Source organism: Phyllobates terribilis, unplaced genomic scaffold, assembly GCF_046119375.1.
Source record: "Phyllobates terribilis strain yellow unplaced genomic scaffold, ASM4611937v1 Scaffold_11__3_contigs__length_659146591, whole genome shotgun sequence".
NCBI lineage: Eukaryota > Metazoa > Chordata > Amphibia > Anura > Dendrobatidae > Phyllobates > Phyllobates terribilis.
Window position 1 is genome coordinate 23990005 of NW_027362771.1, and position 72089 is coordinate 24062093.

Here is a 72089-nt window from a genome sequence, read left to right on the forward strand (position 1 = left end):
GGGATGTTCGAGGAACTGTTCGTCGAACTGTTCGTCGAACACCTTAGAACACCGTCGAACACCGTTAAAACCAATGGCAGGCAAACAAAAACACATAGAAACACATAGAAAACACCTTCAAAGGTGTCCAAAAGCTGACAAACTGCTCAGAAGACGCTCTCTTTAAAAAAGCCAGCCGGCAATTCAGCAGCGGCATCCACCGGTACCCGACAATTTAGACAAGAAGGAATAGAGCATCACACATAGATTAGATAGATAGAAACATGTCAGTTACATATATAAGAAGTACAGTGGCAGTGTTGCTTACTGTACTTGTCATTTAGTGTAAAGGATTTATTTAAAAAGATAATAGTGTTTTCATGCACCGTCTCTTTAAAAAAGCCGGCCGGCAATTCAGCATCTGTACCCGACAATTTATAACAGAAAGATAGAGCATCACACATAGATAGATATAAACATGCCAATCACATATATAATAAGTACAGTGATAGTGTTGGTTACTGTACTTGTCATTTAGTGTAAAGGATTTATTTAAAAAAATAATAGTGTTTTCATGCACCGTCTCTTTAAAAAAGCCGGCCGGCAATTCAGCATCTGTACCCGAAAATTTATAACAGAAAGATAGAGCATCACACATAGATTAGATAGATAGAAACATGTCAGTCACATATATAAGAAGTACAGTGACAGTATTGGTTACTGTACTTGTCATTTAGTGTAAAGGATTTATTTAAAAAAATAATAGTGTTTCCATGCACTGTCTCTTTAAAAAAGCCGGCCGGCAATTCAGCAGCGGTACCCGACAATTTATAACAGAAAGATAGAGCATCACACATAGATTAGATAGATAGAAACATGTCAGTCACATATATATGAAGTACAGTGACAGTGTTGATTACTGTACTTGTCATTTAGTGTTAAAATAAAGGATTTATTAAAAAAAAAATTGGCGTGGGGTTCCCCGTAATTTTAGTCTCTAGAGGAGGTTAAGCAGACGGCTGGGGCAGATGTTTGAAGCCTGGGAAGGGGGTAATACCCACGGAGCTTCCCAGGCTACTAATATCAGCCCCCAGCTGAATACCTAGCCTTTACTAGCTATTAAAATGGGGGACCCCCACAAAAAAATGACGTGGGGTCCCCCCTATTTTAATAGCTAGCAAAGGCTAGGCAGACAGCTGGGGGCTGATATTAATAGCCCAGGAAGGGTGCCATGAATATTGGCCCCCTCCCAGGCTAGAAACACCAGCCGTCAGCCGCCCCAGAAATGGCGCATCCATAGGATGCGCCAATTCTGGCACTTAGCCTCGCTCTTCCCACTGCCCTGTAGCGGTGGCAGTGGGGTAATAGGGCTGGGGTTGATGTCAGCTTATAATGCCAGCTGACATCAATCAGCACGGTAGTGTTTAACTCTGGCGGCAAGATCAGTGATTGGTCGCGCGCCAAGACCGCGACCAATCACCGATTTGGGCGCCAAATTTAAATATCAGCCGCGACCAATCACCGATTTGGGCGCCAAATTTAAATATCCTCCGCTACCAATCACCCATCTTGGCTCCACATTTAAACACCACTGTACTGATTGGTCGCGGACGCTATTTAAATGTGGCGCCAAAATCGGTGATTGGTCGCGCCCAGTGTCGGCGACCAATCAGCAAAGCGGTGTTTAAATGTGGAGCCAAGATTGGTGATTGGTTGCGGCCGATATTTAAATTTGGCGCCCAAATCGGTGATTGGTCGCGGGCAGCGCCCGCGACCAATCAGCGATTTTTAACACAAATGTCCGGATCTTTGTAACACCATGCGGATACTGTGGCGACATCAGCGGCTAGGGTGTCAAGGGAGGACCGGGGAGCGGTGCTGCGGGTCGGGATACTTCTGCTGCGAGCAGTCGCTCATCTCCCGGCTTCTCGTATCCGACCAGGCAGCGGCGCTCCCCGGTCCTCACCAATACGATTAGCTGATTGGTCGCGCTCTCCGCACGCGACCAATCAGTGATCTTGGCGCTAAAGTTAAACACCGCTCTGCTGATTGGTCGCGGACGCCAGACGCGACCAATCAGTGAGATTGGCGCCAATTTTAAACAACGCTCTGCTGATTGGTTGCGGACTCCAGCCGTGACCAATCAGCGAGATTGGCGCCAAATTTAAACCCCGCTCTGCTAATTGGTCTCGGATGCCGGCCGCGACTAATCAGCATTATTCGCGCCAAATTTAAACACCGCTCTGCTGATTGATCGCGGTCGCCGTCCGCGACCAATCAGTAGTATTGGCGCCAAATTTAAACCCTGCTCGGCTGATTGGTCACGATTGCCGGCCGCGACCAATCAGCAGTATTGGCGCCAAATTTAAACCCCGCTCTGCTGATTGGTCACAGTTGCCTTGCGCAACCAATCAGCGATTTTGACGCCAAATTTAAGCACCGCTCTGCTGATTGGTCGCGGCCGGCGATTGCGACCAATCAGCATTATTGGCGCCAAATTTAAACCCCGCTCTGCTGATTGGTCGCGACCGCCGGCCGCGACTAATCAACATTGTTGCCGCCAAATTTAAACACCGCTCTGCTGAATGGTCGAGGTCGTGACCAATCACCATTATTGGCGCCAAATTTAAACACCGCTTTGCTGATTGGTCACGACCACAACCTATCAGCATTATTGGCGCAAAATTTAAACCCCGCTCTGCTGATTAGTCGCGACCGCCGGCCGTGACCAATCAGTGATATAGTCGCCAAATTTCAACACCGCTTTGCTGATTGGTCGCGGTTGCTGGCCGCGACCAGTCAGCGATTTTGGCGCCAAATTTAAACACCGCTCTGCTGATTGCGCCGGGTCTGCCGCATACATATTCTAGAATACCTGATGCCTTAGAATCGGGCCACCATCTAGTTTCATGAAATAATTAAAAAAAAAATTGACGTGGGGCTTCGCACTATATTTGTGTCCAGCCAGGTACAGCAGGCAGGAACGGGCTGCCCCCAACCACCAGCTGCCTATTTTTACCTGGCCGGACACAACAATATAGGGAAGGCCTTTTTTTCTTAATTATTTCATGAATTTCATGAAATAATTAAAAAAAAAAATACGTGGGGCTTCGCCCTATTTTTGTGTCCAGCCAGGTACATCTAGGCAGCTGGGGGCTGGAATCCGCAGCGCAGGGAGGCCCAAGCTTTCTGGGCCCCCCCGTTGCAAATTGCAGTCTGCAGCCACCCCAGAAAATGGCGCGTTCATAGAAGCGCCATCTTCTGGCGCTGTACCCAACTCATCCAGGGCCCTGGTGCGGTGGCTCACTGGGTAATAAAGGGGTTAGGGCCAGCTTGGCATTATCAGCTGGCCCTAAGCCCGAAATTCATGGGGTCATGCCAATATTAGACATGACCACAATGAATTTCTAGTAAAGTATTTAAAAAAAACAAAACACCCAGAAAAAAGTCCTTTAATTGAAATAAACACACAATTCTTTATTATTCTAAATTAAACCATACTTACCATCACGCCCATTCCAGCTGAAGCCAACGATCTCCTGCAATAAAAGAAAAATAATAAAGCAACCTCATCCTTACCTTTCCATGGTTCCCAGGACAGCTTCAGCTCTGCTACATCGAGATGACAGGATGGACCGCAGCAGAACGCTGCCATCCAGCCTGTCATCCCGCGGACACTGAGAAGCGCAGGCTTGCTTGCGCTCCTCAGTGTCTGGCTGTGACGGCATCCAGATAAGCCGAGGTCATGTCCATTGAACTCGGCTCACCTCATGCACGTCACTGACAGCGTGGGAAAATTCTCACGCTGAAGCTCTGAGTGCAGGAGAATTCTCCCACGCTGTCAGTGACGTGCATGAGGTGAGCCGAGTTCATTGTCGGCTCATCTGGATGCCGTCACAGCGAGACACTGAGGAGCGCAAGCATGCCTGCGCTTCTCAGTGTCTGCGGGATGACAGGCTGGATGGCAGCGTTCTGCTGTGGTCCATCCTGTCATCTCGATGTAGCAGAGCTGGAGCTGTCCTGGGAACCATGGAAAAGTAAGGATGAGGTTGGTTTATTATTTTTCTTTTATTGCAGGAGATCGTTGGCTTCAGCTGGAATGGGCGTGGTGGTAAGTATGGTTTAATTTAGAACAATAAAGAATTGTGTCTTTATTTCAATTAAAGGACTTTATTCTGGGTGTTTGTGTTTTCTTTTAACTTTGACTATGGGGTTAGTAATGGGGGTGTCTTATAGACGCCTCTCCATTACTAACCTGGGCTTGATGTCAGCTGGCATTATAAGCTGACATCAACCCCAGCCCTATTACCCCACTGCCACCGCTACAGGGCAGTGGGAAGAGCGAGGCTAAGTGCCAGAATTGGCGCATCCTGTGGATGCGCCATTTCTGGGGCGGCTGATGGCTGGTGTTTCTAGCCTGGGAGGGGGCCAATATTCATGGCACGCTTCCTGGGCTATTAATAGCAGCCCCCAGCTGTCTGCCTAGCCTTTGCTAGCTATTAAAATAGGGGGGACCCCACGTCAATTTTTTTGGGGGTCCCCCATTTTAATAGCTAGTAAAGGCTAGGTATTCAGCTGGGGGCTGATATTAGTAGCCTGGGAAGCTCCATGGGTATTACCCCCTTCCCAGGCTTCAAACATCTGCCCCAGCCGTCTGCTTAACCTCCGCTAGAGACTAAAATTACGGGGAACCCCACGCCAATTTTTTTTTAAATAAATCCTTTATTTTAACACTAAATGACAAGTACAGTAATCAACACTATCACTGTACTTCTTATATATGTGACTGACATGTTTCTATCTATCTAATCTATGTGTGATGCTCTATTCCTTCTATTCTAAATTGTCGGGTACAGATGCTGAATTGCCGGCCGGCTTTTTTAAAGAGACGGTGCATGAAAACACTATTATTTTTTTTAATAAATCCTTTACACTAAATGGCAAGTACAGTAATCAACACTGTCACTGTACTTCATATATATGTGACTGACATGTTTCTATCTATCTAATCTATGTGTGAAGCTCTATTCTGTCTGTTATAAATTGTCGGGTACCGCTGCTGAATTGCCGGCCGGCTTTTTTAAAGAGACGGTGCATGAAAACACTATTATTTTTTTTGATAAATCCTTTACACTAAATGACAAGTACAGTAAGCAACAATGTCACTGTACTTCATATATATGTGGCTGACATGTTTCTATCTATCTAATCTATGTGTGAAGCTCTATTCTTTCGGTTCTAAATTGTCGGGTACCGGTGTATGCCGCTGATGAATTGCCGGCTTTCCATGTTTCACTGTTGGCACTGTTCCCATCGATTTGGGCAATCACTGTAATGCCACAACCACCATGGCTGTGGCATTACAGTGAGTGGCAGACAATCCCTGCATGATTGGTGCTCTAAATAGCGCCAGACATGCAGGACAAGCTTTTGGTGCACGAACAGTTATCGAACATAACCTCGAACAGCCGAATTTTTTGCAAATCGTTCGGGTTCGTCGAACAACTCGAACACCGCCCAAAACAGCTCGAATTTGAGATTGGCGAACAGTTCTATTCGAACAACGCTCATCTCTACTGTCTACGTAGAATCTTATCAGTAGTAGCTGCCATCTCCTATCTCAGTAATGGGCTAGTCTGTTTTCACTGAATACAGATTTTGAGAATTTTGAAATGAATGATCAATCCTGGAGGAGTAAGAAGCAGATTTCTCTAATAAGATATATTACAAAGTTTCTTATTTTCAAGTGTATTATTAATTCATGAAATAAAAATTTCTTCCACGGTTACTTTTTAAACTCATTACCCATATAGTTTATCATCAGCTTTCCAGCTTGCTTAGCTTCCTTTTATACCTCCAAGGGGCCATGAACATATGAAATAGAACATGCAGCTGAGGTCCCATTACTTCATTGTTACTATACTATGGTACAGTTACTATGCAATTATAGTAAATAAGGGAGAAATATTGTCACATTTAGTCATTAAATAATACTACCATACAACACACTGAATAAAAGCAATATATAAACACCAATGCTTGCACCATACAGTGCTTGAAGACTGCCGTGTTACAAATAGAGATGAGCAAACATTTCAATGTTGGGTTTGGAAATGTTCACCGAATATTTAGACATTCGCTGAATTTATTCATCAAATGTTTGTCGAACATTACCGGACGCCATAGGATTCAAGGGCGGGGGACGACAAAAAAAACATATACAACACTTTCAAATGGGTCCAAAAGCTGCGAAAACACATCAAATTAAGGGTAGACACCAGGAAAGTGCCATCAATTGACCAAAAGTACAAGTACTCTAATTATTATTACTATTACAGCGACACTTATTCCGTCGTGCGTTACATGTGAAAAGGGGTCACTGACTGGTACAAGAGGAGAGAGGACCATGCCTACGAGAACACACAAACAATCTACAAGGGATGGGTGAGGATTCAGTAGGTCAGGGTACAGCTAGTTGAGCAGCGGTATGGTGGAACGAGGCTTATCGCAGATTGTACGCTTCCCATAAGAAGTGGGTCTTCAGTTTCCTTTTCAAGGTTTCCACGATAGGCGACAGTCTGATGTGTTGGGGTACAGCGTTACACAGTAGGGGAGAAGCACAGGACAAATCTGCTGAGAGCCTAAATAACGGTAAGCTTCCAGGCTCTCACAACTGAGCAGATTAACCCCTGCACCAATTAATATGAAGGTGAAAGGCTTCTAATGACTGCAGGAGTGGGAGGAAACAGAGGCTGCGGTATTCTGGCTCCTCTCTGTCATGGTAAACCCGTGACACCTTGCAAGCTTCAACACAATATTCACAAGGTAGACAGCAACGGTGGTCGGTCTCCCAGACAATGAGCTAACTCCTTTATGATGATAGAGAACAACATCTGCAAGTAGCTTGTATGTTCTCCCGTGTTTGCGGGGGCTTCCCATAGGTTCTCCGGTTACCTCCTCAGTAAAAAAGCAGCCATACAGGAGTGTTCACAGTTAGAAAAAATTAGGGCCTGACACCACCATTTCCATGACCAACAGATTGGAGATGGTGGAGTTCCACCTCTTAGCTTTGTTATGTGTGGGAGGAAACAATCTTTTACGTGACTGCAATTGTGGGACCGAGAGCTGGCTGCAGTGCTGAGAGAGGGTGGAGTATGGTAAAATTGACAAACTTCTGGACCGTAAGTGCGGTGCAGGCTCAGATGTTACAGCAGATTGAGAAACATGTGGTGTGCTCAGTGAAACAAACACAGCAGGCATGTCCGCTTCTGTTACAGCTGACGGGTAGTGATGGGGGTGAGCACTAAAATGCTCGGGTGCTCGATGCTCGGGTCGAGCAAATTGGAATGCTCGGGTGCTCAACCCGATCAATGAGCCCAATTTAAGTCTATGGGAAACTCGAGCATTTTTCAGGCGGCTCCCCCCGGCGGTCTGCAGAGGGCCTAAAAATTGCCCACGTTGATGGGAACAGTGCTCAAATGACATGGGAACAGCATGAGGAAGACCATTTCTGACTCCCAGGTCACTGCTGTCAACAACGTTGTCAGAGGTATTATGCCACTTTTACGGACTCACAATAAACATACAAAAACTAAACCAAAATGGATTTTCCTAGGAAATATGTTAAGGAACAACTTTTCCAGGAAAATGACTTGTATATAAGGCAAAATAAATAACCAAACCAAAAATACTCCTCCACAACTTGGGTTATGTTCACACATAGCGTCTTTGAAGAGTTTTTGCACTTTTTCATTGCTTTCAACCGTGACAAATGCATTCACTGGGAGATTTTATTTTAACATTTTGCAACCTTATCTGGCCATGTGGTGTGTGAGACATGATCAGACACATCCTGTTTCATTTATGAAGGAAGGACTCTGAAAGTCACAAAGCCTATTTTTATTGTGCCATCAGTCGGCCTTTACTATTCTTAAAGGGCAGCAGTCGGCCCTCACTATTGTTAGAGAGCCATCAGCCGGCTATGCTTTGTTGTTCCCATTACTAAAGAGTGGATCTCCTATACTATTATTGCGTATGCAGTGAGTGGCAGGGCTGCCCAAAATATGGAGGCACCCCAATACCCCGTGGAAGAGACGTGGAGGTCAGAGGGCCTCCTGAAAACAATGTTCCCATTGTTAGGAAGTGGGTCTCCCATTGTGTTTGCCTATGCAGTGAATGCAAGGGTTGCCAAAAATTTGGAGGCACTCTAATGCCCCTTGGAAGAGGCGTGGAGGTCAGAGGGCCTCCTGAAAACATTGTTCCCATTATTAGGAAGTGGGTCTCCCATAGTGTTGGCCTATGCAGTGAATGCAAGGGCTGCCAAAAATTGGGAGGCACTCCAATGCCCCTTGGAAGAGACGTAGAGGGCCTCATGAAAAAATTTTCCCATTATTAGGAAGTGGGTCTCCCATAGTGTTGGCCTATGCAGTGAATGCAAGAGCTGAAAAGAAAATTGGGACGTACTCCAATGCCCCTTGGAAGAGATGTAGAGGGCCTCATGAAAAAATGTTCCCATTATTAGGAAGTGAGTCTCCCATAGTGTTGGCCTATGCTGTGAATGCAAGGGCTGAACAAAATATTGGGAGGCACTCCAATGCACCTTGGAAAAGACGTAGAAGAGGGCCTCATAAAAAAATGTTCCCATTAGAAAGGAGCGGGCCTCCTATACTTGTAATGCAAATGCACTAAATGTATGGGCTGACAAACATTTACCCCTGGGGGGGTATACATGAACCTACTGTATAAAAATTTTTTTTACAGTCATCATAAACATCCTTTAAAAAAATTATGTGGGTGTTGCATCACGGACCACGGTCACCCTGGTGATATGGTGGTGGAGGATGAGATGAGGAGAAGGAGGAGGACAAGAGCAAATAGCCAAAATCAGGAAGCGTATTCCCATGTGTGGGTGTGAAAAGGTGCATGGGAACTCACATCCCTAAAAAAGGCACTGGATTTGAGTTTATGTTACGCTGCTATCATTCGGTGGTGTTGAGAAGTTTGGTCCAATCCAGTCGTTGTTCATTTTTATAAGAGTCAGCCTGTCAGCATTTTCAGTTGACAGATGGATGCGCTTATCAGTTATAATTCCACCAGCGGCACCAAAAACCCGCTCTGATAAAACGCTAGCGGCAGGGCAGGCCAGGGTCTCCAAGAAGTATAGAGCCAGTTCATTCCACGTGTCCAGCTTGTATACCCAATAATTATAAGGCACAGAGGAATCACAGAGGACATTGGTATGGTCTACAAGGTACTTCCTCAGCATCTTCCCTCACTTTGCACTCCTTGAGAGAGTACCCCGCTCCTCAGGGCCTGTGTGATGGGAGGGGCTAGGAAAACTCTACCAGAACTTTGACAGTGTTCCCCTGTCTCTGCTGGATTGGAGTTGTGTCTCTCTCGGCTGTACTCCTTGGTTGTCCAATGAACTGTGACCTCTGCCGCCAGCGTTTTCACATGGGAATTTTTTTAATAGTTCCGCAACAAGGGCCTTCTGGTACTGCTCCATTTTCATAGACCTGACCGCCTCAGGAATAAGAGATATAAAGTTCTCCATGTAGCGTGGGTCTAGAAGTGTCACCAACCAGTAATGACTGTCACCCACACTTTTGAGAACGCGAGGGTCACGGGAAAGGCAGTGGAACATAAACTCAGCCATTCGTGCCAGACTGCTAACAGGCAAGACTTCCATGTCCTCATCAAGAGGACGACTGACCATGCTCTCCTCCTCCTCCCTGTCTTCAGGCCATCCATGCTGAACAGACAGTATGACAGTTGTTCAGTTAGTACCGTCTATAGCACATGAAACTAGCTCCTGTTCTTCCTCCTCCTCCTCTTCCTCATTGTGACCCAATCCACGTTGGGATGAGATGAGGCTGGGCTGTGTGTAATTACCCTATATGGTTCCTTGCTCTGTCTCATCATGCTCTGCCTGCAATGCTTCCTCTTTGATTGTGTGCAGAGAGCGTTTCAGAAGACAGAGAAGCGGGATGGTGACGCTAATTATGGCGTCATCGCTGCTCATAATCTTGGTGGAGTCCTCAAAGTTTTGGAGGATGGTACAGATGTCTGACATCCATGTCATAGTAACATAGTAACATAGTTTGTAAAGCCGAATAAAGACTTGCGTCCATCAAGTTCGACCTGTTAGTTCTGTAATTGCTAAAGTTGATCCAGAGGAGGGCAAAACCCCCAAATGATTTAGCCAATCTTCACCTGAGGAAAAATTCCCTCCCGACTCTGAAACCAGCAGTCAGAATAAATCCCTGTATCAACATACTATTTTATTCTATTTTTAAGTATATGCTGAAATCTGCCTGGTATCTAGAAATGCATCCAGTCCCCGCTTGAACTGGTTTAGTGAATCCGACATTACCGTCTCCTCACTCAGTGAATTCCATATTCTCACTGCTTTTACAGTAAAGAACCCCCTCCTATGCTGGTGCTGAAACCTTTTCTCTTCTAGTCTTAGTGAATGCCCTCTTGTTACCGTAATATCCCTCCTTTTGAACAAATCCCTGGCAAGGTCTCTATACTGTCCCCTAACATATTTGTACACATTTATTATGTCCCCCCTCAACCTTCTCTTTTCCAGGCTGAACAGTCCTAGTTTTGCCAACCTCTCTGGGTATTGCAGTCCCTCCTTTCCCTTTATTAATTTTGTTGCCCTTCTTTGTACCTTTTCAAGCTCATTTATATTCTTTCTATATATTGGGGCCCATAACTGAGCACAGTATTCCAAGTGTGGTCTGACCAGTGCTTTGTACAGTGGAAGAACAATGTTCTCATCCTTTGCAGCTATACCTCTACTGATACATCCCATTACCCTGTTTGCCCTTACAGCAGCGGCCTGACTTTGGGCCCTCCAATTTAGTTTGCTATCAATTAAGATGCCCAAGTCCTTCTCCATCTCTGAATTTTTCCTTCCCATATGTATGACCTTACATTTCTCCTCATTAAACCTCATTTGCCATTTAATGCTCCACCTACCCAGCTTATCCAAGTCCCTCTGTAGGCCTGCACTATCCTCTTTTGTATTAATTGATTTACATAACTTTGTGTCATCTGCAAATATTGATATTTTACTATTTAACCCGTTGACTATGTCGTTAATAAAGATATTAAATAACATTGGGCCTAGTACAGACCCCTGTGGTACCCCACTAGTGACGCTTACCCAATCTGAGTATATTCCATTTATAACTACCCTCTGCCTTCTATCCTTTAGCCAGTTAGCTACCCACTTACAGACATTTTCCCCCAGCCCCATCATTCTCATTTTGTATACCAACCTATTATGTGGCACGCTATCGAACGCTTTTGAGAAGTCGAGATACACGACATCCACTGGTTCCCCCTGATCTAATCGAGAGCTAACCTCCTCGTAGAAGTCAATCAGGTTTGTTTGGCAGGAGCGATTCCTCATGAATCCATGTTGGTTCGGGGTTAATAGATTATTAGCATCAAGATGCTCCGTAATCGCCTCTTTAATGAAGCTCTCAAAAATTTTGCCCACAACGGACGTCAGACGCACCGGCCGATAGTTTCCGGCGTCACTTTTTGCTCCCTTTTTGAATATTGGCACTACATTCGCCTGTCGCCAATCAAGTGGTACAGACTCAGTCTCAACAGAGTCCTTAAATATAAGATATAATGGTCTGTCTATCACATTAAGTAGTTCCCTTAGTACCCGTGGGTGTATGCCATCAGGTCCTGGTGATTTGTTTATTTTAATGTTACTGAGGTGTTTCTGTACCCCAGCTTGGGTTAGATTTGTCATACTTAGTGGAGGATTAAGTTTGTCACTTCTCATTTCGCCTGTTAGTTCTATTTCCTTTGTGAAAGTTGTCGAAAAAAAATTATTTAATAGATTAGCTTTATCCTCATCTTTCTCTATGATTTTGCCTTCATCTCTTTTTATCGGTCCAATATTATCCGATTTAATCCTTTTACTATTTATATACGTAAAGAACAGTTTGGGATTTGATCTACTTTCCCTAGCAATACGTCTCTCTGTTTCCTCCTTCGCTATTTTTATTTGTTTTTTGCAAGTTCTCGTTTTTTCCTTGTACACATTAGTGTCTCCTTACTGTTTTCCTGTTTTAATCTCTTGAATGCCTCTTTTTTGCTATTTAACGCCCCTTTTACGTTCTTGTTCAACCATATTGGTTTCCTCTTATTTCTGGCCCTTTTATTCCCATACGGCATATACCTCTCGCACTGAGTATTCAGAATTCTTTTGAAGGTTTCCCATTTACTATTCGTATTCCTTTGATTAAGAACTTTGTCCCAGTCTATAAGTTGAAGGTTTTCTTTCAGCTGATCAAACTTCGCCCTCCTAAAGTTTAATGTTTTTGTTGTTCCCTTATTGATAACCCTACTGAAGGGCATTTCGAAATTGATAATATTATGATCGCTATTACCTAAGTGCCCCCCTCTCTGTACCTCAGTTATTCTATCAGGCCTATTAGTCAATATTAAGTCCAACACGGCCTTCCCTCTCGTTGGTTCCTGCACTAGTTGGGAGAGATAATTATCCTTAATATTTGTCAAGAACCTTTTTCCTTTTTGAGATCTACAGGTTTCTGTTTCCCAGTCAATATCCGGGTAGTTGAAGTCCCCCATAACAATCACTTCATTATGTTTTGCTACTTTGTCTAATTGTCCTAATTGCAGATTCTCATTCTCCTCTGTTATATTGGGTGGCTTATAGCAGACCCCTAGTAATATTTTATTATTATTTTTTGCCCCCTCTATCTCTACCCACATGGACTCGACCCCCTCTTCTCCCTCACCTATATCTTCCCTTAGTCTGGGCTTTAGACATGACTTTACATATAAGCAGACTCCTCCGCCTTTCCCCTGTTTCCGGTCCCTTCTAAATAAACTATAATCTAATAAATTTACCGCCCAGTCGTAGCTATCGTCTAGCCAAGTCTCTGTTATACCTACGATGTCATACCTCTCCTCCGATATAAGCGCCCGCAGCTCATCCGCCTTATTGGTCAGGTTTCTTGCGTTGGTCAGCATGCAAGATAAAATTTTGGGGTTATTTAGCATCCTATACTTCTCTAACGATCTAACTGTACTATCCCCACCCCCCTCTCCACCCTCATTATATTCACTTCTCCCCGTCCCCCTTGCTTGCCTCAGATTCCACCTATTTCCTTGGTTCCCCCCCCATCTCTAGTTTAAATACTCCTCCAACCAATTAGCCATCTTCTTCCCCAGCACCGCTGCACCCTCCCCATTGAGGTGCAGCCCGTCCCTACGGTAGAGCCTGTAGCCGACCGCGAAGTCGGCCCAGTTCTCCATGAACCCAAACCCTTCTGCCTTACACCAACTCTTTAGCCACTTATTCACCTCCCTAACTTCCCGTTGGCGCCCCTGTGTTGCTCGCGGGATTGGTAGTATTTCTGAGAAAACTACCTTGGAGGTCCTTGCCCTAAGCTTCCTACCTAGATCCCTGAAATCATTTTTAAGGACCCTCCATCTACCACTCACTTTGTCATTGGTGCCAATGTGGACCATGACCTCTGGGTCTTCGCCAGCCCCACCCAGTAACCTGTCAACCCGATCCGCGATGTGCCGGACTCGAGCGCCAGGGAGGCAGCACACCGTTCGGCGATCCCGGTCTTTGTGACAGATTGCCCTATCTGTCCCCCTAATAATAGAGTCACCCACTACCAAGACCTGTCTTACCTGCCCTACACTTCCCCCCTCCCCCTCATTACTGGAGCATACACTCCCCCGGCGGTCAGAGGACCTGTCGTGCTCCAATAATGCCGGTTCTGAACCAGCCTTCCTATACTTCTTCCCTCTATCCCTCCTAGCTGTTATCCAGCTCCCTGCCTGTTCAGCCTGCACTTCCCCACTATGCTCCACCCCCAGTGTTGACCCATTGAGTGTCTGCTCGGTGAGCAGCAAACTCCGTTCCATGTTGTCGATGCTCCTCAGTATCGCTATCTGAGCACTTAGATCCAGAATTTGGGCTTCCAAGTGCACGATATGCTCACATCTCTCGCAGCAGTATGGATCCTTGAGCGGTAGCTCAGGGAATGCATACATTGCGCAAGATGTACACTGCACGGCTCCGGCCAACATGGACGCCATTCTAAATATGGGGATACAGTCGGTATATATATACAAGTACAAAACACAATTATTTATTTATAGGTGTATGGACAGGGATCAATTAGGGATGTGCAAGTGTATCGATTAGATATCGGCGCGGGATCAGTTAAGTATGGACGGGGGATCAATTAAGTATCAATTAAGTATGGACGGAGGAATCAGCTGAGTGGGTCAGGTGGATTAATTAAGTATGGACGGTGTGTCAATTAACTATGGACTGGGGATCAATAAATGTGGACTGGGGAACTAATTAATTGTGGACTGGGGAATCAATCAATTAATTATGGACAGGGGGTTAATTAAATATGGATGGGGATAAGGCAAATAAATAGGTATGGACGTGTGTCAATTAACTATGGACTGGGGATCAATAAATATGGACTGGGGAAATAATTAATTGTGGACTGGGGAATCAATCAATTAATTATGGACAGGGGGTTAAATAAATATGGATGGGGGATACGGCAAATAGGGACTGGGGATCAGTAAAAGTGGACAGGGGGAATCTATTAAATAGGACAAGGGGATCAATTGATTATGGGCTGGGGGGTCAATCAGTTAAATGTGGTCAGGGGGATCACTTTAATATGGACGGGGGGTGGTCGGGGATCAATTAAATGAGGACGGGGGGTCAATTTAAATGTGGTCAAGGGGATCAGTTAAATATGGACGGGGGTGATCAGGGGGATCAATTAAAATATGGACGGGGGGGTGATCTATTAAATTTGGACGGGGGGTGATCAATTAAATATGGACTTGGGGGATACAAATACAATTACAATACAAATACAAATACCATACAGTACAGTACACACTCGGGTTCAGTAGGGCCGCTTATCGCGGCCTCCTGCCCCTCACTCACCTCCTCTAGGGACGCTGCATGCTATCACAGCGCGCTCGTCCCTCCGGTCGCCTCTTACCGGTCCTCCTGGTCACCTCCTGGTCACCACCACCTGGCGCCCTCCGCCGGCCGGCGCTGCACGCTATCACAGCGCTATCTTGCGCTCGTCCCTCCGGTCGCCTCCTACCGGTCCTCCCGGTCCACTCGGTCACCTCCGCCTGGCTCCCTCGCCGGAGGGCCGCGAGCCGAGTCGGACCACACCGCACGCCTCGCGCCGCTCACCACAGCCACACCACGCGCGCTCTCTCACTTCCGGTCGCGCGCTCTCAGCACCTTCATTCCTCCTAAATTTCACTTCATTCCCTGTACTCACTTTGTTTACCTGCAGCTCTGCTCAGTCCACTCCTGAGGTCTTATGTGTGGAGTCTGGACTGAATACCAACAGCCTTGTTGATGCTGGTAGTCAACAACTGCCCTCTTCTGCTCACAAATCCTTCCCAACATATGCAGTGTAGAGTTCCAACGCATGGGGACATCACACACCAGTCAGTGAGCCGGAAGCTGCAAACACTGCTGAAGCACTGTAAGGGCTGCGGAAGCTGTAACTGACTTTCTAAAATGGGCACACAGGTGGCGTACTTTGACGAGCAGATCCGGCAGCTCCGGGTAGGTTTTGAGAAACCGCTGAACCACGAGGTTAAACACATGGTTCAGGCATGGTATATGTGTGAGCTCGCCTCGCCTCAGAGCCACCAGCAGGTTCCGGCCATTGTCACTAACGACCATGCCTGGCTGTAGGTTCAGTGGTGTCAGCCACAGATCTGCCTGCTCTTTCAGAGCACTCCACAATTCTTCAGCATTGTGCAGTTTGTCACCTAAGCATATTAGCTTCAGCACAGCCTGTTGCCGCTTGGCTGAGGCAGTGCTGCAGTGCTTCCAGCTTGTGACTGATTTGGTCATTTCGGAGATGGAGGCTGAAGAGGAGGAGTAGGCTGAGGAGGATGAGGTGCAGGAGCTGTAGACTGTGGCAACCCTTATTGACCTAGGGCCCGCAATCCTCGGCGTCGGGAAGATGTGTTCCTTCCCAAGGTCCGACTCGGTCCTGTCTTAACCCAGTGTGTCGTCAGCGAGATGTACCATCCCTGCCCACAAGCACTTGTCCAGATGTCCGTGGTTAGGTTGACTTTCCCTGTAACTGCATTGTTGAGGGCACAACTAATTTTGTGGGACACGTGCTAGTGTAATGTAGGGACGGCACATCGTTACAAATAGTGGCGGCTGGGGACTGAGTACCGAGGGACGGCCGGCGCCATCAGTTTGAGGAAAGCCTCCGTCTCCACGAACCTAAAGGCAAGATTTCAAACGCAAGCAGTCGCGAATTTGGGAATTTAGTAGTGTGGCCTGCGGGGCATTGGCTGCGTATTTGCGCTTGCGTTCCAAGGACTGGGGCATGGACAACTGAACGCTGAACGAAGGACGTGCTTGCTGATAGTGCTAGTTGAGAGTGTGCAACGACAGGTGCAGGGCAGGAGGCATCTTCGCATGCACTATGGACAGGGGATTGGCTTGCAGGCACAACAGCGGCAGAAGCAGTGGTGTCACCCGCAGACACTGTTCCTGGACCCTGAGGGTCGGCCCACAAAGTCAGGTGCTTTGCTGTCATGTGCCATGATCATTCTGGTGGTGGTCAGGCTGGTAGTTTTGTTACCCCTGCTGAAACTGGCCTGGCAGGTGGTGAAAATGGCCTTTTTGGGGTTATTGGTAGAGTCTTAAAAAAACAACCATACTCGGAAAGACCTAACCGTTGTACTGGCAACTTCCTTTGTGTTGGTGTCACGGGGAACGGTTGCCCGCCTTCTGTCTGCGGCCACCACACTGCTTCTTCCAGCCTGTTAGGGTGCTCTGCCTCCCTCCCCCTGTGTGATGCTGTCCATGCTCTGCATGTCCTCCTGCCAGGTTGAGTCAGTTACTATATCATCCACCACTAGTGTTGAGCCACCCCCGTAGTGTTCGAGTTCGGTTCGGTTCGTCGAACACCCGTGTGTTCGCCGAACTGTTCGTCGAACTGTTCGTCGAACACCTTCGAACACCATTAAAACCAATGGCAGGCAAACAAAAACACATAGAAACACATAGAAAACACCTTCAAAGGTGTCCAAAAGCTGACAAACTGCTCAGAAGACACAACTAACACATGGAAAAGTGACAAGTACATATAGTCATGCGAAAAGAAAAGAGGTGGAGGAGTAAAAGGAGGGGGAGACACAGATATAGGCATGTCATGCCCTTCTAAAATCCAAAAAGTGAGAAGCCGACACGTTCAGTCCGCTCCTGCCCGTGCCACCTCCGTGTCGCCGGGTTTGTGCCAGAGCCACGGTGAACCCTGACGGCCAGCCCCCCTCTCCCAATACTGGTGCCTGTCCGCTGGTGGGTCGAGCGAGCCCCCCTGTGGTGGAGGCAGCTCTAAACTTTTTAATTTAAATTGTCTCTCTAATTTGAATAAATACACTTTAAATCCATTTACAAGGATCTACTGGAGGGCAAGTCTCATGCCAGCAGCCGCGTAATTCAAGCTCCAGTAGCGTCCACTAAAGCTGCTGCAGTTAAAAAGCTTTTATAAGGATAGAGCTCGGCTGTCCACCGCAAGGCATCCTACTGCCAGTCCGAGCCCCTATGCCTTGGGGTGCCTCCTGATGCTCTTCACTGAGTATCCCGTGGTCCCGAAGCATTTCCTTTGAAAAAATTAAGTGTCCAAACTACAGGTGGTGTAGCTTGCTTAACAGCCGGGATAATCCGCTGACTAGCAGACACTGCTACTAGGCACAAAGTATTTCCTGGGCTAGATGCAGTTAAAAATTTGTAATTAGATACTCTCGTTGGATGCTGAGAAAGCATTCCATAGAGTCTCCTGGCACGCCATATATGATTCTCTTAAAAAGCTTGGGGTAGGGGTCTAGGGGACCCTTTTATAGCCAAAATCACGGCCCTGTATCACAATACGTCACCTAGGCTGAAGATAAATGGAACTGTAGCACCCTGAGGGCTCGGTTGCTACAGAGGTATTGCACCTCACCCAGAGGTGTGATATCTCACTCTCAGGTAAGGATGTAGTGTGGATCAGGACCCGACACCTGCATGCATTACACCACATTGCCGTGGGGCAGGGCGACCAATATGCCCCTGAGATGGGCACGACAGTCCCTGTCCCTGGCTGGAGTGGGGGGAGGGAACACTGAGGAAGGGGAACCCTGTAGTGCAGGAGCAGGGAGGAAGCAGTTCCTGGGTGCATTGAGAAGGGAGTATAAAAGGTGGGCACCATCTTAGTTCAGTGCAGAGAAGTCTGAGCAGAAGTGGCAGGGAGCAGGGGCTCTGCATGAGCTCTGCTCCGGAGGCGGGCCTAGTAACAGAGGCCCAGGCCTGGAAGAGGGAGAAGGAAGGAAGAGGAGCGGAGAAGGCTCCAGGAACGAGGAACGAAGGGATCTCAGGGGTGCGGACGGGCGAGTCGCCACCGCACGCCCGAATCCACCTGCGTGGAGGGGTCAGGCCAAAGGGGGAGACCGGTCCCCGAAACTAGTGGAGGCAGGAAACGACCCTCAGCTAGAAGCAGGAGGCTGTGACATTTTATGTGGCGCAGCCCCTCGCTACACCCGCTAGGAAGGCACCACATAGGGTCAGGGAAACTGGCGCCAAGTTTACCAAGAGGAGGCCCGAGGCAGCCGGACAGAAGGGTTGGTAAGAAAGGCCAGACAAAGGACACACAAAGGGGGTCCTGTGAAGCGCTCCAAAGTTATCTGGGAGTTGTCTGAGCCCCTCACCTGGTGAGCACAGTACGACGTGGGCAGCCGTTACCTGCAGACGTGGTCTGGATAATAAGAACTGTGAGTAAAGGCCCTGGACTGCATCACTGACTCCGTGTCATTACTGCTGCTGCCCTGCACCATCACCCCCATCCTCCGCATACACTGCCCTGAGGCTATACTCCTCCCGTGGGGAGTTATGCTACGCTCTGCTGCACCCACAACACCAGCCTCAGCGGTCTGCCCTGGAGCGGCGGTTCACTCTGACCGCAATCCACGGGTGGCGTAGTCGGACATTTAAACATCAAAACCACATAAATAGTTCCGCCACTGGTTTGACCGCCCTGAGCCACGGAACCGGGTCGCCGCCACGGAGACTACAACCACCAGCATCCACCAAAAAGGGTCCGGCTCCGGGTGTCCCAAGGCCCAGGGGGCGCGTCAGAACATTTTCATCACCTTTCACAATCACCAATGGGACAAGGCAGGGATGTTCTCTGTCCCCTCTCTTATACATCCTAGTGACGGAGCACCTGCTCTCATCAATTCGCCATAACCCCAATATTAGGTGGATTGAGGTGGGAGGCACCGAGTACAAGTGCTCTCTATTTGCTGATGATGTCCTAGTATATATCACTCAATCACATATATCCATCCATGCTGTTATGGCTGAAATAGATAACTTTGTTACATGGTCAAATTTTAAAATCAATGCAGTGAAGTCTGAGGCCCTCGATGTCTCCCTCCCCAAATCCATATAGGATTCCATCCAGTCCAACTTTCCCTTTGCCTGGCCCTCACAGGGTATCAAATACTTAGGAATTCCTATTCATAGAGACCTCTCCCATCTATGTTATCTTAATTTTGGGCCCTTTATTGAACAACTCCATACAGACCACGGTTGGCAAGTTAGAACTGTAAGATTCACTACGTGAACCACTGGTGTTTTGTGGAAAAGCACATGTACACTGCGTTCCAAATTATTATGCAAAAAGTGTTTAGGAGTGATAAGGGAAGAATTTGTTTGTTTGTCAGTTAAACTCATTGATGGTGATGTGTGTCAGGGCTCTTTATAGCACTGTAAGCAATTGCAGACACCTGTGCTAATTAGTTTGGCAGGTGTGTCCAATGAAAGGCAAGACTACTTAAGAAGGCTCTCTCACATTATTAAGCAGCCTACATTTTCTGCCAAAATGGGAAAGAAAAAGGATGTGTCGGCTGCTGAGAAGCAACAAATTGTGGAGTGTTTAGGTCAAGGCATGACTACAATCAACATTGTGCGATGATCAGGATGAAGTGTCTTGGCAATCAAGAAGTATGTAGCTGATTCACAGTACACACATGTGCGTGCTGATAAGGGCAAATTGAGGACTCTTTCCTACAGGCAATTACGTCAGGTTGAAAGAGCAGCGGCAAAAAAGCCTTGTCATAGCAGCAGACAAGTTTTTGAAGCTGCTTGTGCCTCCAACGTCCCCCGAACAACAAGATGCAGGGTCCTTCAGAGGTTTGCAGCTGTGCATACGCCATCCTGTCGACCTCCTCTATCCACTTCACACAAGCAGAAACGGCTCCAGTGGGCCAAACATTACATGAAGACTGATTTCAAAACTGTTTTGTTCACGGATGAGTGCCGTGCAGCGCTCGATGGTCCAGATGGATGGAGTGGAGGATGGCTGGTTGATGGACACCCCACGCAAACACGGCTACAGCGCCAACAAGGAGGAGGTGGAGTAATGTTTTGGGCTGGAATCATGGGGAGAGAGATTGTCGGCCCCTTTAGGATCCCTGAAGGCGCTAAAGATGAACTCCATAATGTATGTGGATTTTCTCAAACAGCACTTCCTGCCATGGTTCAAGAAGAAGAACCGTGTATTTCACAGCAAGATCATTTTTCTGCATGATAATGCACCATCTCATGCTGCACATAAAACATCTGCATCTCTGGCTGATATGGGCATAAAAGGGGACAAACTTATGGTGTGACCCCCATGCTCCCCTGACCTGTACCCCATTCAGAACCTTTGGAGCATCATTAAAAGGAGTGTCTATGATGGCGGGAGGCAGTTCACATCTAAGCAACAGCTCTGGGAGGGTATTCTGTCCTCATGCAAAACAATTGAAGCAGAAACCATCCAAAACCTGACAAATTCAATGGACGAGAGAGTTCAGAAGCTCCTTTCGAACAAGGGGTCCTATGTGAAAATGTAACCACCTAGAATAAAGTTTTGAGTTGAAAACTGTTTGATTTCAGTTTCTAACAACCTGCTAATGCTTATAATTTCAAAAATGACCATTTTTTTGGTCTTTATTAAAATGAAAAGGTTGATCGAAAAGTTTGGGGGATCTAAGAGTGTGGCAACCCAGTAGTCATGATTACTTCGAATTCTGACAATATGAGGGTCATGCTGCAGGTAGTGCAGCAAGAAGGCACTTATGTGTCTTGCGCATCTCGGAGCCCCAAAATTATTTTCCGGGCTAGATGCAGCTAAAAATTATTATTAATTTTAAATCTGGTGACGCTTTAGTATAGATGGCCTAATAGGATCAGTGCTGCACACTGCTACAAAGCCCAAATTATTTTCCAGCCAAGATACAGATAAACATGATTAGTAATTTGAAAGCTTAAAACGGTTGGTAGGGTGATTTTAACCAATCATCAAGCTTTTACTCTCCCCAGGATGACACAGGGGTAGAAAAGTCATTTCGGATCCATGATTTGTTCATCTTTATGAACGTGAGTCTGTCTACATTATCAGTGGAGAGCCGCGTGCGCTTATCTGTCAGCACACCACCAGCAGCGCTGAACACACGTTCAGACAGAACGCTGGCTGCGGGGCATGACAAGATCTCCAAGGCGTAAGTGGCTAGCTCCGGCCATTTATCCAGATTGGAAGCCCAAAAAGAGCAAGGGTCCAGTGACACAGTCGTGGCTTCAATGTTTACTTGGAGATACTCCTGTACCATCGTCTCTAGGCATTGACTATGTGTCAGACTTCTTGTCTCCTGTGACCTTGCAAAGGATGGGCTAAAAAAGTGGTGAAATGATTCCGCAAAATTGATGTTACCAGCAGATACTGTGGTTCTGTTACGGTTTGAGTGCTGAACACTTGACGGTCCCACGGTTGGCAAGTTGGAACTGTGAGATTCACTACGTGCACCACTGGTATTTTGTGGAAAAGCACATGTAAGATTCTGCAACAGTCTCTGCTGATACTCCTGCATGCGTGCATCCCTTTCTATGGCAGGAATAATTTCTGCAAATTTACTTTTGTACCGGGGATCTAACAGTGTGGCAACCCAGTAGTCAGGATTATTTCTAATTCTCACAATTCGAGGGTCATGTTGCAGGTAGTGCAGCAAGAAGGCACTCATGTGTGTTGCGCATCCAGGAGCACCAAGTCCCTGTTGTGTTGGTGGCGAGGTAACAATCATGCTTCCTTCCTCTGTCCTCTCCCCCCAACCTCGCACAACAGAAATGTGATCAAGGTCTCCCTCATCTGATGAGTCTTCCATCAGTTCGTCCTCCACTTCTTCCTGGGCTCCTGCACCTTCCTCACTAGTTTGGCTGCTACCATGCGCCCTGGTAAAACCATCTCCCCCACCCTCACATGCCTGCCGCCTTGGTGCTGCCGAGCTGACCACAACTCCTCAGCTGTGTGACTCACATTTCCCAGACATTTCAATGTAAAAACCGCCTGATGACGTTGAGCCCTACTGCCAGCATAGTAAGGAGGTGTGCAGGATCCCTTCTGCGCAGTTAGAAAGCTTGTGGCATGACCAGACAGGCTTTGGGTGCAGGTGGAAGACCGAGAGGAGGTTGAGGAGGCAGAAGCAGTGGAGGAACTTTGACATAAAGAGGATTGACGCACAACTCGTGGGGACGGCAAGACTTGGACAGCAGCCCCTTGTCCTGCTGTCACCATAGTTACCCAGTGCCCAGTCAGCGACATGTAACGCCCCTGTCCATGCCTACTCGTCCAAGTGTCTGTGGTGAAATGCACTCACACACAGAGTTTCTCAAAGAAGCGGTGATGTTGTGTGCGACATGCTGGTGGAGCGCAGGCACACCTTTCTTTGAGAAGTAGTGCCGACTGGGCATCTGGTACTGGGGCACTGCGACGGACATAAGGTCTCGAAAATCCTCTGTGTCCACCAGGCGGAAAGGCAGCATTTCTGTAGCCAAGAGCTTGCAGATGGTGAAATTCAACCTCTTAGCTTTCTCATGGCTAGGAGGAAATGGTCTTTTACTTGTCCACATCTGAGGGACCGAGGGCTGGCTATTGTGCTTAGACGGGGTTGATAAGGGTGTCCCCGGCAAACTGCCGGTCTGTGAGGAAGATGCAGGCGGACATGTTAGGTTGCCTTGATCCAAAGGTGGTGCTATCGATGTCGGACAGCGCTCAACACCAGCTGGTGTTACCACCTCCAAAGAAAATGATGACCTGCCAATCACGCTGGCTGTTGCGGGTAAAGAGGTGGCAGGTCTGCGCACCAAAACAGGTGTGACTGCTGTCCCCCCAGTCAGAGAGGATGAAGAGGCCGCGGATGCACAAGATATGGCAGACGGTGGTTGGCCCGGCCGGCTAGGCCGCATTGTAGCACACTGAGCTTCCCACTGCAACTTATGCTTCATGTCCATGTGCCGGTTCATGCATGAAGTACTCAAACTATGTATTTTTTGGCCTCTACTTAGCTTTTGCTGACAAATGTTACAGATAACACGAGTTGGGTCATCTTTATCGATCTGAAAAAATGCCCAGGCTATGCAAGGCTTAGCACCCATGCGACCTGAAGAGCCACCACGACTTGTGGTGAGAGGCAGAGTTGTGTTTGAGGATGCAGTTGTTGACGTGCTTCCAGTACTACGTCTCTGTCCAGGAAGGCGCAACCTGAACTCGTCGTCACTAGCATCTTCCTCCACCTCCTCTGCTGACCTCATTTCTTGGCTGACTGTGGGTTGACAGTAAGTGGGATCTCCAACCTCATCATCATCACCCTGTGCGTTATCACACCCGTCGTCCTCAGAGCCAACCTGTTCCTGCCCTGACAAAAAACTAAAGTTGTTGCTCCAATCAGGTATTTGAGTCTTATCATCGTCTTCCTCATTGTCTCCACCAACAGGAGTTACAGTTTGGGAATGAGGGTCTACATTATGGTCAGAACCTTCTGCGTCTGGTCCTGGATCCGACTCATAAAGATTCTGGGCATCAGTGCAGATCATTTCCTCGTCTGGATTCACAGAAGCGCTGGAGTCGACCTCTGATTCCCAGGCTATAGTATGAGTAAACAGCTCTGCAGACTCAACCATCTGTTCTACCTCATACTCAGACGGGCAGCTGGAGATTTGGGAGCTGTGAGGAAGCAAGTGCGATCGGGGTGACACCTTTGAGGACTGGAGTATTTGTGATGTTGAAGTTGATGTGGAGGAGAGCCCACTTAAAGGAGCACTTGATATCCGTTGAAGCACCTGCTGTTTTTGTGCCTCATCTGGAATTTGTAGCGATTGGCGTGGCCGTAAGAAAGGGATCTTATCACATTGTCCGCTAAAAGAAGTAGACATTTTAGTTTGGCTGGAAGATGGTCTTTCTTCTGCAGATGTTACTGTTGCTTTAACACCTACCCCACGGACACAGCCTTTTTTCCCCTTCCCAACACGCCTATTCCCCTTTCCACCAGCAGCAGGCCTTTTTCCACTCATTTTGGTGGTTAACTAATTAACAACTCTGGAGTTGTTTGCACAAAAAAACAATGGATGGAAACCGAGCAGAGCTGAGTGGCCAAACTGTGGTATTAGGCCAAAACTATTGGCTGGGTTAGATGCAGAAAAAAATTATATTCAATTTGCAACCTGATGGAGGTCAGTATAGATGGACTAATAGAGAAAGTCCCACACACTGCTAGAAGGCCAAATATTTTTTCAGAGCTAGATGCAGAAAAAAATATATTCAGTTTGCAACCTGATGGAGGTCTGCATAGATGGATTAATAGAACAAGTCCCACACACAGCTAGAAGCCCAATATTTTTTCAGAGGTAGATGCAGAAAAAAATATATTCAGTTTGCAACCTGATGGAGGTCTGTATAGATGGATTAATAGAATAAGTCCCACACACAGCTAGAAGCCCAATATTTTTTCAGAGGTAGATGCAGAAAAAAATATATTCAGTTTGCAACCTGATGGAGGTCTGTATAGATGGATTAATAGAACAAGTCCCACACACAGCTAGAAGCCCAATATTTTTTCAGAGGTAGATGCAGAAAAAAATATATTCAGTTTGCAACCTGATGGAGGTCTGTATAGATGTATTAATAGAACAAGTCCCACACACAGCTGGAAGCCCAATATTTTTTCAGAGCTAGATGCAGAAAAAAATTATATTCAATTTGCAACCTGATGGAGGTCAGTATAGATGGACTAATAGAATGATGCTATGCCCAAAAGATTTTACTTCACTAGGTGCAGTAAAAAAATTGGTATTCTATACACAGGTGGTATATCTTGCAACACAGATAGGCTACTCCACTGACTAACACACTCTGCAATAGGCCAAAAAGGATTAGCTTTGCTAGATTCAGCCAAATGCTGTGAAAAAAACTTGCACAGCACTGGCACAGACCTGCCTGGCAAAAACTGATAGGAACTGATGTAACCTAGTCCTGAAAAGGACTCCAATTACAATTAGTCTTTACTCCCACAATCTATCTATTTAAGAGCACAGACCTGCCTGATAAAAGTCGTAGGAAATGCTGCAACCTAGTCCTTAAAAGGACTGCAATCACAACTATTCCCTACTCCCAAGCTATCTGTAGATTTGTGCGAAAATTGGCTTGAAATTAACAAGGTATAGCGCACACAGCAACAGCGGTGCCGTCTAACACGCAGCTGCAGCAGTGAGAAAATGGTGGCGACGGGGAAAATGGCTTGGTCTTATAGGGCAAGGACATGTGACATACACTGCCAATGACACATGCCCTTGCTTGTGTGAAAAAAAGCACTTCGCTCCGTGTGTGCGCTGCTGATAGGCTGACAGATTGCACCTCCCCACTGCAAATGCGGGAAAGAGAAAAAAAAATGGAGATCTTCATTGTTCCTGCAGAGATCCATTCCCTGCCCCTCCCCCCACCCCGCTGTACACTCAAACTGCGTATTAACATTAATTTTCATCATTACTGAGAAAAAATCCAGTTATGATTTTGGTGCACGAACAGTTATCGAACATAACCTCGAACAGCCAAATTTTTCTCATATTGTTCGTGTTCGCCGAACGGCTCGAACACCGCCCAAAACAGCTCGAATTTGAGATTGGCGAACAGTTCGAGTAGAACAACGCTCATCTCTATTTAAGAGCACAGACCTGCCTGATAAAAGTCGTAGGAAATGCTGTAACCTAGTCCTTAAAAGGACTGCAATCACAACTATTCCCTACTCCCAAGCTATCTGTAGATTTGTGCGAAAATTGGCTTGAAATTAACAAGGTATAGCGCACACAGCAACAGCGGTGCCGTCTAACACGCAGCTGCAGCAGTGAGAAAATGGTGGCGACAGGGAAAATGGCTTGGTCTTATAGGGCAAGGACATGTGACATACACTGCCAATGACACATGCCCTTGCTTGTGTGAAAAAAAGCACTTCGCTCCGTGTGTGCGCTGCTGATAGGCTGACAGATTGCACCTCCCCACTGTAAATGCGGGAAAGAGGAAAAAAAATGGAGATCTTCATTGTTCCTGCAGAGATCCATCCCCTGCCCCTCCCCCCACCCCGCTGTACACTCAAACTGCGTATTAACATTAATTTTCATCATTACTGAGAAAAAATCCAGTTATGATTTTGGTGCACGAACAGTTATCGAACATAACCTCGAACAGCCGAATTTTTCTCAAATTGTTCGTGTTCGCCGAACGGCTCGAGCACCGCCCAAAACAGCTCGAATTTGAGATTGGCGAACAGTTCGAGTAGAACAACGCTCATCTCTATCCACCACCTCATCTTCCACTTCTGCACCCTGGTCCTCCTCCTGACTTTCTGGCAATTGTGCCTCATGATCTTCCACCTCTTGTGACACTTTCCCACCGTTGCCTTCGTATGACCGTGGCTGCTAAAATATTTGGGCATCGCTACATGCGATTTCCTCTTGCCCCGCTTCAAGTGGACCAGGTGAGAGGCCCTAATCTATAAATGGAAAAGTGAACTTGTCTTCGGAGTGTCCAAGTGTGGGATCAGTTGTCTCTGAGCACTCGGAATATGCGGTACAGACTCACGGCTAATGAGACTTGACCATGTGGAAGACAGGGTGGTGGTGGCAGTGGCTAAGTGACTGAAAGCATTATCTGCTATCCAACCAATAACCTTTTCACACTGCTCTGTGTTCAATAGTGGTGTTCAGCGGTCCCCTATTAATTGGGACAGGAAGGTAGAGCGAGAAGATGTGGGTGTTTGTTGTGGCATAATTTCAGCTTGCCCATGGCCTGTTCCTCTGCATGCACGATCACTATCACGCCCAGTTCCCCGTCCCTTGCCATGTGCCTTGCCCATTTTAAATGGAGGACAATATCTTGCACGCTCACTACAAACAGCTGAATTTGGAGCGAACTTATAAGCACCAGCAGACAGAACTGGAATGGACCCTTTTGCTATGTGCACTGCAGTCTGCTATATACCCTACCTGCCTGCCTAGCACTGATATTACTGCAGCTGGATTAGTCCTCAGAAGGACTATTAGTTGAGATGGATATGTGTCACTAATATAGTCTGGTATACCTACACTAACTAGAAACAAGCAAATCTCTCCCTAGCTCAGCAGCAGCTCTCCCTACACTGTCTGATTCCGGAGTGACTGTGACGAGCAAGGCGATCGCCAGGCCTGATATAGACCCGATGACGCTGTGCAGCCAGCCAATCACTGTAATGCCACAACCAACATGGCTGTGGCATTACAGTGTGTGGCAGACAATCCCTGCATGTTGATTGGCACTCTAAAGAGCACCAAACATGCAGGGAGGGGACCGGAGCTCCCGCCGAGCAACCCAGGAAATACTCGGCGTGTGCTGAGCATTCAGAGCAGTGAGATGCTCGGGTGAGCACCAAGCAGTAGCGAGCATGCTCGCTCATCACTACTGACAGGCCTCTCACTTCGCCTGACAGGAGTTGCCAAAAGTTCTGCAGTGGGAGACCTGTGTACCAATACTTGATACGGTGACAGAGGAGGAGGAAGAAGCAGCGGATGCAGTTGATGAAGCAGCTGATAGTTGTTGAGGTCCACATTTTATTGCAGTGAAATTGCCAGAGTAACGCATGTTTATTGCACATGTGAAGGTTCATGCATGTAGTAGTCAAATTATTGCAATTTTGCCCTCTGTTTAGTTTTTTATCACAAAGTTAGCAGATAACGTGAAGTGGCTCATCCTTTGCAGTCTCCAAAAAGGGCCAGGCTAGGCAACCGATGCTGCTCCTGTGAGCTGCAAACACACAACTGCTGCTGGTCACTGCCATTGTTGTCGCTAAGGATGCAGTGCTCCTCGTGCTTGCATCACTGCATATCTGCGCCATGGGACACAACATAACCTTCTCGTCTTCCTCCTCCTCCACCTCCTCAGATGAGCTACTCAGCTGCATGCCTCTGGGTTCACACCAAGTTAGATGTACAACCTCATCTTTATCCAATATGTTATCCCAGTCCTCGCCCTCAGAGTCACCTTTCTCCACTTCTTGCCCTGACAGCACAGTACAGTCGAGGGTCAGGATGATGCTCTTAAAAAAAACTTTTTTTTCCACGCTGTATGGAGAACTATATCTGCCCAAAACAATTTTAAGCGGAGATGTAGCCTGTTTTATATACCCATTTTTAGTTTATCAGGTCTGTGTACACCTGTGTGGAGAACAATATCTGCACCAAAAAATTAATTTCACTAGAGTATAACTATTGTAAAGGAGACCAAAGCCTCTTATACTACAGCCAACCCAGCATATGGAGACCCAATCAAGAGTGTTCACATTTCCCTAAATTAGGGCCTAACACCACCGAAGTGGCATCAATTTCACTAAAGAGTATAAGTAGTATAATGGGGACTGACACCTCTTCCACTACAGCCAACCCAATAGATGGAGAACCAAACAGGATTTCCCACATTTTCAAAAATTAGTGGCAGACACCAAAAAAGTGGCATCAATTTCAGTACAGTAGAAATTGTAGAATTAGCTCTTCCCCCTACAGTCAACCCAGCAGATGAAGACCCAATCAGGAGTGTTCACATTTCCCTAAATTAGGGCCTAACAGCACTGAAGTGGCATCAATTTCACTGCAGTAGAAATAGTATAAATAGAACTGACACTTCTTCCCCTACAGCCAACCCAGTAGATGGAGACCCAATCAGGATTCCCCACAATTCCAAAAATTAGTGGCAGACACGAGCAAAGTGGCATCAATTCCAGTACAGTAGAAATTGTAAAATTAGGAACGACACCTCTTCCACTACAGCCAATCCAGGAGATGGAGACCTAACCTGGAGTGTTCACTTTTCCCTAAATTAGGGCTTAACTCCAGCAAAGTAGCATCAATTTGAGTACAGTAGAAATTGTACAATTAGGAATAACACCTCTTCCACTACAGCCAACCTAATGGATTGAGAGACCAAATCTGTATTCTCCACATTTCAAAAAATTAGGGCCTAAAACATGCAGCAGCAGAAAGAGCAGGCACACAAGCCATATCACAGACTGCAATTCCACAAGATCAATGCAGCACCCTAAAAACTACAACATCGCCTACTCTGTACAGTCTGCAGTTGGGGTGCAAAAATCTTTAGGGCCTCTTTGGCCCTGCTACCTAAAACTATCCTGCGGCCCTCTTTCCTGAGTAATTGTTAAATCCTAGCCTGTATGGCAGGCATCTCGAGCCTTTTACAAGTGTTGCTCCTTCGTGGCGGCTCCGGGCTCTAGTATGCTGCTGAGCCACCGGGTGTTTGGTGGGGCCAGGAGACCTGCAGTCTCCTGCTCTCCGGATTTAGCTGCCGGGGCTTCAGTACCCGAGCAACCACGGACTCCAGTGTCCGGTTTCTGGCGCTTTTCTCTGGGGCGACCTTGGTCACAGCTCCCTCGTCTTTCACTCACTCTCCTCCGTCTCCAACTGACTCTCCTTACCCCCGTCTCCGGGCTCCAATTTAAAGGGGAAGCTTCCCTGAAGCCGGGTTAGAGCTCCCCCTTCTGGTTTGGAGCCAGGAAAAGTGTTGGATGCTGGTGTTACCTGATAGGAGGACACCTCCTTGCTTCCAGGCATGGCATCACCCCCTGTGAGGGAGGCAATGCTAATGTGGCAGCATGACTCCTGGGGGGTCACATTTCCCCCTAGTTAAATTCAGTACTCCTGGACTGAGGACACCTTTAGAGTTAAACAATTAACAACAATAACGATTTATATTATCAAAAATTTACAAAGTCTCAAAAAGGCAAAAATTACAGAACAAAAAAAAAAAATTGGGAGCAGTCATTGCGGCGCTTATTCTTTACGCCGCTATGCGGGAATTGTCTTTTTCTGGGTACTTGAAGGTTGGTTGGTCGGAACCGCCTTAACCCACTTTGTGTATCATTCCTGGGCGGTTTATTTTCAAGGCTACAATTAACTTTACTCAATATTGTTCTGATCACATCTAGTCCTGTGGTCCATTTGTCCATAAATATAATAACTATATGCACTCACGATTGCTTAAAAGTTCTTACAGGAAGTCTCTTTAGGCTCTCATGCTTAACGGTTAGAATTATATACTATACACTATTATCTTATTACGCCTTAGTCCCTATAACAGACAGGGAGCTGACCTCTGGTACTACAGGTTGATCTACGCAGTACAGTTATTGCTAATGACCTACCCTGGTCTCTAGTATCTACCGCTGGTGTGGTGGGTGCACTTTTCACTTTGCTACTTGTGGACGTACGAAGTACTGGTATAACAGATTGCCTTCTGCGAACTCCTAAACTCACCATGGGACTGAAAGATTCACCGCTAGCAGGTGGTAGATTTACTTGTTCCACTGCGGTTGTGGCATCTGTTGCTGGGGCCATCTGGTCTCCCAGTTGTTCTAGAGTCTCTGTGGCTTCTGGTAAGGCTACTTGGGGAAAGGTGAGGACAGGTACCACGATTGCTTGGTTCACCTGCATACAAGACCGGGGAAATTCTCCAAGGATGGTTTGGACCGTTTCTTCCACGTTTTCTGTGTGCTGAGGGCTGTTTTGGTCTTCCTCTTGGTGTTTCAATTGATCAGGGCATATCTTTAGGTGGTCTCTTGAGACTGCCGCCGAACTCTCTCCTCCATCTTTACTGATGAGTCATACCTTGGTGTTGTCGACATTTGAAGGTAAGATGGTGTATCGCTCAACCTCCCACTGATCGTCTAATTTGTGAACTAGTCTCTTCCTTTTGAGTACCTGTTCTCTGGGTGACAAGGGAACTGCAGGAGCATGCTGATGATAAGTTCTTTCCTGACTCTGTCTCGCCTGGGACAAACTTCTCTCTACACATTCTTGCACCTTGCGGTATTGTTGCTGCCGCTCCGTATCCCAGTCTGCATCTGGTGATGTCGTGTCAGGTGTTAAAACTCCCATGTCTAAGTCAACGGGTAACTTTCCAGGTCTTGCCCTCATCAGGTAGGCGGTTGCACAGTTGGTGGAGTTCACCGGGATGTGGTTATATAGGTCTACCAAATCCGGTAACTTCACTTGCCACAGGCTACACTCTTCAAGGGGCAGCGTTTTCAACAGGTCTGTTACTATTACTCAACTCCTTTACTAGGCGGAGAGCCAGGTCACTATCCTGTGTCTCTGCCCATCCATGGTGGGGCAATGGGTTAAACGTGGCCTCTCTGTTGTAGGAGCGCTCGTCCCTCACACAGTGTGAGCACTGGGTCACCCCATGACGATGGAAAGCCGGTAGCTCTATCTCCTATCTCCTCCAGCTCTTCCTGGTCTTCTTCCCCATATGGCAAGTCAGGCATCCTGGACAGCGCATCAGCATTAGCTTTTTTATGCCCCGCCCGATACTTTATGGTAAACTCGTAGTTGGACACCCGGGCCATCCATTGCTGCTCCAGCGCACCTAGCTTCAAGGTGGGACAGTGGATTATTGTCTGTGAAAATGGTAAACTTCACTGAAGCCTGTTACCCTTGCACCCAGACTGACTGGCGTGAGCGTGATTAGTGATCCCACTGTACCATGAGCCGAGGAGTGCCTGGAGGGGCATAACTAAGTATCAACCCGATCCGACCAAGGTCGCACGGCGGCTCAGTCGACTCCGTGAACCAAGGAGGAACCGAGCAGAGGGACCAGGTGCTACTCTAGGTCAGACCCCTGTCACAGCTGTTGACCCACACTGGGGAATGCGGGAACAGGCAGGTAAGGCTGGCGTACAGACAGGTTGGTATTGGCAGGCACGGCTGGTATGCAGACAGGTGGGTACTGGTAAGCACGGCTGGTATGCAGACAGGTGGGTACTGGCAAGCACGGCTGGTATGCAGACAGGTGGGTACTGACAAGCACGGCTGGCATGCAGACAGGTGGGTACTGGCAAGCACGGCTGGAGTGCAGACAGGGAGATACTGGCAAGCACGGCTGGAGTGCAGACAGGCAGGTACTAGTAGGTTGGAGCGCAGACTGGATAGGGTCCAGTACAAACTGGGAGACAGGAACAGAGCCGCAGATGTGGTAGACAAGCAGAGTAAAGCGAAACCGCCAGAGCGGAGGACAAGGCAGAGCAGAGCGGAACCGCAGGTGTGATGGACAAGGTAGAGCAGAGCGAAACCACTGGAGCGGTGAGCAAGCAGAGCAGTGCGAAACCACCGGAGCGGTGGACAAGGCAGAGCAGAGAGGAACCGTCGGAGCGGTGGACAAGGCAGAGCGGAGCAAAACCGCAGGTGCGGTGGATAAGGCAGAGCAGAGAGGAACCGCCGGAGTGGTGGATAAGGCAGAGCAGAGAGGAACCGCCGGAGCGGTGGGCTAGGCAGAGCAGAGAGGAACTGCCGGAGCGGTGAACAAGCAGAGCAGAACAGGGCTGACGGTGCAGGCAGAGAGGACAGGGCTCTGTTCACATGGAACAGACTGAAAGATACAGGAAGATGGCTAGAACACAGGAGGTAGATACGGAGGAAGGGAAAAGGGACAAGCAGAACCAGATACACAAAAGGTACTTACAATGAAGTAGCGAGTGGATACAAAACTCACAAACAGAAGTACAGAGACAACGAGTTGGAGTTAGGTGCAGGTTCAGACACTGCAGGAAAAGGGAGGGTACAGACATAGAGACAAACAGGTAATAGGCTAGGAGACAGTTCAGACAGGAACTGATACTGCAACGAGATACAGGAACGAGCCTGGGTATACAGCCCCCAGGGTGTCGGAAATGGACTAGAATTCACAGATAACAGGCCTGGGTATGCAGCCCCCAGGGTTTCAGAAACAGACAAGATACAGGACAAGACCTGGCAACTCAGAGGCAAGGAGCACACTGATAGATAGTGTTGCTCAGGCCCACAGCAGCTATAAGAATCAGGAAGTAACTGGGCTGCAGCCCTAAGCAGTCAGACAAGAGACATGCACACAGCATGAACTGGAGCAAGGTTTGCAGGCTGGACTGATGGGTAAGATTGTGGCCTTGCATGGTGGGAGGTGGTGCACTATGCGAGCACGCCACCAGGGATGTTACAAAGCCAGGTAGTGTTTGAAGCGCTCAGTTACAGCCCAGAATATGGCTAGAAACTATAGTTGTCAGGGTTCCTTTCCGTGAAACGGAGCTGCCTGCTCACGAAGGCAATCACTCTCTCTCTGCCTTGCTGTACCTGAGACAGCACTGCTCCCAATCCCACGTTGCTGGCATCCGTATAGAGTATAAAGTATTGGCCAAAGTTGGGGTAGGCCAGGACTTTGTGTCCCATAAGAGCCATCTTCAGCCAAGTGAAGGATTCTTCTTCTTTTTTACCCCACTCGAATGGAGGATTCGGATTCTTGGCCTTCTTGGACTGGCCCAAGAAGAGGTCCTGCATGGGTGCCGCTATCTTGGTGAAACCCTTGATGAATCTCCTGTAGTAGCCTACCAGTCCGAGGAACTGCCTCACTTCCTTGATTGTTGAGGGTCTTGGCCAGTCCTTTATCACGGGGACTGTTTCAGGGTCTGGTGCTACATCTTCGGTGCTTACCACATGGCCTAGGTTCTGCACCTTGGGCTTCAACAGGTGGCACTTGGATGGCTTTACTTTCAGGCCAAAACCAGATACGGCCTCGAACACCTCGGCCAGGTGCTCCAGGTGGTCTTCGTACTTCTTTGAGTAGACGATTACATCATCCAGGTACAGCAGAACGGTTCCAAAGTTTTTGTGTCCTAGGCAACACTCCATTAATCGCTGGAATGTTCCCAGGGCATTGCAGAGCCCGAATGGCATGCAGTTGAACTCGCAGAGGCCCATTGGTGCCGTAAACGCGGTCTTCTCTCTGTCTGCCTCTGCCACGGGAACCTGCCAATACCCACTGGTGAGATCTAAAGTGGAGAATTAGTTAGCAGATCTCAGTGCAGCTAATGATTCCTCAATTCTGGGTAATGGGTAGGCGTCCTTATGTGTAATGCGGTTAATCTGCCTAAAATGAACACACATCCTCATTGTCCCATCTTTCTTTCTAACAAGGCCTAATGGAGCTGCCCAGTGGCTACAACTATCTCTGATCACCCCAGCCTCCTTCATCTCACGTAACATTCCCTTGGCACATTGATAGTGAGCTGGGGGTACAGGCTGGTACCTCTCTTTAATGGGCGGATGATCTCCTGTGGGGATATGATGTTGCATCCTTTTTACCTGCCTAAAGTCTAGTGGGTCTTTGCTAAAGACTTGCTAATATTCTTGGACTACCCGGTACACCCCATACCATACTTTTGGTGCGAGGGGGTGGAGTCAGTGCCTACTTGTAGCTTCTGACACTAATCCTCCATCTGCCCCTTGGAGCCATTGTCCTTCGCCTGTTCGGACAGAGGCAAGGGTTCCACTGCCTTTATTGCGTTGTTACTGACAGTGAATAGCTTAGCAAGGGAGGCATACTGGGGTAAATGGACCTCTTTCTCCCCAAATTCAGGATGCATATTGGTACTCTCCCCTTGCGGACATCGACTACCCCCCTGGCCGTCAAGATGGTGGGCCTACTATCAGAGTACACGGGTTCTACCAGGGCCTGATAATCTTGACCCATGAGACCTATTGCTGCCCGACACCATATTAACCCCTTAAGCCCCGAGGGTGGTTTGCACGTTAATGACCAGGCCAATTTTTACAATTCTGACCACTGTCACTTTATGAGGTAATTACTCTGGAACGCTTCAACGGATCCCCCTGATTCTGATAATGTTTTTTCGTGACATATTGTGCTTCATGATTATGGTAAAATTTCTTCGATATCACTTGCGTTTATTTGTGAAAAAAACGGAAATTTGGCGAAAATTTTGAAAATTTTGCAATTTTCAAAATTTGAATTTTTATGCCCTTAAATCAGAGAGATATGTCACACAAAAGAGTTAATAAATAAAATTTCCCACATGTCTACTTTACATCAGCACAATTTTGGAACCAAAAATTTTTTTTGTTATGGAGCTATAAGGGTTAAAAGTTGACCAGCGATTTCTCATTTTTCCAACAAAATTTACAAAACCATTTTTTTAGGGACCACATCACATTTGAAGTCACTTTGAGAGGTCTTTATGATAGAAAATACCCAAAAGTAACACCATTCTAAAAACTGCACCCCTCAAGGTGCTCAAAACCACATTCAAGAACTTTATTAACCCTTCAGGTGCTTCACAGGAATTTTTTGAATGTGGAAGAAAAAAATGAACATTTAACTTTTTTCACAAAAATGTTACTTTAGACCCAATTTTTTTTATTTTCACAGAGGTAACAAGAAAAAATGGACCCCAAAGTTTGTTGTGCAATTTCCCCTGGGCACGCAGATACCTAATATGTGGGGAAAAAACACTGTTTGGGCGCACGGCAGGGCTCGGAATGGAAGGAGCGCCATTTGACTTTTTGATTGTAAAATTTGCTTGAATAATTAGCGGATGCCATGTTGTGTTTGGAGAGCCCCTGTGTGCCCAAACATTGGAGCTTCCCCACAAGTGACCCCATTTTGGAAACTAGACCCCCCAAGGGACCTATCTAGATGCATAGTAAGCACTTGGAACCCCCAGGTGCTTCACAAATTGATTCGTAAAAATGAAAAAGTGAAAAAAAATCCACTTGTTCATTTTTATGAATCAATTTGTGAAGCACCTGGGGGTTCCAAGTGCTCACTATGCATCTAGATAGGTGCCTTGGGGGGTCTAGTTTCCAAAATGGGGTCACTTGTGGGAGATCTCCAATGTTTGGGCACACAGGGACTCTCCAAATGCGACATGGTGTCCGCTAACAAATTGAATGGAAAATCGGCTCAAATTATTAGCGGATGCCATGTTGCGTTTGGAGAGCTACTGCATGCACAAACATTGGAGCTCCCCCACAAGTGACCCCATTTTGGAAACTAGACACCCCAAGGCACCTATCTAGATGCATAGTGAGCACTTGGAACCCCCAGGTGTTTCACAAATTGATTCATAAATATGAAAAAGTGTTTTTTTTTTCACTTTTTCATTTTTACGAATCAATTTGTGAAGCAACTGGGGGTTCCAAGTCCTCACTATGCATCTAGATAGGTGCCTTGGGTGGTCTAGTTTCCAAAATGGGGTCACTTGTGGGGGAGCTCCAATGTTTGTGCATGCAGTAGCTCTCCAAACGCAACATGGCATCCGCTAATAATTTGAGCCGATTTTCCATTCAATTTGTTAGCGGACACCATGTCGCGTTTGGAGAGCCCGTGATGTGCCTAAACAGTGGAGCTCCCCCACAAGTGACCCCATTTTGGAAACTATACCCCTCAAGGATTTTAAGGTGTATAGTGAACATTTTGAATCCAGAGGTACGACACAGAATTTGTTTACATTAGTTCATCATATTGAATAAGTTGTCATTAGTCTTGAGCGCAAGTGCTCGCTACTTGAGTTTGCATCAGGTACTCAGGTATGCACCATGTACAGCGTGTGCTCGAGTGACATGCTCAAGTCCCTGCTCCGCATGTTTCATGGTTATTAGACACCCAAAAAAAAACATGCGGGGATCGCTCGTGCATGGCAGGCAATCCCTGTAAAGTTTTTTTGGCCGCGAAGCATATATGGCAGAGACTCGAGCATGTCACTCAAATACCCACGATACGCAATGCATACCAGAGCACCCGATGCAAACTCAAGTAGCGAGCACTTGTGCTCAACACTAGTCGCCATATCGTCATCTTTTTTCTTACTTTTGAAAAAAATCCCAACCCCATCACAACCCTAACCCCAACCCTAACCCCAACCCCAGCCCTAACCGTAGCACAACCCTAACCGTAGCACAACCCTAACCGTAGCACAACCCTAACCCTAGCACAACCCTAACCCTAGCACAACCCTAACCCCAGCACAACCCTAACCCCAAACCCAGCCCTAACCCTAGCCCAATCCTAACCCTAGAGTTTATTTTTGATGCCGTTCCTCGTGCGGTATAAGTGATTAGACGACTTTATTCTTCGGGTCGGTGTGATTACAGCAATACCAGAATCATATGGGGTTTTTATGACTGACAGCTGTCACACACAAAAAGACGCATTTTTTGTAAAATCTAGTTTTTGCATCGCCATATTTTGAGAGCTATAATTTTTCCAGATTTTGGCAGACAGTCATGTGACGGCCCGTTTTTTGCGGTATGAGTTGACGTTGTTAGTGGTGCCATTTTCAGGCACGTGACATTTTTTGATCGCTTTCTATTCCGATTTTTGGGAGGCAGAATAAACAAAAACCAACAATTCAGGAATTGTTTTTTTTTTTTTTTTATTCTGTTCCGCGTGTGGTAAAAGTGATAAGGCAGCTTTATTCTTCGGGTCAGTACGTTTACAGCGGTACCACATTTATATCGTTTTTCTATGTTTTGCACTTTTACATAATAAAAGCAATTTTATAGAAAAAAATATTTTTTAGCATAGCTTTATTCTGAGAGCTATAACTTTTTTATTTTTCGGCTGATGGAGCTGTATGTCAGCTTGTTTTTTGCGGGACGAGATGACGTTTTTAGCGGTACCATTTTTATTTATATTCGTCTTTTGATCGCGTGTTATTCCATTTTTTTTTTGGCGGTATGGTGATAAAGCATTGTTTTTTGCTTCGTTTTTTTTTTACCGTGTTCACTGAAGGGGTTAACTAGTGGAACAGTTTTATAGGTCAGGTTGTTCCGGACGCGGCAATACCAAATATGTGTACTTTTATTGTTTTTTTTGTTTTTTTTATAATAATATTTATTGATGTGTACATTATATTTTTATTTTTGGTGGATTATATTATTTATTTATTTTTTATATTTTTGCAATTTTTTTTTTTTTTTCACTTACTGACAGTTTTTATACTTTATTACTTTATCCCACTCTGGGACTTTCACTTTTTTTTCTCTGATCGCCTGCATGGCACAGGAATGCAGCACCATCCCTGTGTCATACAGGCTATCAGCGCTGCACAGTGAGAAGATTGTTTGGAGATGCACTGCGCATGTCCAAACAATCTTCCTGCTGTCTGGTGACCCGGATGTTGTCATGACGACATCGGGTCGTCATGGCAACACCCGAGAAGCCTTTGCAGACAGCGCTGGAAGCCGGAAGAGGAGGTGAGTATCTGCGATCACCTTCCCTTGCCCCCGCAATGCTGCGATCGGCTGCGATCGCAGCATCGCAGGGGTTAATGTGCTGGGAGCGGTGCAGGACCGCTCCCTGCACATAGTACCGGGTGTCAGCTGTGACAATCAGCTGACACCCGGCGGTGATCGCACCCGCACAGCCTGTGTGCGCGCGCGATCGCGATGACGTACTAATACGGGTCTGGCTCTTAAGTCCCAGGGCACAGACGCGTATTAGTACGTCAGATGTTGTTAAGGGGTTAACAATTCACTCCTAGGGGGTATTGCAATGGAGAATGGATCACTCACTCTGACACTGCTGACTTCCCCACCAGACAGCTCTACCTGTTGTCTCTGCATCAGGGCTTTGATCTCCTTCTGCAGAACTCGCTGCTGACTAGAACTGGCAGTCTCTGCGACCTGTTGCAACAAAACAATAATTTCCCCAAGACAATTCTCTATCACATTGGTGCCTAAGGTTGTCATAGGATGGCTTACTCGGCGATTAATATCTACAATAATCAACCCTTGTGATGTCAATTCTACTTGGCCAACCTTTATGGTCACCTCTTTATACCCCAAGGTCCCCAAGTTATGTATGACTGCCTCTAACATAGCTCTGCTTCTCTGCAGTCGCTAAGTAGCGTATGACCGCCTAGGTCATAGCTCTGCCTCTCAATCCACAAGTGAGTTCCAATGCTATATTATGCGTTCCGGTGACCGGCGGCAGCACTACGTGACCGGAAATGACGACCAGGCAGCTGAGGATACGCTCTATGGATGAAGCTTGCGCTCCAGATGCCAGAAGTAGGTCAGACGCCCCAGTCCTTGGAAGCTGCCATGTCTTTGGTCATACATTTTAATTGACGCCTTCTGGATAGATGGGTGAGACCACCTTCTCCAGGGGCTTCTTGTCGGGGTTGTGTACCTCGGCCAGGGGAGTGGTCTGAGGGTGAACCAGTATAGGGGGAGGTGGAGGAACCCTTGCAGTTGGGGGGTGTCTCTGCATGATACATCTCCCTGGAGATTTGCAAGAAAAAAGGAATATGTATTTTTGGGGGAAAAAGGGACATTTTGTTGGGACCTGTCCTTCAATTCCTAAACAAAATGAGACTCGATTAACACTTGGTAGTCTGGAGTTGGATAAACAAGGGGTGCATTTGTGGCCAAACTACAGTTCCTGCTTTGTCCTGGCAGCAGAGGTGGTGCTAGAGAGCAAAACCGAGAAAATTTCTGTGTTTGTTGACAGTGTAGTCGGAGTCAGAATGGTGGATGCTGATTTTGTGAAAACTCATGGTCTTGCTTGCTGTACTTTAGATAAACCTATTTCCATTTTCGCCATCGACTAGGTGCCACTTGCACAGAAAGCATATACTCAGATTGTATATAATGTAAAACTGAGGGTGGGGTAAGTTCATTGTGAAATAATCCCTTGTTATGTTCTGGACAATCTTCCCACACCGATTGTCTTGGATATCCCTTGGGTTGTTAATCATAATCCGTTGGTGGATTGGCAAACCGGGGAGATTATTGAATGGGGAGATTACTGCCATGAGAACTGTTGAGATATTTCCCTTTCTACTGTCTCTACGGAAATATTACCTGCTTTTCAGTCTGGTTTTGAGGATGTTTTTTCAGTATTTGCCTCCTCATCATGCTTATAACTGTCCTATTAACCTGACCCCCGGAGCTAAACTGCTGAAGTCCAGACTGTATAATCTTTCTGGCTCTGAAAAACAAGCCATGAAGGATTTCATTGCGGAAAGTCTGGAGAAGGGACATATCAGACCCTCATCTTCGCCCGTGGTGGCAGGGTTCTTCTTTGTGAAGAAAAAAGATGGCGGTCTACGTCCCTGTACCTTTCTGGGAATTAAATCAAATTACCATCCGTGATCCATACCCTCTTCCTCTGATTCCTGATTTGTTCAGCCAGGTTGTGGGAGCTAAGCTATTCTCCAAGTTGAATTTAAGGGGAGCCTACTACCTGTTTAGAATCAGAGAAGGGGACGAATGGAAAACAGCGTTCAATACCCCTGGAGGACATTGCGAGAGTCTGGTTATGCCTTTTTGTTTGACCAATGCACCTGCAGTATTCCCGCATTTCATAAATTATATTTTCCATCATTTGGTGGGGAGGTTTGTGGTGGTCTATCTGGAAGATATTTTGGTTTACTCACCTGATTTTGAGACTCAATGGGGGCATGTTAAGCAGGTGCTCCAGATATTAAGGGATAACAAACTTTATGTCAAACTAGAAAAATGTGTTTTCGCTGTTCAGGAGGTGTAGTTTTTGGGGTACTTGTTGTCATCTTCGGGTTTTCGGATGGATCCGGAGAAGATCTGTGCAGTCCTTGACTGGGAACGTCCCGAGAACCTGAAGGCTCTTCAACGTTTTTTGGGCTTTACTAATTTTTACTGGAAATTCATTCATAATTACTCTGTTATAGTGAAACCCCTTACTGACATGACTAAGAAGGGGTCTGATTTTTCCAAATGGCCGGATGCTTCCCTCCAGGATTTTTCTTCCTTAAAGAATCATTTTGCCACTGCACCTATACTCAGTCAACCCGATGTTTCTCAAAACTTTATTGTGGAGGTTGATGCGTCGGATGTCGGGGTTGGGGCTGTGTTGTTTCAGGGTTCGTCCCCTGGTAAATGGCGTCCATGCACCTTCTTTTTTAAAAAATTGTCATCGGCTGAGAGAAATTATGACGTGGGTAATAGGGAACTTTTGGCGATCAAATTGGCTTTCGAGGAATGGCGACATTGGTTGGAGGGGGCTGTCCATCCTATTACTATTATTACTGACCATAAGAACCTGTCATATCGCCAGTCAGCTAACCGTCTCAACTCTAGGCAAGCCAGATGGTCCCTGTTTTTTTTTTTTACTAGGTTCAATTTTGTTGTCACTTTTCGTCCAGGGGTCAAAAATGTCAAGGCTGATGCTTTGTCCCAGAGCTTCCCTGGTAGAGGTGACCAGGAGAACCCTCCCCGATATTATAGAAAGGGGTAGTCGTTTTGGTACTTTATCCTGAACTGGAGGGTGAGGTGTTGGAGGCACAGGGGGATGCCCCTGCCTCCTGCCCTTCAGGAAAGTTATTTGTACCATCTATTCTGTGCCGCAAAGTAATTAAGGAACATTATAACTCTGTGCTTGCTGGGTATCCAGGTGGTAAGGCAACTGTGGACCTCCTTTCTCGTCAATTTGGTGGCCGGGGTTGCATCAGGATGTGATTGAACACATACCTGCTTATAGTATTTGCGCGCATTCTAAGGTTTCACATACCCGTCCATCCGGTACTCTTCTTCCGCTACCTACACACTTGTCCATGGATTTTATTACTGACCTACCAGTTTCTGCAGGCAAAACTGTGGTTTTGGTGGTAGTAGATAAGTTCAGTAAAGTAGTTCATTTTTTCGCATTGCCTGCGCTTCCAAATGCCAAGACACTTGCTCAGGTGTTCATAAATGTGATCGTGAAACTTCACAGGGTTCACTCCGATGTGGTGTCAGATCGGGGGACCCAGTTTGTTTCCAAGTTCTGGAAGGCATTCTGTTCTCGACTGGGGGTGCAGTTGTCCTTTTCCTCTACCTTCCATCCTCTTTTGAATGGACAGACCGAGCGTGTCAATCAGAATTTGGAGACCTACCTCAGGTGTTTTGTTTCTGAAAATCAGGAGGATTGGGCATCAATAATCAATACCGCAGGAAGAATTTGCCATCAATAATCATTGTCAAGAATCCACCGGCAGGTCACCCCTCTTCAGTGCATACGGTTATCACCCACAGTTTGGTACCTTTAGTTGGGGAGGAGCTTCAGGAGTAGAGATGGACGTAGTTCTACTCGAACTGTTAGCCAATCTCAAATTCGAGCTGTTTTGGGCGGTGTTCGAGCCGTTCGGCGAACACGAACAATTTGAGAAAAATTCGGCTGTTCGAGGTTATGTTCGATAACTGTTCGTGCACCAAAATCATAACTGGATTTTTTCTCAGTAATGATGAGAATTAATGTTAATACGCAGTTTGAGTGTACAGCGGGGTGGGGGGAGGGGCAGGGGATGGATCTCTGCAGGAACAATGAAGATCTCCATTTTTTTTTCTCTTTCCCGCATTTACAGTGGGGAGGTGCAATCTGTCAGCCTATGAGCAGCGCACACACGGAGCGAAGTGCTTTTTTTCACACAAGCAAGGGCATGTGTCATTGGCAGTGTATGTCACATGTCCTTGCCCTATAAGACCAAGCCATTTTCCCCGTCGCCACCATTTTCTCACTGCTGCAGCTGCGTGTTAGACGGCACCGCTGTTGCTGTGTGCGCTATACATTGTTAATTTCAAGCCAATTTTCGCACAAATCTACAGATAACTTGGGAGTAGGGAATAGTTGTGATTGCAGTCCTTTTAAGGACTAGGTTACAGCATTTCTTATGACTTTTATCAGGCAGGTCTGTGCTCTTAAATAGATAGGTTGTGGGAGTAAAGACTAATTGTAATTGGAGTCGTTTCAGGACTAGGTTACATCAGTTCCTATCAGTTTTTGCCAGGCAGGTCTGTGCCAGTGCTGTGCAAGTTTTTTTCACAGCATTTGGCTGAATCTAGCAAAGCTAATCCTTTTTGGCCTATTGCAGAGTGTGTTAGTCAGTGGAGTAGCCTATCTGTGTTGCAAGATATACCACCTGTGTATAGAATACCAATTTTTTTACTGCACCTAGTGAAGTAAAATCTTTTGGGCATAGCATCATTCTATTAGTCCATCTATACTGACCTCCATCAGGTTGCAAATTGAATATAATTTTTTTCTGCATCTAGCTCTAGAAAAAATATTGGGCTTCTAGCTGTGTGTGGGATTTGTTGTATTAGTCCATCTATACTGACCTCCATCAGGTTGCAAACTGAATATATTTTTTTCTGCATCTACCTCTGAAAAAATATTGGGCTTCTAGCTGTGTGTGGGACTTGTTCTATTAATCCATCTACACAGACCTCCATCAGGTTGCAAACTGAATATATTTTTTTCTGCATCTACCTCTGAAAAAATATTGGGCTTCTAGCTGTGTGTGGGACTTGTTGTATTAGTCCATCTATACTGACCTCCATCAGGTTGCAAATTGAATATAATTTTTATCTGCATCTAGCTCTGAAAAAATATTTGGGCTTCTAGCTGTGTGTGGGACTTTCTCTATTAGTCCATCTATACTGACCTCCATCAGGTTGAAAATTAAAAATAATTTTTATCTGCATCTACCTCTGAAAAAATATTTGGGCTTCTAGCTGTGTGTGGGACTTGTTCTATTAATCCATCTATACAGACCTCCATCAGGTTGCAAACTGAATATATTTTTTTCTGCATCTACCTCTGAAAAAATATGTGGCCTTCTAGCAGTGTGTGGGACTTTCTCTATTAGTCCATCTATACTGACCTCCATCAGGTTGCAAATTCAAATTAATTTTTTGTCTGCATCTAGCTCTGAAAAAATATTGGGCTTCTAGCTGTGTGTGGGACTTGTTGTATTAGTCCATCTATACTGACCTCCATCAGGTTGCAAACTGAATATATTTTTTTCTGCATCTACCTCTGAAAAAATATTGGGCTTCTAGCTGTGTGTGGCACTTGTTCTATTAATCCATCTATACAGACCTCCATCAGGTTGCAAACTGAATATATTTTTTTCTGCATCTACCTCTGAAAAAATATTGGGCTTCTAGCTGTGTGTGGGACTTGTTCTATTAATCCATCTATACAGACCTCCATCAGGTTGCAAACTGAATATATTTTTTTCTGCATCTACCTCTGAAAAAATATTGGGCTTCTAGCTGTGTGTGGGACTTGTTCTATTAATCCATCTATACAGACCTCCATCAGGTTGCAAACTGAATATATTTTTTTCTGCATCTACCTCTGAAAAAATATTGGGCTTCTAGCAGTGTGTGGGACTTTCTCTATTAGTCCATCTATACTGACCTCCATCAGGATGCAAATTCAAAATAATTTTTTGTCTGCATCTAGCTCTGAAAAAATATTGGGCTTCTAGCTGTGTGTGGGACTTGTTGTATTAGTCCATCTATACTGACTTCCATCAGTTTGCAAATTAAAAATAATTTTTATCTGCATCTACAGTACCTCTGAAAAAATATTTGGGCTTCTAGCTGTGTGTGGGACTTGTTCTATTAGTCCATCTATACTGACCTCCATCAGGTTGCAAATTGAATATAATTTTTATCTGCATCTAGCTCTGAAAAAATATTTGGCCTTCTAGCAGTGTGTGGGACTTTCTCTATTAGTCCATCTATACTGACCTCCATCAGGTTGCAAATTGAATATAATTTTTATCTGCATCTAGCTCTGAAAAAATATTTGGCCTTCTAGCAGTGTGTGGGACTTTCTCTATTAGTCCATCTATACTGACCTCCATCAGGTTGCAAATTAAAAATAATTTTTATCTGCATCTACCTCTGAAAAAATATTTGGGCTTCTAGCAGTGTGTGGGACTCATTGTATTAGGCCATCTATACCAAGCTCCACCAGCTTTGAAATTAATAATAATTTTTCGCTGCATCTAGCCCTGAAAATAATTTTTCCCAATAGTGGTAGCAATAGAAATATGAGGCGCGCGCCTGGCTAACAAAAATATACGCTTCATAACACAAAACACCAGCCTAGCGCACTGCATTAATAAGATGGCATCATCGTCTCTCCCAGTGCTAGGCCTACTACACAGGCTAGTATTCCTGTGCCTAAAACACAATGTATGGGTCCGCTCTAGCCACTATGCTGAGGGGTATAAAGCTGCTGCTAACGCTTTATAACAATTCAATTGGCAGATTTTCACAGAGCTCTTCCATAACGCCCACCCATCGGGCAACAGTTGCCCACCCTCCCTATGGGATCTAGTGGCGAATAGTTGATGCCATTAATCAGAGCGTCAGTTGCCCCGTCAACGTGGCAAGCATACGGTAAGGCATGGGAAGAGTGGACACGACTAGTAGCAGGCAGACGGGTTGACCAATGTGAACAAGCCAGATCACAAGTCACCATAGAATTTCTCCACCAGCTAATGATGAGGGGCATATCAGGGGCGTCAGCGCAGCGGTGTCTGACCGGAGTAGCATTTCACTTCCAACTACTGAATTGGGGAGATGTGACAAAGATTCATCATCAGACAATCCATAAAAGGGTGGAAAAGGGGTCAGCCAAGTCAGGAATGTAGACGTCCCGTCCCGTGTCACTAAAACTGATTTCTCACATCTTATCCCTAACACCATTAACATGACACTCACAATTTGAAGCAACACTAATGTCTACTGCATTTGTGATCGCCTTCTTCGGGGCGCTATGTATAAGCGAATTAGTCCCTCAATCCAAAATTACCACCAGTGGACGCTTATTACACCAGGAAGTAGTCATAGCCAATAATGCAATACGTGTACGCATACACCAATTGAAAACGGTTCCAGCGGGCAGGGGTACTTGGGTACTTCTACAACCCACAAACGGTACACTGAGTCGGGTAACAATAGTAAAAACATATCTAACCATCAGATCACAAAGTAATTTCTTCGTATCACACATTGATGGAACGCCATTATCAAGATACCTGTTCCAAGCTATATTTAATAAATGCATAACATCGGCAGGGAACCACCCCAAAGATTACGGGACACACTCATTCCGCATAGGTGCAGCCACGGAAGCAGCAAGAGCAGGACTGTCAGAAACGGAAGTTCAGAGGATAGGGAGATGTCGATCCACGTGTTTGGCGAGATACATAAGACCGGACTTGTTATCCTAACGTGGTTTGTTTCTTTTACAGGTGACGCTAAGCCAACAGTGTGAGTGATAGGCCACTCGTATATATATTGGGCACAAAAAAGGGCGAAAGTCCGCCCAGGCGGGAGGAAATTAGAGTTTCATAACACATATTTCAACTGGAGAGGTATTAGAGGCCTGCTATGGCCACAGGTACTAATGGAGGTAATCAAGGTAGGGAGAGAGGCAAGAGGTCCGGTCATCTTAGTTATACAGGCCGGGGGAAACAACCTAGGTCATCACAAGAGCGCATAACTAATGGCAATAATGAAACTAGACACTGAGCGCTTCAGAGAATTTTTCACAAAATTAGCTATAGTATGGTCAGAGATTGTGCCGATAGCGGTATGGCAAGGTGCGCGAGACATCACGGCCATCGAATGGACAAGGTGGGTAATAAATATTCGGATGGCAAAATTTAGAAGAGACAGAGGCGGTGTAGTGATACGACACCGACAACTGGAAGGAGATAAAGCAGGCCTCATACGGCCCGACGGTGTTCACTTAATAGATATTGGACTGGACATATTCCTGTCAGGAATCCAGGACGGAGTGGAACAAGCGTTAAGAGTGATCGGTGAGGGTCAGAGTCCTGCATACGAGTACGCTGGATCCTCCGTGGCCTGGAAATAGAAAGGACATGTTGGAGAGTTACACTTGTTGGCCAACTTGCCGGAGTGGGGACCCAGGGCATGCTGCAACAAGCTGAATTATTTTAGAAATAAAATGCCTTTCTAATGGAATGAGTATAAAGAGTTAATAAAGCTGTGACCGATCCTCACCCATCCAGTTGTAAGAGTTACATTATTGGGTTGTCCATGAAAGGGGGGCGGTAGGGGGGCTGAGCATCTGGGTTTGGTTGGGGGTGGGTCCCCACAGTCTGCCTAGGCTAGATTAATTTAAAAATTCTTATTAGATACACAGGCGGTGCAGCTTGCTTCGCAGCTGGGCTACTACGCCCAAAGTATTGCCTAGGCTAGATGCAGTTAAAAATTCTTCGCTGACTAGCAGACACTGAAGATTTGGAGCAGACCTCTGAGTAAACAGCTCTTCAGACTCAACCATCTGTGTTACCCCAAGCCATAGTGTATGTAGTTTCTTACAGTTAAAAGGGGGGGGTGCGACCCAACCCACCTGGAATTGACGATGCCAACGTCACGTAAGACACAGCAAGGGGACTCCCAAAATTGTGGCACAGACACCACTTAACCCTAGAACGCATACCTGTGGCCTTGCAGGCCCGCCCAGTTAATTGTTTTCTATTTTCTGCAAGATTGCTTTAGTTAGAATTTTGAAACTCTAGGTATTCTTCATGTATATAGTTGTTTGTCATTTGAGTTTGAATTATTCCATGTTATTTGCACACGGGCCTAAAGGGCCCCAGGTATGTGAAAGTGTAGATTTTTATGGTCATGCGTTCTAGGGTTAAGTGGCATCAATTGCCCCACTGTTGCTTAAAACGGTTGGTGAGGTGATTTTACCAAATCCCCAAGCTTTTAGTCTCCCAAGGATGACACAGGGGTAGAAATGTCCTTGCGAATCCATGATTTGATCATCTTTATGAACGTGAGTCTGTCTACATTCTCAGTGGACAGCCGCGTGCGCTTATCTGTCAGCACACCACCAGCAGCGCTGAACTCACGTTCAGAGAGAACGCTGGATGCATGGCATGACAAGTTCTCCAAGGCGTGAGTGGCGAGCTCCGGCGATTTTTCAAGATTGGAATACCAAAATGAGCAAGGGTCCAGTGACACAGTCATGGCTTCGATGTTCATTTGGAGATTCTCCTGTACCATCCTCTCTAAGCATTGACTATGTGTCAGACTTCTTGTCTCCTGTGGCCTTGCAAAGGATGGTCTAAAAAAGTGGTGAAACGATTCCACAAAATTGCTGTTACCAGCAGATACTGTGTTACTGTTACTGTTTGAGTGATGAAGACTCGACAGTCCCACCGTTAGCAAGTTAGAACTGTGAGATTCACTACGTGCACCACTGCTGTTTTGTGGAAAAGCACATGTAAGATTCTGCAACAGATACTCCTGCATTCGTCAATACCTTTTTATGGCAGGAATTATTTCGGCAAATATACTTTTGTACCGGGGATCTAAGAGTGTGGCAACCCAGTAGTCGGGATTACTTCGAATTCTGACAATCCGTGGGTCATGTTGCAGGTAGTGCAGCAAGAAGGCACTCATGTGTCTTGCGCATCCAGAAGGACCAAGTCCTTGTTGTGTTGGTAGCGAGGTAGGAATCATGCTTCCTTCCTCTGCACTCTCCCTCCAATCTCGCACAACAGAAATGTGATCAAGGTCTCCCTCATCTGATGAGTCTTCCATGCCCATTGCCAGTTCGTCCTCCACTTCTTCCTCGGCTCCTGCACCTTCCTCAACAGTTTGGCTGCTACCATGCGCCCTGGTTAATCCCTCTCCCCCACCCTTCCATGCCTGCCGCCTTGGTGCTGCCAACCGTCTGGACCTTGGAGATGTTATTCCTTCCGCATACGACTCCTCCTCTACTTCCTCCACCTCCTCTTGTCCCACCACCTGACTCCGAATTCTGTTTAACATGTGCTCCAGCATGTAAATCACCGTAATAGTCATGCTGATAATGGCATCGTCAGCACTAAACATCTTCGTCGCCATTTCAAGACTGTGCAGAAGGGTGCATAGGTCCCTGATCTGAGACCACTCCTCCAGCGTGATTTGCCCCACCTCTGGATCTCGTTGGCCCAGGCTATACGTCAGAACGTATTGCACCAGGGCTTGTCGGTGCTGCCACAGTCGCTGCAACATGTGCAGAGTTGAATTCCACCGTGTCGGCACATCGCATTTCAGCCGGTGAACTGGCAGGCCCAACAACTTCTGTAGAGATGTAAGTCGTTGAACTGCGGGATGCGAACGGCGGAAGTGAGCACACAGCGACCGTGCACTCTGCAGAAGGCCATCTAGTCCGGGATAGGGGGCTAAAAATTGCTGGACAACCAGGTTCAACACGTGAGCCATACAAGGCACGTGTGTGACATTGCCCCGGCGAAGTGCCGCACCCAGGTTTGCAGCATTGTCGCACATGGCCTTCCCTGGTTGCAGGTCCAGTGGAGACAACCTTTCATGAAACTGGGTCTCCAGAGCTGACCAAAACTCCTCAGCTGTGTGACTCACATTTCCCAGACATTTCAAAGTAAACACTGATGCGTTGAGCCCTGCTGCCAGCATAGTAAGGAGGTGTGCAGGATTCCTTCTGCGCAGTTAGAAAGCAGGTGGCATTACCAGACAGGCTTTGGGTGCAGGTGGAGGACCCGAGAGGAGGTTGAGGAGGCAGAAGCAGTGGAGGAAGTTCGAGATAAAGAGGATTAACACACAACTCGTGGGGACGGTAAGACTTGGACAGCAGCCCCTTGTCCTGCTGTCACCATAGTTAGCCAGTGCCCAGTCAGCGACATGTAACGCCCCTGTCCATGCCTTCTCGTCCAAGTGTCTGTGGTGAAGTGCACCCTGTCACACACAGAGTTTCTCAAAGAAGCGGTGATGTTGTGTGCGACATGCTTGTGGAGCGCAGGCACACCTTTCTTTGAGAAGTAGTGCCGACTGGGCATCTGGTACTGGGGCACTGTGACGGACATAAGGTCTTGAAAATCCTCTGTGTCCTCCAGGTGGAAAGGCAGCATTTCTGTAGCCAACAGCTTGCAGATGGTGAAATTCAACCTCTTAGCTTTCTCATGGCTAGGAAGAAATGGTCTTTTACTTTTCCACATCTGAGGGACCGAGGGCTGGCTGTTGTGCTTAGACGGTGTTGAGTAGGGTGTCCCCGGCAACTGCCGGTCTGTGAGGAAGATGCAGGCGGACATGTTAGGTTGCCTTGATCCAAAGGTGGTGCTCTCGATGTCGGAGAGCGCTCAACACTAGCAGGTGTTTCCACTTCCCAATGAACTGATGACCTGCCAATCACACTGGCTGTTGCGGGTAAAGAGGTGGCAGGTCTGCGTCCAAAAACATGTGTGACTGCTGTCCCCCCAGTCACAGAGGATGAAGAGGCTGCGGATGCACAAGATGGGGCAGACGGTGGTTGGCCCAGCCGGCTAGGCCGCATTGTAGCACAGTGAGCTTCCCACTGCAACTCATATCCATGTGACGGTACATGCATGAAGTACTCAAACTATGTATTTTTTGGCCTCTACTTAGCTTTTGCTGACAAATATTACAGATAACACGAGTTGGGTCATCCTTATCGATCTGAATAAATGCCCAGGCTATGCAAGGCTTAGAGCCCATGTGACCTGAAGAGCCACTACGACTTGTGGTCAGAGGCAGAGTTTTGGTTGAGGATGCAGTTGTTGACGTGCTTCCAGTACTCCGTCTCTGTTCAGGAAGGCGCAACCTAAGCTCATCGTCAATAGCATCTGTGATGCCCCGCTGCGCTTGGTATCACAGATCCTACAAGAGTGCATTGATGGAATCCTCCACAAGAGGCCCTCATAAACATTCACACATCTCCACCTTCCACCTCAGACCAGCAGAGGGAGCCCGTTAGGGATATAAATAGGGAAGGTGGAGCTAGGCAGTTCAGTTCCTCTAAAGAGTTCCTGCAGTAGAGAAGCCTAAGAGAGGTCAGTCTGCAGTGGAGCTCAGTCTAGTCTAGAGAACGCAGTTAATAGTTCAGCAGTGGAGCACGAGGCTCCTGCTTGCTAGATTCAGGGAGCCCAGATAGAGCTTAAGGTGTGCCGGTGCCGTAAGATCAGTGAAGCGCGGCAAGATGCCGTTAGTGTGTATAGCCTAGTGAGGGCCCGAGTAGGCCGAAGGCGAGTGGCGAGTTAGTACATAAGGGGCAGAGGAGCTTAACCAGCCCACCCCGAAGCATTTACCGGACACAGGATCCGAGCTTACCGGTATCTCTATGACCCAGTAAGGCATAACCGGAATCCCTGGAGAACTACAAGTCCCAGGATCGCTAAGGTGCTGATATGTAACAGAGCCAGGAGACGCTTAGGCCCCGCATACTGGAAGCGTGAACTCCAAGAGAAGGCCCTACCACAAGGTCAGCCAGCGCAGGACAGAGACAAAGTTAGGCCTAGCTCCAGGCAGGTCAGAAACTTACTACGCAGAGGCAAGAAACAGGAGGCCCTACACCCGCTCATTGGGGAGGATCCTGATATGCACCCTTCACCCTACAGTGCTCCGGGATGTGCCTGAATTTCCATCAGTAAAAGGTACTGAAGTGACTACCGTGTCCTTTCCCGTTCTTGCTCTGACCCAGCTGGGTCTCGCCTGTCCTGCATTCCCCCTGCATACGCTGCCCTGAGACCTAGCTCCACCTGTGGGGAGCTATACCATCGAGCTGCCTTATCACCGGCCTCAGTGGACTGCTGCAGCACTGGTGCTTGTCACCAGATACCACAGGTGGCGTCATGAACTCTTATACAATTAACAATTATCCACCCTTTTAAAGAGAGACCCCAGGGTACGGGCCAGGGAGCCGACCACCGCGACATCCCCAAGGCCAGGCAAATGCCCAGGTACCGAGTCATCCCCATCCCCAGGGCTAGTCACATCCTCCTCCACCTCCTCTGCTGACCTCATCGACTGTCTGACTGTGGGTTGACAGTAAGTGGGATCTCCAACCTCGTCATCATCACCCTGTGTGTTATCACACCCGTCGCCCTCAGAGCCAACCTCTTCCTGCCCTGACCGAAAAGTCAAGTTGACGCTCCAATCAGGTATTTGAGTCTCATCATCGTCTTCATCATTGTCTCCACCAACAGGAGTTACAGTTTGGGAACAAGGGTCTACATTATGCTCAGAACCTTCTTCATCTGGTCCTGGATCCAACTTATAAAGATTCTGGGCATCGGATCAGATCATTTCCTCATCTGGATTAACAGAAGCTCTGGAGCAGACCTCCGTTTCCCAGGCTATAGTATGAGTAAACAGCTGGGCAGACTCAGCCATCTGTGTTACCCCATACTCAGACGGGCAGCTGGAGACTTGGGAGCTGTGAGGAAGCAAGTGCGATTGGGGTGACACCTCTGAGGACTGGAGTATTTGTGATGTTGAAATTGAGGTGATGGAGAGCCCACTTGAAGGAGCACTTGATATCCGTTGAAGCACCTGCTGTTTTTGTGCCTCATCTAGAATTTGTAGCGATGGGCGTGTCCGTAAGAATGGGATCGTATCACATTGTCCACGAAAAGAAGTCGACATCTTAGTTTGGCTGGAAGATGGTCTTTCTTCTGCAGATGTTACTCCCCCCCCCACCGTGGGGGGCCTCGACCCACCGGCGGACAGGCACCAGTATTGGGATAGGGGGGCAGGCCGTCAGGGTCCACCGCGGCTCTGGCACAAACCCGGCGACACAGAGGTGGCACAGGCAGGAACGGACTGGCCGTGTCGGCTTCTCACTTTTTGGATTTTAGAAGGGCATGACATGCCTATATCTGTGTCTCCCCCTCCTTTTACTCCTCCACCTCTTTTCTTTTCGCATGACTATATGTACTTGTCACTTTTTCATGTGTTAGTTGTGTCTTCTGAGCAGTTTGTCAGCTTTTGGACACCTTTGAAGGTGTTTTCTATGTGTTTCTATGTGTTTTTGTTTGCCTGCCATTGGTTTTAACTGTGTTCGATGGTGTTCGACGAACAGTTCGACGAACAGTTCAGCGAACACACGGGTGTTCGACGAACCGAACCGAACTCGAACACTACGGGGGTGGCTCAACACTATTCAGGAGTTCCTGTGGAGGAACCGTTTGCTTCGTTGCTCTACTCGGTATGACAGGGTGTGCTGAGTAATTTAAAGATCATGGGTGACAGGTATAAACGTATGGCTGACAGAAAACGCTTGACAGGTCCAGACCTGAATGTGAATGACTTTGTGTGGTTGGCTACCAGGAATATAAGATTGAAAGTTCCTTCTTGGAAGTTGGGCCCTAGGTTTATCGGTCCCTATAAAATAACCATCATCATTAACCCAGCAGCGTTTCATCTTCAACTTCCTCAGGCCCTTAAAGTCCACGTGTTCCATAGGTCCTTACTTAAAAAATATGTGGAACTGTCACGGGTGTGTCGCCACGAAGATCGTCACGAGTACACAGCCTGACTTCTCGCAGCTGACTTGTTGGTGCTTTGTGTTTTTCGGCAGTGAGGGAGTTAATTCTCTCTCTCTCTGTGCTAGACGAGGTCCAGCCTCGCCCAGCTGCAATCAATACTTCTGTAGTGAGACTCCTTCAAATGCCTGCTGGTCTGTTTGGGAAGTGTCGGTGAAAGCATTTCATTCAGACTTACAGAGCGGATCGTGGTGTTTGGAGTTTCTGAGATAAGTGTATTTGGAGTGTCTTTTCCCTTCCTCGCTTTATCATTTATCTCCTTTCCCGTTGGTGTTCCCTCTGTTGTAGTTGTGTAGTTGTTGTATGCAAGGTGGTTTTGGTTTTTCCCTGCACCTAAGTAATCTAGTCCTGAGAAGGACCCCGATCACAACAAAAGGGGACAAGTAATAATATGCCTACACAAAGCACCAACAAGTCAGCTGCGAGAAGTCAGGCTGTGTACTCGTGACGATCTTCGTGGCGACACACCCGTGACAGGAACCTCTTGAAGCCCTTGATTCTACCAGTAATAGTTGAGAGTTATCTGAAGTTCCAGATTTTGAGGATAGCAGATTCTCGTCTCCAACATCATTCTCTACAATACTTGGTGCACTGGAAAGGCTATGGTCCAGAGGAGAGGTGTGGGTTTCAGCGTCAGAAGTGAACGCTCCCATGTTGGTTTGCTCATTCCACACCTCTTATCCTGAGAAACCCGGTCCTGAGGCCACTCGTAGAGGGGGGGTGCTGTCACGGGTGTGTAAGAAGTGACAGACAGTCACCCTGCAGTTGGTTGCAGGAGATCTCTACGTTTGGCATTACAGACATCTTCTTAGAGGCTGGCTGTCTGTAGCACCCAGCGGCTACCTCCCTCTGGTTAATTGGCTCCCTGGCCTGGGTGTATAAATACCTCGTGTGTCTGAGAGGGAGGTGCCGGTGATATTCATTACTACTTGTGAGTCTTTAGCAACAGTAGTACTTCGTCCTCTCTGGAGCTTCAGGCCGTGTGCACATTTGTCTGGAGTCGTCTAAAGCTAAGCAATTTCCCCCTGTTTGTCTACACTTGTTGTCTATAGAGTTTAGTGTAGATCGACTGGTGCTCATCTCCTTCCTTCCCTAGCCTTAGCCACTTGCCAGGGAAAGTCAGGGCAAGGCACGTGTGTGGCAATTGGTGAAGAGCCAACATAGGGGCGGTAGTTGAGACAGGGTGACACTAGACCAGACTAGGAGGTCTCCACTCCACCCTTTCCCTAGTGACTGGGCTCTCTTTCCCTCTTCCCTCTGTGTTGCACTAAGTCTTTCCCACACTTTGCGTGACAGCACTTTTTGGAATGTTAAGGCAGAGGTTGAGTGCTCAGGTGAAGATCATAGAAGAGGTGGAGGCGGCAGAAGCAGTGGAGGAAGTGCGAAATAGAGAGGTTTGTTCTGCAAGCCTTAGGTATTCCAAGATTTGTGAAGCAGCCCCTTTTCCGCCTGCCCCCAAAGCCACCATAGTCACCTAGTGCCCAGTCAGAGAGATGTAACGCCCTTGGCCATGCTTACTCGTCCAGGTGTCTGTGGTGAAATGCACCCTGGTAGACATAGGTTTAGTCAAGGAGCGGGTGATGCTGTCTGCAACATGCTGGTGTAGCGCAGGCATAGCTTTCTTAGAGAAGTAATGGCGACTGGGAAACTGGTACAGGGGTCTGCGATGGCCATCAGCTTTCGGAAACCATCTGTATCTACCAGGTGGAAAGGCAGCATTTCCATGGCCAACAGATTGGAGATGGTGGAGTTCAACCTCTTAGCTTTGTCATGTGTAGGATGAAACAATCTTTTACATGACCACAACTGCGGGACCGTGGGCTGGCTACAGTGCTGAGAGAGGGCGCAGTATGATGAAACAGACAAACTGCTGGACCATGAGTGAGGTGCAGGAGCAGATGTTATGGTGGATTGAGAAACATGTGGTGTGCTCAGTGAAACAAACACAGCAGGCATGTCTGCTTCCATTACAGCTGACGGGCTCTGATTTAGCCTTACTGGAGTGGGTCGAGAACCAGAAGTTCTGCGGTGGGAGACCTGTGTGCCAATACTTGGCACGGTAACAGAGGAGGAGGAGGAGGAGGAAGAAGCAGGGGATGCGGTTGATGGGGCAGCTGATGGGTTGCTGAGGTCCGCTGGTCCGCATTTCAGAGTGGTGATATTCCCAGCGTAATGCATTTTGTTTGCGCATGTGAATGTTCATGCATGTAGTAGTCAAATTATTGCAATTTTTCCCTCTATTTAGTTTTTTATCGCAAAGTTTTCAGATAACATGAGTTTGCTCATTTTCGCGGTGACAAAAAAAGCCCAGGCTAGGCAACCCTTGCAGCCTTTCGAGATGCAGACCCGGGACCACTGCTGGCCACAGCCACAGTTGTGGCTAAGGATGCAGTGCTCCTTGTGCTTGCATCACTCAGAGTCTGTGCCGTAGGGTGAAAGGTAACCTCCTTGTCTTCCTCCTCCACCTCCTCAGATGAGCTACTCAGCTGCATGACTCTGGGTTCACACCAAGTAGGATCTTCAGCCTCATCATCATCCAATGTGTTATCCCATTCCTGCCCCACAGAGTGACCCTTCTCCTCTTGTTGCCTTGACAGCACAGTACAGTCTGCATGAGCGTCAGGTATCTGTGTCTCATCAGGATCACCTTCCTCCCCAGTGGTTAAAGTCTGGTGACGAGGGTCAGGAACCTGCTCGGACCCTACTCTGTCCTGCCCCGATTCCAACCTATGGAAATTTTGGGCATCGGTACAGATGCTTTCCTCCTCTTCTTGACTCTGTGAAAGTTTGGAGTACACTTCTGATGCCCATGGTATAAATGGGTGAACAGTTCTACAGACTCACCCATCTGTCAGTTGGACACCTGAACAGTTGTGACACGGGAAGAAGCAAGGGTAATTGGGGTGCCACCTCTGTGGACTGTACTGTGTGTGATGTTGAAGTGGAGGAAGAAGAGGAGAGGCCACTTGAAGCAGCGCTTGCCATCCACTGGAGCACCTGCTCTTTCTGACCCTTATCAACAAGGCATATCGCTGTGCGACTGCCAAAGAAAGGAAGTGGAGTAGCCCGTCCAGTAACAGAAGTTGTCAGTTGTCTTTGGATAGGACATGATGGTGTTGGTTCACTAGTGCTTTCACTAACATTAACACACCTACCCAACGTACACCTTGAACACCAAACCTATTCCCCCTTCCACCATGATCTCTCTTTTTCCCACTCATGTTGCTCAGATACTGTGGCAGGAGCACGCTATTAGCTAAACAAAATTAGATTTTTTGTGGACTCTGCCTAGCAAGACAAAACAATCAATTTTTTTACTCTGAAAATAACTGAGGTTCACCACCACAAAGGTAGTAGGTGGCTTTTAGCAGACTGGATCACGTTTGCGACACAAAAAAATCTCTGCCTGCCAACAGAAAAAATATATTTGTTTTACTGTGCATACAGTTGAATATATTTGTTTTACTGTGCATACAGTTGAATATATTTGTTTTACTGTGCATACAGTTGAAGTTCACCCACCAAAAAATGGGGTAATACAGCTTGCACTATGGCATTAGCAAATGAAAAAAAAGGTTTTTGTGCTCTGCAATCAGAAGCTCTGCACTGACAAGTTCTGCAGATATCTGAATTTCAACCCCACAAAATCAAAAAGTGGTCTACAAGGGCTTGCTTGCTTTATCACATTAGCAAGTGCAAAAATAGATTGAAGGTATACTCTTGCATGGAGCACAGACAGTACAACCGGTGCACAACACAGTTCTATGCCATGGGCCCTCTTTCTATCAGAATCTCAGTAATTGCACGAAAAAAAAATGTGCTGCAAGGTCGATTGAACAGGTACATAGCACAGAACTTATCTACACTATCTGACTTCCACAGAAGTGCCCATCTATCTAGCTAATATCTCTCAATACACAGGACACAGCACACTCAGCAGCATCTGTCTCCAGCACTGACATGCATGAAATGGCACGGAGGGAACATGGCAGCTATTTATATAGAGAGGACATGTGATTTCAGCAGCCAATTGCAGAAGCCCTTGTGTCTGGGACACAGTGGATGCTTCCTGCGCTCTGATTGGCTAGGCGCACTTTCTTGACTTAAAGTTACCACTTACAAGAAGAAAAAGATAAAATTACAAGCGTGCCACTGATCTGACCTGTTCTGATCACAAGCCCCCCCACTCATCTACCACGTCTCCCCGCTCATCATGCACCAGCACTATGCTAGCAAAACTGTTAAAAATGCTGTAGTTGCCCCCCAATCACAATACCGCATTTATTCACTGAACGTTGCCAATTTTTCCCGTATTTAAGACACTTTGCTTGAATTTCTGATCACGAATCCGAATGTGCCATATTCGCGTCGATTTTAAGTTGTAAGTTCGGATTTCGAACAAATTCACTCATCACTAGTTACAAACTGCCATCAGAAAAACATGTGAATGTCACCATAGCACAATGACATCCCAGTTTTTAAAACTGTACTTTACTGATTATTACCCAAATCATATAGCAGGAACCTGTCAAAAAGGGTGTTTTGAGTTGGTGGGTAAAGAAAGATCACCAGAAAAAAACACTTCAAGTTTATTAGACATAGCTTCATGTAACTTAAATGGGTTGTCTGGTTAAAACAAGTTAACATAGATAATTTGTTAATCAGTGGGGCTGATCCACCGCTGCTCCATTTATTCTCCATGAGACCGCAGAACACCTTACTCAGGTTTTTCTAGCAGCCACACAAAGAATAAATGGAGCAGCAGTGAGGCGTCCGATCTGTCAAGCCATTTTGTAACGGGGATAATAATTCCCTGTAGAGGAAAATAAAAATATCCCTAATCTATAATTTGTCAGTGGAACACACCTTAATCAGCAAACTATGACCTAACCTATGGATAGGTGATAACTTTTCTCTGGACACTCCCTTTAAGGCCTGGTTTCTTTCCTTTGCTGTTGCTAGTGTGGTAATTTTTAAGTTACCAGCTACATTGGGTAATGAGACTACTAATTTGGCAAAAACACCTTATTTATTTAAATTGGCTGAGATACCACACTTAAGAGGAAATAAAAGTTCTTCTTATAAGTTCCTTAGCAAACACAGCAGGTACACTTCTGTAACTGTATTGAGTACAGCCAGCTGGATAACGCTGAATAAATAATTTCATAAATTTCCCCTAAGATTTCCAAGCCTGATATGACCATATGTAATACGATGTGGCAACTTGAATTCGAAGCTTCTTCATGCTGAAAAATAAGAAAGCTAAAATAAAATAATAATGCAATAGAAAAGTATTAAAAATCCTCCAAATTTAGAATTTCCCCCATAAAGAAACAAATCTACTGCTTGTGAGACTTGTCACCATGACATAGTTGACTGGTTATATACACTTACTGACGAGTGTAGCAGTCTGAAGAAAATCACATGGCGTTACTTACTTAGTAATGTTGAGCTAGCGTGCTTGCCACTGCTCGATACTCGATCAAGCATCACAGGTGCTCGAGCACCATGCTCAAAGTCCCCGCTCTGCATGTGTCGTGCCTGTTAGATAGCCAATAAACATGCGGGGATTGCCTGACATAAATGGTAATGCTGTGGCCATGTTGGCTACTGGCATTACTGTGATTAGCTAGCCGCATAGCGTCTTTGGATCTTATATAAGACCCAGTGATGCGATGCTCGCCACACTGTCCTCAGGAAGCAGCTCAGGGAGAGATGTTATAGGAGGGAGAGCTTATTTTAGAGCACGCATATAGGCTGTGTTTAATATTGCTATTGCAGTACTTGCATAGAAACTGCTGCTGTACCATTAAAAGAAAATTCCTTTTCAGGCCTACATATTTTCCTTTCTCTAGTAAAACCACTGTTACCTGCATTCATTGGAGGAATTGTTTCGGATTAAAGGCACCTACAAAGAATGGAGAGTTCGGTCATTTCAATCGTAGGTACACTTCAACTGTAAGAGACAGAATCTAAAAAAAATCCAGAAATATCCAGAAAATCACATTGTATGAATTAATTTGCATTTTATTGCATGAGACAAGTATTTGATCACCTACAAACCAACATGATTCTGGCTCTCACTGACCTAAGAAGTAGTGTTGAGCCACCCCCGTAGTGTTCGAGTTCGGTTCGGTTCGTCGAACACCCGTGTGTTCGCCGAATTGTTCATCGAACTGTTCGTCAAACACCTTCGAACACCATTAAAACCAATGGCAGGCAAACAAAAACACATAGAAACACATAGAAAACACCTTCAAAGGTGTCCAAAAGCTGACAAACTGCTCAGAAGACATAACTAACACATGGAAAAGTGACAAGTACATATAGTCATGCGAAAATAAAAGAGGTGCAGGAGTAAAAGGAGGGGGAGACACAGATATAGGCATGTCATGCCCTTCTAAAATCCAAAAAGTGAGAAGCCGACACGGCCAGTCCGCTCCTGCCCGTGCCACCTCCGTGTCGCCGGGTTTGTGCCAGAGCCGCGGTGAACCCTGATGGCCAGCCCCCTCTCCCAATACTGGTGCCTGTCCGCTGGTGGGTCGAGCGAGCCCCCCTGTGGTGGAGGCAGCTCTAAGCTTTTTAATTTAAATTGTCTCTCTAATTTGAATGAATACACTTTAAATCCATTTACAAGGATCTATTGGAGGGCAAGTCTCATGCCAGCAGCCGCGTAATTCCAGCTCCAGTAGCGTCCACTAAAGCTGCTGCAGTTAAAAAGCTTTTATAAGGATCGAGCTCGGCTGTCCACCGCAAGGCATCCTACTGCCAGTCCCAGCCCCTATGCCTTGGGGTGCCTCCTGATGCTCTTCACTGAGTATCCCATGGTCCCGAAGCATTTCCTTTGAAAAAATTAAGTGTCTAAACTACAGGTGGTGTAGCTTGCTTAACAGCCGGGATAATCCGCTGACTAGCAGACACTGCTACTAGGCACAAAGTATTTCCTGGGCTAGATGCAGTTAAAAATTTGTAATTAGATACTCTCGTTGGATGCTGAGAAAGCATTCCATAGAGTCTCCTAGCACGCCATATATGATTCTCTTAAAAAGCTTGGGGTAGGGGTCTAGGGGACCCTTTTATAGCCAAAATCACGACCCTGTATCACAATACGTCACCTAGGCTGAAGATAAATGGAACTGTAGCACCCTGAGGGCTCGGTTGCTACAGAGGTATTGCACCTCACCCAGAGGTGTGATATCTCACTCTCAGGTAAGGATGGAGTGTGGATCAGGACCCGACACCTGCATGCATTACACCACATTGCCGTGGGGCAGGGCGACCAATATGCCTCTGAGATGGGCACGACAGTCCCTGTCCCTGGCTGGAGTGGGGGGAGGGAACACTGAGGAAGGGGAACCCTGTAGTGCAGGAGCAGGGAGGAAGCAGTTCCTGGGTGCATTGAGAAGGGAGTATAAAAGGTGGGCACCATCTTAGTTCAGTGCAGAGAAGTCTGAGCAGAAGTGGCAGGGAGCAGGGGCTCTGCATGAGCTCTGCTCCGGAGGCGGGCCTAGTAACAGAGGCCCAGACCTGGAAGAGGGAGAAGGAAGGAAGAGGAGCGGAGAAGGCTCCAGGAATGAGGAATGAAGGGATCCCAGGGGTGCGGACGGGCGAGTCGCCACCGCACGCCCGAATCCACCTGCGTGGAGGGGTCAGGCCAAAGGGGGAGACCGGTCCCCGAAACTAGTGGAGGCAGGAAACGACCCTCAGCTAGAAACCGGAGGCTGTGACATTTTATGTGGCGCAGCCCCTCGCTACACCCGCTAGGAAGGCACCACATAGGGTCAGGGAAACTGGCGCCAAGTTTACCAAGAGGAGGCCCGAGGCAGCCGGACAGAAGGGTTGGTAAGAAAGGCCAGACAAAGGACACACAAAGGGGGTCCTGTGAAGCGCTCCAAAGTTATCTGGGAGTTGTCTGAGCCCCTCACCTGGTGAGCACAGTACGACGTGGGCAGCCGTTACCTGCAGACGTGGTCTGGATAATAAGAACTGTGAGTAAAGGCCCTGGACTGCATCACTGACTCCGTGTCGTTACTGCTGCTGCCCTGCACCATCACCCCCATCCTCCGCATACACTGCCCTGAGGCTATACTCCTCCCGTGGGGAGTTATGCTACGCTCTGCTGCACCCACAACACCAGCCTCAGCGGTCTGCCCTGCAGCGGCGGTTCACTCTGACCGCAATCCACGGGTGGCGTAGTCGGACATTTAAACATCAAAACCACATAAATAGTTCCGCCACTGGTTTGACCACCCTGAGCCACGGAACCGGGTCGCCGCCACGAAGACTACAACCACCAGCATCCACCAAAAAGGGTCCGGCTCCGGGTGTCCCAAGGCCCAGGGGGTGCATCAGAACATTTTCATCACCTTTCACAATCACCAATGGGACAAGGCAGGGATGTCCTCTGTCCCCTCTCTTATACATCCTAGTGACGGAGCACCTGCTCTCATCAATTCGCCATAACCCCAATATTAGGTGGAATGAGGTGGGAGGCACCGAGTACAAGTGCTCTCTATTTGCTGATGATGTCCTAGTATATATCACTCAATCACATATATCCATCCATGCTGTTATGGCTGAAATAGATCACTTTGTTACATGGTCAAATTTTAAAATCAATGCAGCGTAGTCTGAGGCCCTTGATGTCTCCCTCCCCAAATCCATATAGGATTCCATCCAGTCCAACTTTCCCTTTGCCTGGCCCTCACAGGGTATCAAATACTTAGCAATTCCTATTCATAGAAACCTCTCCCATCTATGTTGTTATCTTAATTTTGGGCCCTTTATTGAACAACTCCATACAGACCACGGTTGGCAAGTTAGAACTGTAAGATTCACTACGTGAACCACTGGTGTTTTGTGGAAAAGCACATGTACACTGCGTTCCAAATTATTATGCAAAAAGTGTTTAGGAGTGATAAGGGAAGAATTTGTTTGTTTGTCAGTTAAACTCATTGATGGTGATGTGTGTCAGGGCTCTTTATATCAATGTAAGCAATTGCAGACACCTGTGCTAATTAGTTTGGCAGGTGTGTCCAATGAAAGGCAAGACTACTTAAGAAGGCTGTCTCACATTATTAAGCAGCCTACATTTTCTGCCAAAATGGGAAAGAAAAAGGATGTGTCGGCTGCTGAGAAGCAACAAATTGTGGAGTGTTTAGGTCAAAGCATGACTACAATCAACATTGTGCGATGATCAGGATGAAGTGTCTTGGCAATCAAGAAGTATGTAGCTGATTCACAGTACACACGTGTGCGTGCTGATAAGGGCAAATTGAGGACTCTTTCCTACAGGCAATTACGTCAGGTTGAAAGAGCAGCGGCAAAACAGCCTTGTCATAGCAGCAGACAAGTTTTTGAAGCTGCTTGTGCCTCCAACGTCCCCCGAACAACAAGATGCAGGGTCCTTCAGAGGTTTGCAGCTGTGCATACGCCATCCTGTCGACCTCCTCTATCCACTTCACACAAGCAGAAACGGCTCCAGTGGGCCAAACATTACATGAAGACTGATTTCAAAACTGTTTTGTTCACGGATGAGTGCCGTGCAGCGCTCGATGGTCCAGATGGATGGAGTGGAGGATGGCTGGTTGATGGACACCCCACGCAAACACGGCTACAGTGCCAACAAGGAGGAGGTGGAGTAATGTTTTGGGCTGGAATCATGGGGAGAGAGATTGTCGGCCCCTTTAGGATCCCTGAAGGCGCTAAAGATGAACTCCATAATGTATGTGGATTTTCTCAAACAGCACTTCCTGCCATGGTTCAAGAAGAAGAACCGTGTATTTCACAGCAAGATCATTTTTCTGCATGATAATGCACCATCTCATGCTGCACATAAAACATCTGCATCTCTGGCTGATATGGGCATAAAAGGGGACAAACTTATGGTGTGACCCCCATGCTCCCCTGACCTGTACCCCATTCAGAACCTTTGGAGCATCATTAAAAGGAGTGTCTATGATGGCGGGAGGCAGTTCACATCTAAGCAACAGCTCTGGGAGGGTATTCTGTCCTCATGCAAAACAATTGAAGCAGAAACCATCCAAAACCTGACAAATTCAATGGACGAGAAAGTTCAGAAGCTCCTTTCGAACAAGGGGTCCTATGTGAAAATGTAACATCACCTAGAATAAAGTTTTGAGTTGAAAACTGTTTGATTTCAGTTTCTAACAACCTGCTAATGCTTATAATTTCAAAAATGACCATTTTTTTGGACTTTATTAAAATGAAAAGGTTGATCGAAAAGTTTGGGGGATCTAAGAGTGTGGCAACCCAGTAGTCATGATTACTTCGAATTCTGACAATATGAGGGTCATGCTGCAGGTAGTGCAGCAAGAAGGCACTTATGTGTCTTGCGCATCTCGGAGCCCCAAAATTATTTTCCGGGCTAGATGCAGCTAAAAATTATTATTAATTTTAAATCTGGTGAAGCTTTAGTATAGATGGCCTAATAGGATCAGTGCTGCACACTGCTACAAAGCCCAAATTATTTTCCAGCCAAGATACAGATAAACATGATTAGTAATTTGAAAGCTTAAAACGGTTGGTAGGGTGATTTTAACCAATCATCAAGCTTTTACTCTCCCCAGGATGACACAGGGGTAGAAAAGTCGTTTCGGATCCATGATTTGTTCATCTTTATGAACGTGAGTCTGTCTACATTATCAGTGGAGAGCCGCGTGCGCTTATCTGTCAGCACTCCACCAGCAGCGCTGAACACACGTTCAGACAGAACGCTGGCTGCGGGGCATGACAAGATCTCCAAGGCGTAAGTGGCTAGCTCCGGCCATTTATCCAGATTGGAAGCCCAAAAAGAGCAAGGGTCCAGTGACACAGTCGTGGCTTCAATGTTTACTTGGAGATACTCCTGTACCATCGTCTCTAGGCGTTGACTATGTGTCAGACTTCTTGTCTCCTGTGGCCTTGCAAAGGATGGGCTAAAAAAGTGGTGAAATGATTCTGCAAAATTGATGTTACCAGCAGATACTGTGGTTCTGTTACGGTTTGAGTGCTGAACACTTGACGGTCCCACGGTTGTCAAGTTGGAACTGTGAGATTCACTACGTGCACCACTGGTATTTTGTGGAAAAGCACATGTAAGATTCTGCAACAGTCTCTGCTGATACTCCTGCATGCGTGCATCCCTTTCTATGGCAGGAATAATTTCTGCAAATTTACTTTTGTACCGGGGATCTAACAGTGTGGCAACCCAGTAGTCAGGATTATTTCTAATTCTCACAATTCGAGGGTCATGTTGCAGGTAGTGCAGCAAGAAGGCACTCATGTGTGTTGCGCATCCAGGAGCACCAAGTTCCTGTTGTGTTGGTGGTGAGGTAACAATCATGCTTCCTTCCTCTGTCCTCTCCCCCCAACCTCGCACAACAGAAATGTGATCAAGGTCTCCCTCATCTGATGAGTCTTCCATCAGTTCATCCTCCACTTCTTCCTGGGCTCCTGCACCTTCCTCACTAGTTTGGCTGCTACCATGCGCCCTGGTAAAACCATCTCCCCCACCCTCACATGCCTGCCGCCTTGGTGCTGCTGACCGTCTGGACCTTGCAGATGTTAGCCCTTCCGCATGCAACTCCTCCTCCTCTACTTCCTCCACCTCCTCTTGTGCCACCACCTGACTCCGAATTCTGTTTAACATGTGCTCCAGCATATAAATCACCGGAATAGTCATGCTGATAATGGCATCGTCAGCACTAAACATCTTCGTCGCCATTTCAAAACTGTGCAGAAGGGTGCATAGGTCCCTGATCTGAGACCACTCCTCCAGCGTGATTTGCCCCACCTCTGAATCTCGTTGGCCCAGGCTATACGTCAGAACGTATTGCACCAGGGCTTGTCGGTGCTGCCACAGTCGCTGTAACATGTGCAGAGTTGAATTCCACCGGGTAGGCACATCGCATTTTAGCCGGTGAAGTGGCAGGCCCAACGACTTCTTAGAGATGTAAGTCGCTGAGCTGCGGGATGCGAACGGCGGAAGTGAGCACACAGCGACCGTGCCCTCTGCAGAAGGCCATCTAGTCTGGGATAGTGGGCTAAAAATTGCTGGACAACCAGGTTCAACACATAAGCCATACAAGGCACGTGTGTGACATTGCCCCGGCGAAGGGCCACACCCAGGTTTGCAGCATTGTCGCACACGGCCTTCCCTGGTTTCAGGTCCAGTGGAGACAACCATTCATGAAATTGGTTCTCCAGAGCTGACCACAACTCCTCAGCTGTGTGACTCACATTTCCCAGACATTTCAATGTAAAAACCGCCTGATGACGTTGAGCCCTACTGCCAGCATAGTAAGGAGGTGTGCAGGATCCCTTCTGCGCAGTTAGAAAGCTTGTGGCATGACCAGACAGGCTTTGGGTGCAGGTGGAAGATCGAGAGGAGGTTGAGGAGGCAGAAGCAGTGGAGGAACTTTGACATAAAGAGGATTGACGCACAAATCGTGGGGATGGCAAGACTTGGACAGCAGCCCCTTGTCCTGCTGTCACCATAGTTACCCAGTGCCCAGTCAGCGACATGTAACGTCCCTGTCCATGCCTACTCGTCCAAGTGTCTGTGGTGAAATGCACCCTGTCACACACAGAGTTTCTCAAAGAAGCGGTGATGTTGTGTGCGACATGCTGGTGGAGCGCAGGCACACCTTTCTTTGAGAAGTAGTGCCGACTGGGCATCTGGTACTGGGGCACTGCGACGGACATAAGGTCTCGAAAATCCTCTGTGTCCACCAGGCGGAAAGGCAGCATTTCTGTAGCCAAGAGCTTGCAGATGGTGAAATTCAACCTCTTAGCTTTCTCATGGCTAGGAGGAAATGGTCTTTTACTTGTCCACATCTGAGGGACCGAGGGCTGGCTATTGTGCTTAGACGGGGTTGATAAGGGTGTCCCCGGCAAACTGCCGGTCTGTGAGGAAGATGCAGGCGGACATGTTAGGTTGCCTTGATCCAAAGGTGGTGCTATCGATGTCGGACAGCGCTCAACACCAGCTGGTGTTACCACCTCCAAAGGAAATGATGACCTGCCAATCAACCTGGCTGTTGCGGGTAAAGAGGTGGCAGGTCTGCGCCCCAAAACAGGTGTGACTGACTGGGGGGACAGCAAAGAGGATGAAGAGGCCGCGGATGCACAAGATATGGCAGACGGTGGTTGGCCCGGCCGGCTAGGCCGCATTGTAGCACACTGAGCTTCCCACTGCAACTTATGCTTCATGTCCATGTGCCGGTTCATGCATGAAGTACTCAAACTATGTATTTTTTGGCCTCTACTTAGCTTTTGCTGACAAATGTTACAGATAACACGAGTTGGGTCATCTTTATCGATCTGAAAAAATGCCCAGGCTATGCAAGGCTTAGCACCCATGCGACCTGAAGAGCCACCACGACTTGTGGTGAGAGGCAGAGTTGTGTTTGAGGATGCAGTTGTTGACGTGCTTCCAGTACTACGTCTCTGTCCAGGAAGGCGCAACCTGACCTCGTCGTCACTAGCATCTTCCTCCACCTCCTCTGCTGACCTCATCTCTTGGCTGACTGTGGGTTGACAGTAAGTGGGATCTCCAACCTCATCATCATCACCCTGTGCGTTATCACACCCGTCGTCCTCAGAGCCAACCTGTTCCTGCCCTGACAAAAAACTAAAGTTGTCGCTCCAATCAGGTATTTGAGTCTTATCATCGTCTTCCTCATTGTCTCCACCAACAGGAGTTACAGTTTGGGAATGAGGGTCTACATTATGGTCAGAACCTTCTGCGTCTGGTCCTGGATCCGACTCATAAAGATTCTGGGCATCAGTGCAGATCATTTCCTCGTCTGGATTCACAGAAGCGCTGGAGTCGACCTCTGATTCCCAGGCTATAGTATGAGTAAACAGCTCTGCAGACTCAACCATCTGTTCTACCTCATACTCAGACGGGCAGCTGGAGATTTGGGAGCTGTGAGGAAGCAAGTGCGATTGGGGTGACACCTTTGAGGACTGGAGTATTTGTGATGTTGAAGTTGATGTGGAGGAGAGCCCACTTAAAGGAGCACTTGATATCCGTTGAAGCACCTGCTGTTTTTGTGCCTCATCTGGAATTTGTAGCGATTGGCGTGGCCGTAAGAAAGGGATCTTATCACATTGTCCGCTAAAAGAAGTAGACATTTTAGTTTGGCTGGAAGATGGTCTTTCTTCTGCAGATGTTACTGTTGCTTTAACACCTACCCCATGGACACAACCTTTTTTCCCCTTCCCAACACGCCTATTCCCCTTTCCACCAGCAGCAGGCCTTTTTCCACTCATTTTGGTGGTTAACTAATTCACAACTCTGGAGTTGTTTGCACAAAAAAACAATGGATGGGAACCGAGCAGAGCTGAGTGGCCAAACTGTGGTATTAGGCCAAAACTATTGGCTGGGTTAGATGCAGAAAAAAATTATATTCAATTTGCAACCTGATGGAGGTCTGTATAGATGGATTAATAGAACAAGTCCCACACGCAGCTAGAAGCCCAATATTTTTTCAGAGGTAGATGCAGAAAAAAATATATTCAGTTTGCAACCTGATGGAGGTCAGTATAGATGGACTAATACAACAAGTCCCACACACAGCTAGAAGCCCAATATTTTTTCAGAGGTAGATGCAGAAAAAAATATATTCAGTTTGCAACCTGATGGAGGTTTGTATAGATGGATTAATAGAACAAGTCCCACACACAGCTAGAAGCCCAATATTTTTTCAGAGGTAGATGCAGAAAAAAATATATTCAGTTTGCAACCTGATGGAGGTCTGTATAGATGGATTAATAGAACAAGTCCCACACACAGCTAGAAGCCCAATATTTTTTCAGAGGTAGATGCAGAAAAAAATATATTCAGTTTGCAACCTGATGGAGGTCTGTATAGATGGATTAATAGAACAAGTCCCACACACAGCTAGAAGCCCAATATTTTTTCAGAGGTAGATGCAGAAAAAAATATATTCAGTTTGCAACCTGATGGAGGTCAGTATAGATGGACTAATACAACAAGTCCCACACACAGCTAGAAGCCCAATATTTTTTCAGAGGTAGATGCAGAAAAAAATATATTCAGTTTGCAACCTGATGGAGGTCAGTATAGATGGACTAATACAACAAGTCCCACACACAGCTAGAAGCCCAATATTTTTTCAGAGGTAGATGCAGAAAAAAATATATTCAGTTTGCAACCTGATGGAGGTCTGTATAGATGGATTAATAGAACAAGTCCCACACACAGCTAGAAGCCCAATATTTTTTCAGAGCTAGATGCAGAAAAAAATTATATTCAATTTGCAACCTGATGGAGGTCAGTATAGATGGACTAATAGAATGATGCTATGCCCAAAAGATTTTACTTCACTAGGTGCAGTAAAAAAATTGGTATTCTATACACAGGTGGTATATCTTGCAACACAGATAGGCTACTCCACTGACTAACACACTCTGCAATAGGCCAAAAAGGATTAGCTTTGTTAGATTCAGCCAAATGCTGTGAAAAAAACTTGCACAGCACTGGCACAGACCTGCCTGGCAAAAACTGATAGGAACTGATGTAACCTAGTCCTGAAAAGGACTCCAATTACAATTAGCCTTTACTCCCACAATCTATCTATTTAAGAGCACAGACCTACCTGATAAAAGTCGTAGGAAATACTGTAACCTAGTCCTTAAAAGGACTGCAATCACAACTATTCCCTACTCCCAAGCTATCTGTAGATTTGTGCGAAAATTGGCTTGAAATTAACAAGGTATAGCGAACACAGCAACAGCGGTGCCGTCTAACACGCAGCTGCAGCAGTGAGAAAATGGTGGCGATGGGGAAAATGGCTTGGTCTTATAGGGCAAGGACATGTGACATACACTGCCAATGACACATGCCCTTGCTTGTGTGAAAAAAAGCAATTCGCTCCGTGTGTGTGCTGCTGATAGGCTGACAGATTGCACCTCCCCACTGTAAATGCGGGAAAGAGAAAAAAAATGGAGATCTTCATTGTTCCTGCAGAGATCCATCCCCTGCCCCTCCCCCCACCCCGCTGTACACTCAAACTGCGTATTAACATTAATTTTCATCATTACTGAGAAAAAATCCAGTTATGATTTTGGTGCACGAACAGTTATCGAACATAACCTCGAACAGCCGAATTTTTCTCAAATTGTTCGTGTTCGCCGAACGGCTCGAACACCGCCCAAAACAGCTCGAATTTGAGATTGGCGAACAGTTCGAGTAGAACAACGCTCATCTCTACTAAGAAGTCCTTCTACTCTGCACTCATTACTAGTGATGAGCGAGCACTGCATGTTTGGCGCTCTTTACAGAGCCAATGAACATGCAGGGATTGCCAGCCAGTCACTGTAATGCCGCAGCCATGTTGTTTGTGGGCATTACAGTGATTGGCTGGCCGCACAGCGTCACCTCGAGTATTTAAAACCGGGCGCCGCCATCTTGGACACAGTCGCCCAGGATCAGACAGTGTAGGGTCAGTGCTGCTGAGTTAGGGAGAGATATATAGTGTGAAATAGTTAGTGTAGGGTCTCTAAAGCCTGCCAAATCAAACAAACAGTCCTTCTCAGGACTAATATCCATCCCAGATATCAGGCAGGCAGGCTGTATAGGAGATGCAGTGGTTATACCAGCAAACGCTGCATTACAGTCCTGTGTGCTCCTGTTGGTCAAATTGCTAGACTAATTCCCCGGTCTCAGGGGCCAGGAAAAATTTTTTTTTTTCATTTAAATCCTGTATTTTTTTTTTCCTCAGTCAGACTGTCCAAATACACGTCTTATTAACCTTTTGGTATTCACCCCCCCCCCCAAAAAAAAAAAAAATTGAGTCTGTCTGTGACTGTTCAGACACCAATATATCTGTTTAAAAGAGTCTAGTGTAAGCCACATAACTATAACTGTAGTTTTGCAGTTCCAGGGGTCAAATCTCTGTATTATCCTGCTTTTTGCATTTTTTGCCGTAAAAAAAACTGTAATAGTGTCTCCCTGACTGGTCAGACACCAATATATCTATTTAAAAGAGCCTGGTGTATGCCAGAAAAATAGAACTGTGGTTTTGCAGTGTCGTGGCCGCACACAGAAGGCGGGCAACAGTTCCCCGTAACACCAACACGAGGGACGTTGCCAGTACAACCGGTAGGTCTTCCAAAGTCTGGAATTTTTTTAAAGACTCTGCTGATAACCCCAAAATGGCCATTTGTACCAACTGCCATGCCAGCATCAGCAGTGGTGAGAAAACTACCAGCCTGACCACCACCAGCATGATCAGGCACATGGCAGCAAAGCACCCGACTTTGTGGGGCGAACCCCAGGGTCCATGACCAGTGTCAGCGGGTGTCACCACTGCTTCTTCCGCTGTTGTGCGTGTGATAGAACCCCCTGCTGTGTGTGCAAGGCAATCCCCTGTCCATACTGCATGCAAAGATGACCCCTCCTCTCAGTCTTCACTTGTTATGGCAGTTTCTCAAGAAACAGCATCAACGTCCACGTTCACGTCCCACCGCAGTGTTCAGTTGTCCATATCCCAGAGCTTTGAATGAAAGCGCAAATTTGCAGCCAACGCCCCACAGGCCACAGTCCTAAATTCGCACATTTCACGACTGCTTGCGTTGGAAATGCTGCCTTTTAGGCTGGTGGAGACGGAATCCTTATGGTGGTGGCCGTCCCTCGGTACTCGGTCCCCAGCCAACACTATTTTTCCGGGTGTGCCATCCCCGCACTACACAAGCACGTGTCCCAAAACATGTGCCGTGCCCTCAACAACGCAGTTACTGGGAGTGTCCACCTGACATCTAACACGTGGATAAGTTGTGGCCAGGGACGGTACATCTCCCTGACGGCACACTGGGTAAACATAGTGGAAGCCGGGACCCAGTCGAACCTTGGGACGGAACAAATCCTCCCCACACCGAGGATTGCGGGCCCTATGTCAGTCAGAGTTGCCCCCACAGTGTACAGCTCCTGCCCATCATCCTCCTCCTCCTCCTCATGTTCAGCCTCCGTCTCAGATATCACCACATCAGTTACAAGCTGGAAGCACTGCAGTACTGCCTCAGCCAAGCGGCAACAGGCTGTGCTGAAACTCATAAGCTTAGGTGATAAACCTCACACTGCTTGTGAGTTGTGGACAGCTGTGAAAGAGCAGGCAGATCCATTGCTGAAACCGCTGAACCTACATCCAGGCATGGTCGTGTGGGACAATGGCCATAACCTGGTGGCGGTTCTGAGGCGAGGCGAGATCAGACACGTACCATGCCTGGCTCATGTGCTTAACCTCGTGGTTCAGTGGTTTCTTAAATCGTACCCCGAGTTGCCAGATCTGCTCGTCAAAGTACTCCACCTATCAGCTCATTTTCGCAAGTCGGCTACAGCTTCCGCCACCCTTGCTGTGTTTCAGCAGTGTTTGCAGCTTCCGGCACACCGACTGGTGTGTGACGTCCCCATACATTGGAACTCTACCCTCCACATGTTGCAAAGGATTTGAGAGCAGAAGAAAGCAGTTGTGGAGTACCAGCTGCAACAAGGCCGTCGATATTCAGGTCAGACTCCACACATAAGACCTCAGGAGTGGACCTGGATGTCTGACATATCCTGACAAACTTTGAGGAGTCCACCAAGATGGTGAGTGGCGATGACACCATCATTAGTGTCAGCCTCCCACTTGTCTGTCTTTTGCAATGCTCTCTGCAGAGAATTAAAG